Source organism: Pinus tabuliformis, chromosome 9, assembly GCF_031772625.1.
Source record: "Pinus tabuliformis cultivar Carrire ecotype Pingquan chromosome 9, CPIR1, whole genome shotgun sequence".
Classification (NCBI taxonomy): Eukaryota; Viridiplantae; Streptophyta; class Pinopsida; order Pinales; family Pinaceae; genus Pinus; species Pinus tabuliformis.
In genome coordinates, this window is record NC_142307.1 from 1,179,713,632 (window position 1) to 1,179,785,720 (window position 72,089).

The 72,089-nt window shown below is 36.5% G+C and overlaps 2 pseudogenes; both read left to right on the forward strand.

Moving 5' to 3' along the window:
• Window positions 1–11,069: 11,069 nt before the first annotated feature.
• Window positions 11,070–32,122, forward strand: LOC149152782 (uncharacterized; annotated as a pseudogene).
• Window positions 32,123–40,495: 8,373 nt separating this feature from the next.
• On the forward strand, window positions 40,496–41,945 carry LOC149152783 (uncharacterized; annotated as a pseudogene).
• The last annotated feature ends 30,144 nt before the right edge of the window (window positions 41,946–72,089 follow it).

Sequence of the window (72,089 nt, forward strand, 5' to 3'; positions counted from 1 at the left end):
TCTTAATATTGATGCCTAAAAAGAAAGTTGTTGTACAAATTTGAATTCGATTTCAAGTGAAAACACAAACAAGTTTCTTTTTGAAATCAAAAAGACGATTACGACACTTTATGATTTTGAAGTAAACACTTGTTTCGACACTAGAAATTCATAAATTCAAACCAAAAGACAAAAGTAAAAGCGCAATCAACTGTCAACAACAAACAAACTTACTCCTAAGATCAAAACGACACTTACGACAGGTCTAGATCTAAGGGCGACAGTATGACTAGTTTACTTTTGTAATGGGAAACTGCAAATGATGTAACAAACACACAAAAACAAATACAGTTTCTTTTATACAACTGAGGTGGAATTAAGTCAGAGAAAAGGGGTTTTCAGATAGGTACACACACTGATAACAGGCTGCAAAAAATAGAGATAAAACTGAACACAAGGATGCAAAGAACCACAGCTGCACAAGGCAAAGGTTGATCAGCGCACCTGCAGAACAGAGAAACTGAATTGCAGCGCAGGTAGCCCTCTCGGGACCTGCATTGAAATGCAGAGTCTCTTCACAGAGCCTGCGCTGAAGCAGAAACGAGAATTGTCTCTGGGTTCTGGGTCACGGTTTGCAGTCTGATCTGAGGTTTTTGGCCGGATAAAAGCTATCAATTAGGTACAATTAGAAGGATGATTTAAAGGAGGACTAAGAGCTATCACAAAGGGCAGTTAGAGCATTTGTGGATCAGCTTGTTCAGATCATAAACAGGCCCAGTGAGTGGACTAGAGTGGCAGATCTCTACTTTGCATTTGTAAATGGAAAATGCAGTTCGATTCAACACTCCTAAGTTTATGAGAAAAACAACAATAGAAACACAAATAAACTAACTAGATACGATCCCCAGCGGAGTCGCCAATTTGTTGTTGGGAAAAGTATCCATTCAGAATTCCCCTATCCCACTCTAAGGTGTGATAGTGCCTTAGCAACAAACAAGGAAAACTACTTGAGTATTTCTTCTTTATGAAATGTAAATGAGGAGGAAGGATGTAACTAACCTGTGTCTTTCGCTAGTTTGTTGATCCAATCGCTCCTCTCTTCAATGGCTCCCAGCTCCCTGCTCCCTTACCGGCCCAGCTTCACCGAATTCCTGCAAGATCACAAGAGAGAGAAACTACACGAAGATATAGATATACATTCATAAAAAGCTCAAGATCAGATTAAGCTAAACATGCAAATATAACAAAACATCATTGATACACAGCATGTAGGAGAAACTCAAATAGTTTATTGATAGAATAAGAAAGTCCAAGAGGAGATACAACCAAGTGAGTTCCGATCCAGCATCTACCTCCCAGCAAAGGAATCCCTTCCTCTCCTCCAACAAAGCATAAATCACCCAATGTACTAATCTCAATCTCAAACCAACAACAATTCTCTGCAAAGTACAAAATTCCAACCTCTGGATCTCTGGGATGAGGGATCCATATATAGATGTAAGCAGAGAGGATGAGTCAGCTTATGTTTTGACTTGTGGCTTCTCTCTGTCAGTTCTTGCTTCCACTTGGAGACTGAGAGCCTCTTACTCATCACTGGTCGAATTCAATGAGGCAAGTGTCATTGGAGAAGATTCTGGAAGCTTCCATGGTCTTTCCACCTCGTTGAATGACTCTGCCACTTGTCCTTTCCCGCTCAACGCACCTGGGTAGTGCATTCAAGTGCGTTGCAACGCACCTAGACAGTGTACTGGGGTGCTTTGCAACGCAGGCAGCTAGTGGAGCACTTGAATTGATCCTGAATTGACTGTTTCTGAGTGGTTTTTGGTGGAGAACTTCTGGGAGAAGCTGTAATTGGTTGACCTTGTTCCTTTAGGAGCTGTAACAACATCTTTAGGGACTTTGGATCCCTTGGATTATGGACATTTCATGCTTATAGCTGTAAGGCAAAAAAATGTCTATAACACTTCCAGTGCGTCGTGCCTCTCCAGTGCATCGCGCCACCTGTTCTATGCACTGCGCCTACCAAGTTTCCTCCAACTTCACCCAAAATGCGCACTTGCTCACCCAATTTCTTTGAAATGTTACCTCTTTACTCTTGGCATTCAAAATGACCTTAACCCTCATGGAGAAATCTTTATAAAGACATGGAGACATGGTTTTGATTTTTGATTCTGCAAAACCCATTTTTATAATGTTTGACATTGGCACTTTTTCACACTTTAATGCAACTCTGTTTTTCACACTTCCTTTTTGATTTTTCACTGAAATGATGAAAAAAAAATTGGCAATTTTTTGCAAGGATAGCTGACATGGAATTTGGCAAAGGAGACCAGGGTTGTGCCTGAGGATTTGAAAAACTGAAAACTTTGAAAATTATTACAAAAGGAAAAAATGTTTGAATTTTCTTCAAAACATCGTTTTGAAGAAAAATCATAATCCATCCATGCGATGATGAAAATCTTTCAATGACGACTTTGTAAGAACCTCCCTCTGGCCTACAGGCATTATTAGACACTTTAACAACTCAATTTGTGAAACCCTAGACCTAGTGACTGAAAATAACTCTTGTTGATAAAAAGACATGAAAACTTGATTTTGATGTACAGACCTGAGCCAGCAGTGCAAAGCATGAGGGGGATGAATGACAAAGCCCTTCCGTCAGATTATGGAATGCCCCTAGCGGAATGCAACTGAGTGAAACGAGCAAGACACCTAAAAATGAAATGCAAAAAGAGTGTTGATCTCTGATGGAGGGATGACCAGACCGACTCTAATATTGGCTCCAATGGGGATGGTAGCTCCTTGGAGGTGCCAAGAACGGTAGATCTCTGGGAGAGCTAGAAAGTTCCTTCGTCCATTGGGCTATGGAGTCATTATTTCGACAAACAACACAAGGCTCTGACTCAATTTATTTGACTGAAACTTGACACAAAATGACTCGATGATGAAACTGAAATGACTGAAAAACTGACTTGACAAACCAAACATAAATGACTTATGACTGACTTAAAACAAAAGCTTTTGAAAAAGGTAGCCGCCCATCAAGATTTGAAATCATGATGAAAACCACCTGTGTTTCTTACAAAACAATATACCATCAAACTATATCAAAATGCCAATGCAACCAATCAAGCAGATGCCTTCTTGATTGATTCTCCTGATCAGATCTTCTGGTCAACAATGAATACTGGTAACTGGGCATCCAAAAACACAGTTGAACATGATCTCCTTCATCACTGAATACTGCAATAATCACCTTAACTGCTGACTGCAACAAATCTGCCATTGGATCCTTAAAAACATGAAGATTTACCAACTGCTGAAGAAACAAGGTATCTTTTTCTTTTGATTCTAGTCTTTCTTCATAATGTACTTCAGTAAAAATGTGTTCCTGGTCCTTAAATAATTCTGAACAAGTAGATGAGCAGATTTCCTCTTCAAATAACATTTCATAACATGAAACATAAGAAGAAGAATCTGAAATGGCATCCTGAATGGTCTCATCTTTGGTAGTCTGACTATATTGTAGATCATCTTCATATGATATGATAGCTGGATTCTCATTACATTCATCAACCATGAGAAAAGAAACTTCAAATATTTCTTGATACTCAACACTATCATTGCTATCATTTACCATAAACGCATCCCAAGGAACTTTTTCACTTACTTGAACGAAGACCACATCTTGTTTTTGTTTATGAACTGACTGGATTACCTCTTTATGAAGGCTTTGTTTTGATGACATGAGAACGTTTGGATTCATAACTCTATCTTCTTTATTCCAGATGATTTCAACAGCAGAGTTCTCCTCCATGGGATTCAGTATAAGGTATTCTTGGTCATCACAATCTGAATCTGGATCTGAAATGGCTGACTTAACATTATCACTTTCTGATTTCGAAACTTAACTTCCCTTCATGTTGTTTTCTTCTATGGACAGATCTGAAATGACACTTTTTCTTTCATCACTTTCAGCTATATGGACATCTTCAACCTGCTGATCTACAAAGCTATTGACAGGACTGTCATCCTTTTCAGAAGAGGAAAAAGTTCCACCATCACCTTCTGGATCATGTCCACACTGCAGATCTGCATTAACTTGACCTGGAACATGACCGTTCAAGAGTTGATCTATCTCGTCTTCAGACAGAGGAGATAATACTTTTTGTTTTCTTCTGCTCAAACAGTGATTGTCTTCATTAATTTCAAGTGAAGGAGTGTACAAATTTTCCTCATATTGTTGATCTATTTCATGTAATTCTTGTTGGCTGTCAAAATGCAAAATTCCTTCATCTTCCGCCGTACTAAGATCTTGATCCTACTGTACATTTTCCTGATCATCTTGATAAGTATCACTCTCTTTATGCCGCTGGAATGGATTTTTGTACAGGGCTTCCATGATTTCATCATCCATGAAGTCATCATCTTCATAAACTTTCTCAAGATTTTCAATAAAACTATGAACATGGCTACAATAGTCCCGAACTAAAGCCAAGGATGGATATGATTCTTTATACCTTTCAAAGAATATTGCATGAAAATATTTTAAACCATAAATAGACATTGGTGGAAAACTTTCATACCAAGATCGGGCTTCGTCTTCCAGAGTAGCCATAAATAGTTTCATCAAACAGTCTTCAAGAAAAGTGATCATTAATTTACACACATGAATGTGAAATTTCACCAGATGAAGAGCAGCATCATTACCTTCCGCATTTCTGAACATAGGCAAATTCTTTGACCAATCTACCTTGGGCATTTTATTTAGAAAACCTGGGATATGATCTCGGCTCATGGGAGCGTATCTTCTTGAAACCCGATCCATCTTGAAAGCCTTAAAGCTACTAATCTTCTTGCATTGGAGTCACCATGAAGCATTGATTTCTGGATTTTTCAGTGAATGGAGTCGCCAGGTGAATGATTTCAGCGTTCTTATGTCTGATCGTTGTCCACCATCAACAATCAGATATGAACTTGATACATGTACTGGGTCAATTAACAAGTTAGATGTCACGTTTACAAGCTAGACTGGAGATTGACTGAAGCAGTGTTTATCTACTTCCGCTAATGCAAAGCAAAAGCGTTTCGAAGGCTACCTGGCATAACTTCAGGCTCCGTCTGTAGCTTATAAAACAAATGACATTAACAAGCAAACCATTTTCTTCCCCAGTATGGTCGCCACTATGTTAGAGCCTAGATTTGTCTCAGGCTGAAAAGACAAGGTTCTAGGTCCACATCAAACCATGCTTAGCCTCGTAGCTAGCCCTATGAGGATAGGAGAGGGCTCTCTCCGGGTTGATCTCGGAAAAGATAATCGATGGGGCTCGAGATGACTACAATAAAAGCTATTTTAGGCTAGGTATGAAGTACAAAGGTTTGATTTGATTTTTTGGGGGTTTTGTGTTGAAAACAGGGAAAGGAAAATTGGGCTCGGGGATGAGGCACAGTTTCTGCAGAGTTCTAATTGGGGCAAGGAAGGCAATCGTTTTGATGCTTTAAAGTGAGTGAATGGATAGATAAGACTGGTGAGGAGCTAAGGAGAGCAAGAGAGTCTCAAGAATTCTCCTTAAACATATGAAAACATGGAAATTTAAACAAATTCAAAGGCAGAGCATAGCAGTTAATGGATTCTACCTTAATCACTCATTTGTTCAAATTCAAAAGAAGAGACAGGAAAATGATATACATAACACTAATGAACTTACAATTACGTATAGAAGCACACCATCAAAATATAAAGCCACATGGATCCCAAACAGTGCTGCAAAACCCTAGTCTTTCCTTAGCCAAAAATGCAGAGATAGAATGTACAATGATATGCCAAAGCAATCCCTAGTGTCCAACCCTGAAAATGACTTAGAAATTACATGATATAGACTAGCCCAACCAATTCCCTTAACTCTAGGGGTCGAGCTCATCATTATAGGAGCTGTTTCAACCAATTCTAAACAAAGCACTAAAATCTAGGCAATCAAAACAACTTGCCTCTATAAGGTAGGAAACTAATTCATTCATTAAATTTTCACTTTTTAGTGAATGAATCCTCTAGAACAAGTAAATAAGTGCCAAAATTACATCATGTTTATCCAATTACATCAAGATAGATCAAAAAATACATCACAAATCAAAACTAGTCAAACTGGCCGAATTTCTGAGCTGGAAGGTGAAAAATTGAGCAAAAATTCTTTGTGCGCCACGCTAATTTCTCTGTGCATCTTGCCGCTTTGAGGCTGAGTTTGAGGCACTTCCTGAAGTCCAAATTGAGCCAAAGTGTTCTTTTTGGAAAGCCCTACCTGTCTACTTTCCAACCCAAGTGGAATTTCTGAATTTGGTGCCCATTTATCCCTCTAAAACTTCAATCTCCCAAGACTGCTTCCTATGTGTCAAAATAGGGGCAGGGAGGTCATTTTTTGAGTGTTTTTGACCTCCTGGGGACTCAAACCTTGCCCAAACTTCTTGGCCAAGCACCAGCAGTCATGATTTTTCATGCCAAATCCAAAAATATAAACTTTTTGTAGTTTGGAGCTCCCTAGCAAAAGCGCGCGCCAGGTGGCGCGGCGCACAGGGAGAAAAATCTTGTTTTTTGTACCAAAATTTGCCAAAATGCCAAAAATGCCCCAAATTTATTGAAATTTGGGCTGGAGCTTCTTCATTAAGTGTTATGCTGGGCTAAAGAGGCTTTGGCCAATATATGAATGATCAAGCTCCCTGTGCCTCTTTTGCTTCCTTATTTCCTTTCTCAATTTTGCCTTTAAATGCCTGATTTGTGCCTTGCAGACCTTGTTTCGTGCCATGTAGTGGAAAGCCATGTGTCTCAGAAAAGCATGGTCCTTGTCAGCCTTGTCCAATAGCCTCTCTAAGTGCATGTTAACTCTCTTGATATTAGCCTTCCGATCCTCATTAATCTCTAGCTCCAATGACGTGAGCTCAATTCTTCTCCTTTGTGCAGCCTGGCGATTCTCGTAGATGTTCTGTAGCTCCATGATTGCTTGCTGATCTTCAAGCTGTTTGTTACTCTGCTCCAAATATTTCATGGTCCACTTAGCTGTCTCCAAGTCAATGGATAAGGCTTGGATCTCTGTTTGCTACTCTTGGATGATCTCCCTAATCTTGGCACTTTGTGGGCTCGTATCTGTATCATCATCATGAAGGAGAATGAAGTCAGTCTCTCATGCACCTGAAGGCCCCTCATCCTGCATTGGCCTCTTGCCTTTTTCCTGTACCTATGATTATGATCGAGGAGGCAAGGCCCCTTCCACCCCGGGTGGAGATAACACTTGCTTTACTGCTGCAAACAAATGTCTAGTGCCTCTCTGATATGTGATGAATACCGTCACACTAGTGGTCTCATGGTGCTCATACTGATGAGAAGGTCCACCTTCATGCTTAACCTCTGATAATCCCCGTGAAGCTCTGAAGAAGTCACGAGAGATGAAATCATCCCAAGTGATGTCCTTTACTCCAAGCTGATGAACCACCAAAATCTTAATAAGAGCAAAATGATAGACACTGTTAAGTTGCTGCTGAGGAGTTTTGTGTTGCTCAAGTGTGGTCATCCTCTCTATGTTCCAAAAGAAATACGAAATGTTCATCATCCGTACCCTGGTGAAATGCATGAGCAACCTGATGTGATAAGCATAGAGACAAGAGAACAGTCCCTCACAGCTGAAATATTTCATGATCAATTTCACTAGTGGAGCATATTCATCTTTCAGATATCAGAATGGGAACACTCTATTGAGCTGCCTCAAGAAATCGATTTTAATGTATGGCTCATAATGCTGCGGTCAATCTTCTGCTTCTTGTGCCATGGTTCTCCAATGTTCGGTATGTCGGTTGCTAATGAGACATATTCTGGTGTAAGCGTGAAGGTGACACCGATTAAGGTAGCTTGATCTCCATGCAAGTGCAACACAAAAAGACGAGCCAACTCATGATGAAATTGAACACTAGCCACCTTTTGACAAAACTCATAGCATGACTATTGCTGAAAACAAAACATGGCAAGAGGGCAGGCCTGCAATTCTGTAAGGGTGGTTGGTTCTTCTCTAACATGTCTGCCACCTTTATGAGGCCTCTGGGGTGCCTGTTCTTCCAAGGGTGAGTCACTTTGGGTTTCCACTTCATAGTTCGATGAATGCTCAGATGCCATGATTCTTGTTTTTCAACTGACTTAGAGAAAAAGATGTTGGTGTATGAAAACTATGTTGAACTGCTCTTTTTAGGGATGTATTCAAATTCTGCCACCAAGGGGAAAATGCAACAAGGAACTGTTAGGAAGGAGGGGGGAAAGATGAAGAGTTTAGGGAATATTAGGATACATTTTGTTTAGGTAAATGTAGGAGGGTTTTAGGAAGTTTATCTAAGGTAGGGTTTGGGGTTTTTGCATTTGTAGAGGTGTGGAAGGGAATTGGGAATAGGAATTTAATAATTTTTAGGGATAGGGAAGAATAAAATTCAGGAGAAATGGAATAAGGGAGAAGGGAGTGATGGAAAGAAAGGAAAAAATGGGATGGAGGGGGAACCTTGGTAACAAAAAAATGAATTTGCAACCCTAACAACAATTGGCTTGAGGAATTTTTAGAGGTGGGGTTTGAGAGTTTTTATTTCAACCAATATCAGCTATAAACCACCATCACATTGGCACAAAAATGAATTAAACATTACGATGGCGGTCCTACCTGGCAAATCCAAACGATTAAATGGAAATTTGTTTAAGTTTTGAACGAGTTTCGGGCTTTCAGGTGTATGCGCCGCGCCGCGCCGTTCGAGTGCGCCGCGCCCGTTCAAATTTGCACTGGACAATTTATCACAGTGCGTCACGCCTCTCTAGTGGGCTGCACCACCTGTTCTATGCACCATGCCCACCAAGTTTCCTCTAACTTCACCCAAAATACACACTTGTTCATGCAATTTCTTTGAACTGTCACCTCTTTACTTTTTGTAAGGACTCTGGACACCACATATCTCCACAATGGTATGATATTGTACACTTTGGGCCTAAGCCCTCATGGATTTGCTTTTGGACTTACCCCAAAAGGCCTCATACCAATGGAGATATTTGTCCATCCTTATATACCCATGATCCTCCCCACTTCTAGTCAATGTGGGACTTTGGTCGTATACCCAACAATCCTCCCCTCGAACAAAGGACCATCGAGCCTCCCCTCAAACGATTATCCATCTGTCCACTCTCTACCAACCAGGATTCTCTGCTCCAATGCGTTGGAAGCACACGCCTTATATGGAGCACCACCTACCTCGAGAGCTTGCTCTATGGGGTCAACTCCTCTTCACCGTGTTGGGACCAGGACATGTCCATGAAGAATCCGGAGCACACCGCCTGTCTAACCGAGCTCATCCATGGATCCCATCATGATATTACCGGGGCCCACCACCTTCGTTTGGTATTCTGAGGATTCATCCACTTGGCTAACTTCGGGACATGGCTCTGATACCACTTGTAAGGACTCTGGACACCACATATCTCCACAATGGTATGATATTGTCCACTTTGGGCCTAAGCCCTCATGGATTTGCTTTTGCACTTACCCCAAAAGGCCTCATACCAATGTAGATATTTTTCCATACTTATATACCCATGATCCTCCCCACTTCTAGTCAATGTGGGACTTTGGTCGTATACCCAACACTTTTGGCATTCAAAATGACCTTGACCCTCATGGAGAAATCTTTATAGAGACATGGAAACATGGTTTTGATTTTTGATTCTCCAAAACCCATTTTTATAATGTTTGACATTGGCACTTTTTCACACTTTAATGCAACTCTGTTTTTCACACTTTCTTTTTGATTTTTCACTAAAATGATGAAATTTTTTTGGCAATTTTTTGCAGGGACAGCTAACATGGAATTTGGCAAAGGAGACTAGGGCTGCGCCTGAGGATTTGAAAAACTGAAAACTTTGAAAATTATTACAAAAGGAAAAAATGTTTGACTTTTATGATGATGAAAATCTTTGAATGACAACTTTGTAAGAACCTCCCTCTGGCCTGCTGGAATTATTAGACACTTTAACGACTCAATTTGTGAAACCCTAGACCTAGTGACTGAAAATAACTCTTGCTGATCAAAAGACATGAAAACTTGATTTTGATGAACAAACCTGAGCGATCAGTGCAAAGCATGAGGGGGATGAATGACAAAGCCCTTCCATCAGATTATGGCATGCCCCTAGCGGAATGCAACTGAGTGAAATGAGCAAGACACCTAAAAATGAAATGCAAAAATAGTTTTGATCTCTGATGAAGGGATGACCAGACCGACTCTAACATTGAGGGTGCTAAGATCTTTTAAAGGGTCATAATAATAAAGCACTAAATTCATGAGAAAAAAAATCACCTTGCTTAGATATAAGACAACTAGTATCTTCATGAAAATGGTGTGCTAGTGATCTAAGTTATCTCTCAATTTCCAACATGTCTCCCTTAACATTACCTACATGAAGAAATCAACTTGGCTTGCATCATCTCTCACAAGGGGCCACAAACTACCCATGAGTTCCCCACATGTAAAAATAAGCTTTCACGAGTACTTACACACTATCCATCCACAAATTTACATGTAAATATCAACTATTTCAAGTGCTCACAAACAACCCAGTTGTAAAAGATAACTCTCCTAGAATTAGTACCCTTAGTGAATATCAAGTGCTACAATGATCAATATTAAGCGCTTATATATAAAATTAAGTACTTAAAACAAGTTTTTTTTTCTTATTTCATCAACAATGAGAAAAGAGCAAAGAGAGTTGTGTTCTTATATGTATATGCGGGTTTAATTGACCCTTTTTTATGTTTTAAGTTGTTAGCACTCCTCAGTTTCCCATGGCTGAGAAAGGAGACTGAAGGAGGTAACCTCAAACCAACTTTTGACTTGGTATATATCCCTACCAAATCAAAGAGGGCTCTCTCAAACAATCTCACAGTCAATGAAAGTGACTAGAGAACATGTAGATTTTAGGCTAGGTAATTGGCATAGTAGGGTTTGATTAAGGGTGTGTTGGACAGAAGCACTAGGTCTAAAAACTAGGTCAAGAATCCCAAACGATGAGTTCCAAAGATAAGATGGGGCAAGGTAAATACAATCAATGGCACAAAGAAAATTTTTTCATTGTAGTATGGCGAGGGAAAAAGAAAAATGAAAATGAGCATATAAGTATGAATTCATTTGCTTAGAAGAGAAAACACTTATGTCAAAACCTCAAATAAAAAAGAGCATATTGATAATGAAATCTTCTTTAAAACTTAAGAAATAATCACCAGAAGAATATAAATGGATGATAAAATACTTAATAATCAAATGCATAAAGAAAACTAAAGAAACACAATGCCACAAACCACATCACAGGAATCCCATGAAAATAGATGCAAATGCTTATATTTCTGCAAAAATATCTAATACACTAGTCCAAGAGATGAGCCTTCAGGAATTTAAGTCCCTCTATGAGTTCATTTTGACTACATATATATGTAAAACAACATTCCCCCCCCCTTAGGGGTCAAATCCTCCTTCTTAGGCACTAATTTCATACTCCTACCCAATCCCTTCCACATCATGAGTAGTTAGAAACTACTTTCCTCCTTTACATAAATTGATTTGAATTTTACTTGAGAGAATTTAATTACAAACTATCCACTCTAACCATCATTATAATATTCAACTACATCAAGTAAAAATATTTTGACACTAATTACATTGGCCAAAGTTGAATTTGACCAAGCAAAACTTGAAATCTGGCTTTCCCACATAAGCGCAACAAAAAACTCAGAAGCGCAACGTGGTCTAGCAGAAACGCAGTGTGGTCTTTGAGGAGTTTTTTGGTGGCTTTGCTTGATCTCTGAGCTGAACTGATGGTTGGTGAAGGTAGTTGAGAATGTCTAGAAGACCTCTAAAGTTTCAAGCCTACAAAAATCCACCTCCAAAGTGCCTAGAAACAAATCTTCTAAGAATACTCTAGAAGTGTAGCGTGGGGTCCAGAATAGTGGCAGAAACATGAAAAATTGCTAGTTTTTTTTACTTTTCCTTCAAACTATGAGCTGACATGAGAGACCAAGTATATATTTGTGATGTAGAGGTCAAGAGAAACCTAGATATGTGTGACATTCCTCATTTTGATGCTCTAAGAAGAAGCATATCATGGCCATGTTGCGCTTATGTACATCAAAATTTCTAAAATTAACCAAAAACTCAAAATTTGCCAAACAATTCCCAAAATTTTCTGCTTCTTCATTTTTTAGTCATGGCTTAGACAACTAGAGATGGATCAGCTAGAAAATCCAAGTTATCTCTCTTCTTAAGCTTGATTAGGGCTTTCTTAAGCCTTCTCTTCATGTTCCTAACCCTCATCTTGCACACCATGTTTCTTACATAATAGTGCCTTGCCATATGCCTCTACAGGGAAGTGTTTCTTTTTTCCTTCCTCACAACCTTCTCTAGGTACACATTCACTCTCTCAAACCAATATTCCTTGTCCTCTTCAATTTCAGCTGCTATGGAGTCATGAAAGGTTTTTAGGGTTTGAGTAGGAGGAGGATTTTCTACTTGTTGTCCCTTCTTAATCATGGCTCTGGTTGTGGGTCTCTTTGACTGTACCTATGTGTCTTAATCTTGCTTTTCTTCATCAATGACTGCCTTACCTTTGCACTTATCTATCTTGTTGTATGATGGGGGCTCTTCATGTGATTTACCTTGCTGCATTAGGCTTAGCTTCAATTTCCTATTCTCTTGTTTCAAGAGAGCCACCATGAAATTTTCCTTGGCAAGATCATCTTTGAGCTCCCTGATCTATGCCTCTTTCTCTTTGATTATGTCTTCAACTTCTTTGTCTTCATTGTGTTCTGTTAGGTCAACCATGTCTAAACCAAGAGATGCTTGTTCTTCACTATGCAATGGTGTATCATCTTTGCCTCTTAATGATTCTTGTCTCATAGTGCTAGGTTGAACTCTTTCCTCACTGATAGTCTTCCTAGGAAGCATCTTAGCTTGAGCCCTAGTTCTAGCTCTGGGAATATCAACTATTTCAGGGGAAAATGCCAATATTTTACCTCTACTATAAGTCTTCGTAATCTCTTCCCTAGGTGTCTTTGTCACTGATGGCCTACTTGATGAGCCAACCTCCTATGGCCTAGAGGGTGCTAATGGAGTGCTTTTACTATTAGGTTGACTAATGGTAGGCATAAGAGAAGATTCTTTCATGAATGTATCCCATGGTATGTTAACCTATGAAAGCTGAGGAAGAATTATGAATTTGACCAAACCATGATGAAATAAACTTGTTTGATGATCTCTCCCTTTGCTTTGTACTTTCTTAGTCATCTTGACTAGGATCTTGAATAAGTAATGGGGCAAGTTCATTGGTTTGATGGTAGTGAATTACATCAACAACCTTATGTGATACTGATACAACCTAGAAACCCTCCCTTCACAAGAAAAATACTTCATAATCACCTTCATCAAAGGAGCATATCTATCCAACGATTGCATGAAAGGAAAGATATGAGTGGGAGAATCTTCATAGTGTGGTTTTAGGAAGACTTTATACTCTTCAATGTCCAAATCCATCCCCTTAAACCAAATTTATTATTTTACATGGATACCTATGGCTAAAGCTATGACATCTACTGATATGATGAAATCCGTCCATACTATGGTGGTTTTATCCCTCTTGAAATTTGTAGCAAAAGGGTTGGTCAACTTAGCATGGCAGCCCACCTCTTGTATCTTTTCACAAAACCCTAGGAAACCCACACCTTCAAATGATTTCTTGATAATGATGATCCATTTATCTCCTTCATATGAGTTGGCTCATATTTGGAGACATTCCCTCCTTTTTTATACTTCTTCTTCTCACTGGCCATGGTGTTGGTTTGCATGATAAAAACCCTAGCTTGATAGGAGGGAAGGGAAGGGTAGGATTGGAAAAATAGGGGGAAATGGGGCAACTAGTTTAGGTAAGAAAACAAATGGGATAGGGATTAGGGAAATTTGTAGGAAAATTATACGGGGTAGGGTGTTGTTGGGAAAAGTATCTACTCAAAACGCCCTATCCCACTCTAAGGTGTGACAGTGCCTTAGCAACAAACAAGGAAAACTACTTTCGTATTCTTCTTTATGAAATGTAAACGAAGAGGAATAGGATGAACTAACCTGTGTCTTGCGCTAGTCCATTGATCCAATCGCTCTCCTCTTTGACAGCTTCCAGCTACCTGCTCCCTTACTTTCCCAGCTTCACCAAGTTCCTGCAAGATCACAGAAGAGGAAAACTACACAAAGACATAGATTTACATTCATAACTAGCTTAGGATCAGATTTAAGCTAAACATGCAAATATAAAAAAACATCATTGATACGCAAGCATGTAGGATAAACTCAAATAGTTTTATTGATATAACAAGAAGATCCAGGAGGAGATACAACCAAGTGAGTCCCGATCCAGCATCTACCTCCCAGCAAAGGAATCCCTTCTTCACCTCCAACAAAGCATAAATCACCCAATGCACTGATCTCAATCTCAAAACCAACAACAATTCTCTGCAAAGTACAAAATTCCAACCTCTGGATCTCTGGGATGAGGGATCCATATATAGATGTATGCAAAGAGGATGAGTCAGCTTATGATTTGACTTGTGGCTTCTCTCTGTCAGTTCTTACTTCCACTTGGAGACTGAGAGCCTCTTACTCATCCTTGGTCGAACTCAGTGAGGCAAGTGTCATTGAGGAAGATTCTGGAAGCTTCCATTGTCTGTCCACCTCGCGGAATGACACTGCCGTTTGGCATTTCCCGCTCAGCGCACCCTGGTAGTGCATTTAGGTGCATTGCAACACACCTAGCTAGTGTACTGGGGTGCTATGCAACGCAGGTAGCTTGTGGAGCAGCTGAAATGATCCTGATTTGACTGATTCTGAGTAGTTTCTCGTGGAGAACTTCTGGGAGAAGCTGTAATTGGTTGACCTTGTTCCTCTAGGGGTAGGAACAACACTTTTAGGGACTTAGGATCCCTTGGTTTATGGACATTTCATGCTTAGAGCTGTAAGGCACAAAACTGTCTATAACAGTTGCCCCCTAAAGTATGAGGCCGTTTATCGGGTGAAATGATTTATTAGGAGGATCCGAAGCTCTTTCAATGCTGGGAGGAGACCTGTAATAAGATACAATACAATACATTATCTTCATACTGTTTTCATGATCTAGCTGAGGCGGGCATTCCCATGCTCAGCTTTATAAATTCATTTTTATGTACATAGGACAGACAATCGTCTGATGGTAGACTGATGATTCTGATGAAGTCATCATCCTTTTGGTAGGATGATTATCTGTGCTGCAATGTTGTACATGTCAATGTTTTTATTTTTTCTGAATATATATCGCAGCCCGGATGGATGAAACTAGATCGGGGTCTTCAATCTCATCCGATATTCACTCGAAGTACAAGTCGATCCATGTGAGAAATGTTTTGAAGTCGAACATGGAAAGACATCGCTTGATTACCAGTCGATGATGTAAACTGTTAACAAGCGCGAGAGGAATCACCGATAAGGATGATGACCCTCAAGGTACTGCAGTACAATTCACGTGGTGTGAATAAAAGACTTGGCATCGAACACCACGCAAAATCTTTCGGTCGAAGGTCATTGATGTATACCTGTCGCCGGAAGTGAGAAACTTGCCATTGAGGCATGCAAGCTTCAAAGTACTGAATGGGGTGTTCCTAGATCAACTTCTTGGATAATGAGCTGATGTCGACAAGAAGCGATCCGACAAAGGAGGGCCTTGATGAATCCCACATCAATGACACGGAACGGAGCAAATGATTTTGATGGAGGTGAAAACGATCTGATGATATATGGTTCAGGATGGCGGTCATGAAGGAATGAAGCATAATGTATGGTAGTGGATGGGACACGGGTGACTTCTCTGGATGACTTCTCTTGAACATGTCGGCGACACTTATGTGATGGATTGGTAGCATTTACCCCAAATGTGGATGGTATGGCGGGACCATGGTGATGTGACCGGTGAATGAAACAACCCAACCCAACTCAGGCACGGAGTGGAAGTGTCACGTTCAAGAGCGACTTGCTACCAATAAAGATTCCTTGAGTTTCTTCCCAATTTTTCCCCAGTCATTGCTGACCAGTACCTCTTTATTTTTGTCAAGCTTGAGGAGGATAACATATGCTTGTTCTATAATTTGCCCTTCGGGCAAAACCATCGCTATGTTTTAACGAGCCTAGCGATAGTAAAACTCGTTCTCGTCTAAAGACAAGTTTGTCGCTATTAATGTTTTTAACGAGTTTAACGACAAAGATAACTCGGTCCTTTTCATTTTTAGAGATTCTGAAAAGGTACGTAAAGCTAACTCCGGAATTCCTTTTTCATCATCTAATCCCTTAAGTCCGAAAAAGTATAAAACAATACAGAAGGGATGAATTTTCGACAGTTTTAACGAGCCGAACAAAACAAGCGCTCGATCTTTTTGTGCAATAATCCCTCAGGTCCAAAAAGATTAAAATCTAGAGGAGGGATAGCACTTCCGGTCGCTTTAACGAGCTGGAAGGCCAAAACTCGGCAATCTTTTCATATTTTACGAGTCAGATGAAAAGAGCTTAAAGAAGACTCGTCTTTTGAGGAACGAGTGATAAAATGGGTAGCAGCTAATTCCAGGTAAGGGTTGGAATTTTCCAATCACGGAAGTGTCACAAGGATGGCTAGTGAAATCACTCTTCGCAGTTGTTCCTCAAAATGGGTAAACAATCAAATGGAGGTGAATGATCGGCCAATGGAAAAGTGGAGGTGACGGTGCAAACACGACCAAGGCTTTAATGGCTGATAATGTTACATTCACGGTGGTTATTTACCGGAGGATAGTTCATTTTTTAACGAGCTTAAATGCGGATTGAAACACTTGCTCGGTCTTATGTTTATTTTTTAACGAGCATGAACTATGTGCTAAAACTGCTCGATAATCCAGTCATATGATAAGAATGTCTCATATAAAACGGAAACATTTAGATTTTTGCCCCACATCCTTTCTTTATGCAAGTTAGGAAACGACTAATCCTACGAGTTTAAAGGGTTAGCCTACGAGTTTAAAGGGAGGACCTAAAAATTTAAAAAATAAATAGCCGCCCCTTGCTTGCACTCCAAAAGGTTTGCATGCCCCCAGGTATAAAATACGATTTCAAGGTTACCCCTCAATTTGCAGACAAAACATTTGTTCTATCAGGAAAGGCCTACCTCTTTCAGGTTACCAAAGATTGTCTCATTCGCGTTACAAATGAAACACTTCCTCGGCGATGTCTACCGAGATAAACAAAGGTGAGTGACAACGAGCGCCACACACATAACTTTGACAAGAGAATCTTATTCTAGAATAACCCCTCTTCCATTGATGGACGGGGTACAGACTAGTCATATTCTCCCGCAGAAACCTACCCTATACCTGAAGTTTTCCTGCCGAAGTAGACCAGGACGCATGCCCCCTGGGTTCCAGTCATATCCCTCAGAATTACTCGCGCTCATCGGGAGGACGGACTGTGGGTTGAGAAATTTCTTGCGTGAAGAGACCATTTAGGGATGGTATATGACTATTTGCGATGCGTGATCCGGGAAATGAAAGCTAGTCCACGAGCTTGACCACTCTTCCTTCGTGCGGAAAACACATTACTCTAAAGAGTGAGGAGACGATGGCTCCCATGCAATATATATAGTCTCGTCCAAGGATTAGGTTATAATCCAAGGGTCCTTGAACGACCATCATGTTCATTTGAACGGTCTTCCCTTTCAATGTTATGGGCACATTGGGGAGGATCCCTAAAGGTCGACTGGTTCCTTTATCAAAGCCTGTCAGATTTCTCATTTCAGGCAAAAGCGCTGGCGAACCAAGCGCTTTCCAAGCAATAGAGGAAAGGATACTCACAGATGCCCCCTCATCAATGATGGTGCCAGCCATGACCATTCTGTTTATTTGGACGATAATTCTGAATGGTATGCTTGCTGGCAAACGGGGTCTGCCTAGTTGGTTCCAGTCGAAGGAGACAACTAGGTTGCTTGGTGGTGGGACCGAGTAGACGGCCGGGTATCTCTCTGACGAACTTCCTTCCTGCGATAAAGGAATGGGGGGATTGCCCCCGTGCTCGTCGGAGTCTGTGTTGATGAAGAGAATTTGGACGGTGTCATCCTTATTCTCCTTAGTGAGTGTGTCATTCGAAGATAAATCCTCTAAAGGCAAGACCGGGTCAACTCCCACCTCGACCTTTTGACTTTCGTCGGGTATGGATTCAGCTGGCTCATCTTCAATGACCGGCGCTTCAGCTGACCACTTGAGCGGGCCAGCTGGATTCTCAATTAACGAAGGACTCGGCAAGAGTTTTTTATATCCAAGAAGAAGTCATAACGGTGAAACCGGACGATCATCCAAAACTCTTTTAGCTTCGTCTAAGAAGGGACAACGGTAGATGGCGTGATCGCTTTCGCACAGTTTACAGGGAGATCTAGCTCTCCCTTTTTGTCCTAGGACTTCACTTTCGCTAGTTGATGGTGTGCTTTCAACATGGCCATCAGAGGTTGACGACACCGGATTGTGCAAACGGGGAGACCAATCCCTTAGTATCCGAGGGATGCAAGGACAATCTCTGTGAAAGTGGTCTCCCTTGCAAATGACACATGGCGATTTAGGCCTGGTCAGTGTAGTGTGTGGATTTTCGTTAGACGACACTCGTTTGCCCCCATTCGCGTTTGGCTCCTTCTTCTTCTTCTCTTTCTTCTTCTTTTCCTTCTTCTCCTTAGGAACTTGACTTTTGGCTTTGCCAGCCCCATCAAGCGAAGAGGAAGGAAGAGAGGAAGAATTAGAGGAAGTAGAAGGTTGGTGGGTAACTCTGGACTGGTCTAACTGCTGATTCGATTGTTCAGGAATAGTGGTGGTCTGAACGACATTGGTTGAGAAGAGCCAGACTGGCAAGCCAATTGTCAGTCCTGGAAGCGACAATGTGGCCATATGTGGTGCACCAACATCTCCCCAAGAGGAGAAGGGACTAGGATTTCCACCAAGGGGAATTCCTTGGTTGGTAGACTCCATTTTCTCAACCTAAGATCAACGTAGGAAAAGGGTATAAATATTCCGTTTAAAATAAATTTTACGACGCTTGGACACAACTTGTTTTTTCAATTTTATAGAGTCGAGAAAAAACAAAAGATGACTCTAGTCTCCTTCGATTTTTAATGAGCCTGAAGTGACAAGTGCTCAGATGGACCTTTTCCGTTAAGGAGTCTGAAAAGGAACGAAAGGGACTGCTTTGGAGATCTAGGTAGAGGGTGTGCCAAACCAATCAAAAAACTGCAGAATACGTTTTACGGTACGGTAGTCAATCTTCCCGAATGCTGTGTTCGGTGCATTGCGATCAGTAGGGCGGCCGACACGGCTTCCTATGGATAAAAGGTTTTAAGCCTATAGGGGTCTCCCAATATATACTCGACGGTACGTGGGAGCACAATCCGTACTGGAACTTATCGTCTCACAGTGGAGGAATCACCCAACCATCAGTGAGGACAACAGTTACCAGGCTTTACGACGTCGGAACACGTCTCTAGCCTAGACCTCTATGTTGTGCGTTAAGTTCCAAAGCGTTGTTAGATTCATTCAATTTATTTTAAGTTGATCTTTCTTAGAAGTTTGCCTTTTTGGATCACCACGAGATGTAGATGTAATTCCTAAATGCAATCTAAAGATGATAAGCAAGCTTTTATCTCTTTTCAGCAATGAAAATCCTAGCTACAAGGGGAAAAGAAAGACACAATCTTTTCTCAAAGAGCAAAGAGCACACTGTAAATGCACTTTTCCTAAATCAAGCCATACAAACTATCAATATGCAAATGCACATATGCATGTATTTGTTTTCACTTTCTTAATATTGATGCCTAAAAAGAAAGTTGATGTACAAATCTGAATTTGCTTTCAAGTGAAAAACACAAACAAGCTTCTTTTCGAAATCAAAAGGTAGAGAAGATTACGACACTTTATGATTTTGAAATAAACACTCGTTTCGACACTAGAAAGAGACAGATTCAAACCAAAGGTAAAAGTAGAAAGTATAATCAACTGTCAACAGTAAACAAACTTCCTCCTAAGATCAAAATCGACACTTACGACAGATCTAAATCCAAGGACGACAGTATGACTATTCTGCTTTTCAATGGAAAACTGTAAATGATGTAACAAACACACAAAGAACATCTACAGTCTTTTTGTACAAAGGAGGCGGAATTAAGGCAAAGAAAAGGAGTTTTCAGACAGGTACACAAACTAATAACAGGCTGCAAAAATCAGAGATAAAACTGGACAAAATGAAGCAAAGAACCTCAGTTGCACATGGCAAAGGCTGATCAGCGCACCTGTTGCACAGAGAAACTGAATTGCAGCGTAGGTAGCCCTCTCAGGACCTGTGTTGAAATGCAGAACCTCTTCACAGAGCCTACGCTGGGGAGAAACGAGACTTCTATCCGGGTTCTGGGTCACGGTTTGAAATTTAATCTATGGTTTTTGGCCGAGTAAAAGCAATCAGTAAGGTACAATCAGAGGGATTATTTAAAGGAGGACTAAGAGCTATCACAAAGGGTCATCAAATCATTTGTGAATCAGCTGTTCAAATCATAAACAAATCCAGTGAGTGGATTGAAGTAGCAGCTACTTTGCATTTGATAATGGCAAATGCAGTTCGATTGCTACTTCTGTGTTTATGAAACAAACAACAAGAGAAACACAAACAAACTAACTAGACACGATCCCCAGTGGAGTCGCCATTTTGTTGTTGGGAAAAGTGTCTACTCAGAATGCCCCTATCCCACTCTAAGGTGTGACAGTGCCTTAGCAACAAACAAGGAAAACTACTTTCGTATTCTTCTTTATGAAATGTAAACGAAGAGGAATAGGATGAACTAACCTGTGTCTTGCGCTAGTCCGTTGATCCAATTGCTCTCCTCTTTGACAGCTTCCAGCTACCTGCTCCCTTACTTGCCCAGCTTCACCAAGTTCCTGCAAGATCACAGAAGAGGAAAACTACACAAAGACATAGATTTACATTCATAACTAGCTTAGGATCAGATTTAAGCTAAACATGCAAATATAACAAAACATCATTGATAGACAAGCATGTAGGAGAAACTCAAATAGTTTTATTGATATAACAAGAAGATCCAGGAGGAGATACAACCAAGTGAGTCCCGATCCAGCATCTACCTCCCAGCAAAGGAATCCCTTCTTCACCTCCAACAAAGCATAAATCACCCAATGCACTGATCTCAATCTCAAAACCAACAACAATTCTCTGCAAAGTACAAAATTCCAACCTTGGATCTCTGGGATGAGGGATCCATATATACATGTATGCAAAGAGGATGAGTCAGCTTATGATTTGACTTGTGGCTTCTCTCTGTCAGTTCTTGCTTCCACTTGGAGACTGAGAGCCTCTTACTCATCCTTGGTCGAACTCAGTGAGGCAAGTGTCATTGAGGAAGATTCTGGAAGCTTCCATTGTCTGTCCACCTCGCGGAATGACACTGCCATTTGGCATTTCCCACTCAGCGCACCCTGGTAGTGCATTTAGGTGCGTTGCAACGCACCTAGCTAGTGTACTGGGGTGCTATGCAACGCAAGTAGCTTGTGGAGCAGCTGAAATGATCCTGATTTGACTGATTCTGAGTAGTTTCTGGTGGAGAACTTCTGGGAGAAGCTGTAATTGGTTGACCTTGTTCCTCTAGGGGTAGGAACAACACTTTTAGGGACTTCGGATCCCTTGGTTTATGGACATTTCATGCTTAGAGTTGTAAGGCACAAAACTGTCTATAACATAGGGATAGATTTTAGGGAGACTTAGGAAGTGGAATTTCTTGAAATGGATGAGGGAAAGAGGGGGAAAATGCAACAACACAATCCTAACCCAGAATTTTAGCAAAACCGCAACATGGTCTAGGGTTTTGGGGGAAAATTATGGAAATGAGGGAGCTCGATGTGGGAAGTGGTTTGGGGATGTGTATGAAGTGTGTAAATGGGTGTTAGGGCAAGAAAACTAGGGTATTTATCTTTGAACTGAAGCAAACACCAAGAAGACCAAAAGTGCAGCAAAAAACCCTAGGAGAATAATTTTACCATTTACTGAAGGAGATATCTATATAAAATTTTGATGAGCGGCTATACTTACTTGATAAGAGTCTCTGGAACCTGTAGATTGCTTAATGAACCCTTTTGATGCTTTGTTTTACCTCCAAATCCAAAAACATGATGTGCTTACCAGAAACACAGCGTGCTCAATAGCAAGGGCATTAGTGATGAAAAATTCAGAGTTTTGAAGCCTGAAGTGAAGCACAATGGTGAATGAGATCTCTAGGGAGATGAAATGAAATGATTCAATGCTTATATGGTCTATTTATAGCTTGAAAGTCAATTTTTTCTTTTGGTAATGGTATGACATTACATGTCCTTTTGAGAATCAACACGATGAGGTAGTGTACTTCAACTTTATTTCTCTTTTCGGAAAGGTTACATCTCCATGTGGGGTAAATGTACCTTTGAAAAAAAAATTGAACACTTTTCCCTAATTACTAACTCCTATATGGTCGCTATGGTGATGACATGACTCCCTACATAAATTTTGATGACATGGCCTAATCATGACACCAAATGCATATCTTGAACCATGATTTGGAACTCTGAACCTTTAAAGTATTCATCTTTATGATTTTTTGACAAAAATGATGACCAAGACACTCATTTGATGACCTATTATAAAGAATGATGACATGACCATAATGACATTGTATGACCTTGAAAATGGAGGGAGCAGTAATAATACCTAGACACTGACCCATGACCATTTGAGAACAAGGACATGTCAAATTTTATTTGAAGCTATAACAATTTGACCTAAGACCTTATCAACCACATCAAAGAGTACATTTGATCATTGAAACTACGTCAACACTAACATAAGCAACCTTTATGGGGGCTTATCTTTAACATTACGATATGGTATTGTACATCCTAACCATTCGAAGGACATAGATTTCTCTATTAGGCGTACTTGAAATAAACTCATCCTGATTTTGGGATATATATTTCCTTGATCTATTTATGTATGTATCAATGTACATTACATATATTTTGTTGACATATGGTTTTTTGGATAAATATTTTTTTTTTTCAAAATTAAATATGCTAACTACATTTTTTGAAGTTTAGATTTCTTTGAGGAAATTAACTTCAGCTAAAAGTTGTTTTTTTAAGAATGAACAATCATCCTTCTAAATTATGTTTATATTACATGGACATTATCTACATATTTTTTTATTATTGCAGTGTGAATGGCTCACAATATAGATGATGGAGTGTAATAGTACGTGTTAAAGTGGACCAAATTCTATGAATCGGGAACTTTAGAAAGGCCTCATGTTGCATTGGAAGTTTTTAATATAAAAGAGTGAGAATGGGTTGTGAGAACTTCTATGAAATCCGAAGGTAGTAGAGTGATTTTATTTGTGCGAGCATTTTTTCCATCTTCCTAATTATGTTGTTTGTAACTTTTAAAAAGGTTATATGCATATTCATACACTATATTCCTCTATGGATAATGACAATTAAATTTACTGCGAGTGTGGAGAGGAATAGATAAATTAGCAATGATGCAATAGTGATTTTTAAGAGAACTCAAGGCTTTGTTACCATGTGTAAAATACCTGAAATGTTTACATGTTTACCTTCTCATGTGATGTATTATCCTCATTGCTTAATAACATTCAAGTATTGGTTCAAATTCATTATCAAACCACCTTGATATTCCCTCGTGTAGTGTTATTGTAGCTTACTTATATATCCTACTCATAATAGGGGGGAATTTGTTCATGAGTATCTTAATGAAATGTTGTAATATCCCCCAACTTATTGAAATGGTTGAGAAAAATAATAATAATAATAATAAATAAATAAATAAGTGGCATTAGCCCATAGTAATTTCCCATAGTTTCTTCCGAGAAGCCCAGTTATAAAAGGAGCAACATCCATAGAAAGGCATGGAATTTAGTTTTCTCTTCATTGTTATTTTGAGAGCTCATGCGAGTTTTCAAGTGAGGGATTTTAAGATTCTCTATGATTCATGGGAGCACACCAACATGTATATCCAGTTTGCAAGATGATGTAGGTTGCCAGATGTTGAAAGGGAGAGAGGATATATATATATATATATATATATATATATATATATATATATATATATATATATATATATATATATTGGATGCATTTGTTTCTCATCCCCCTGACAGTCATTAAAAAAATTGATACCATTATTGCATGATTTCTTTGGTCTGGTGTTGGAAATGAAAAAAAGATACACCTTAGTATACTAGACGCTCTATCTCGGCTATACGAGATGGGGGGATGGGGCATGAGAGACACAAAGTGATTAAACTTAGAACTTCTCTCTAGAAACCTATGGAGGGCTTTTAACTCTCATGGAATTTAGCAGGAGGTTGTACATGGGCTCCACAAGCTAGTAGGTAATCATACATTTGGAGGAGCATGACATCGTCGAGAGACTAGATATGTGGAAACCTGCGATGGAAAATTGAAGATGGGAGAAAAATCCACACTGGATTGGATGACATTAATGGATTTTCTAGGAACTACTTCTTTTCTCCACGAACCATTTAATATTTGCACCAAATGGGTATATGTTTCCTAGCAGATTTTCACATCATTCAGTTTCAAAGAACTCTTGAACACATATGGCCCCACTCGTGGGACTTGGGTCTACTAACTGGTTTGGAACTGGAATGGGAAACATACAGATATAGTTTAGTTTCCGCAAGTATCTCAATCACCAATAGGGATGACTCTCTTACCTGGGGTGGCAGGAATGTCAAAAGAAAGATAGCAGTCAAAGAATTTTACCTATACATCTCTGGTTTTCCTACGATATCCCTCTTTGAGGATTGGACTATTTCTATGTGGAAGTGGGAGGCCACTTTAAAGCTCAAATGCTTCTCTTGGTTGACTCTGCTCAACTAAATTATCACATGGGATAATTTGATGAAAAGAGGTTTTCTTGGTCCTACTAGATGTCAATTATGCAGAAATGTGGTTGAGAATTGCCTACACTTATTTCTTGGATGCTCTTTTGTAAAAGAAGTTTGGAGGCACATTTCTAAGCTATTGGGGATAACAATGGATTCTAATTGTCAGTCTACTTACACATGCCTCTCTTATTGGTCTAGCATGCACAAATCCTTCAAGACAGTCCCACTATATGTGCTTTGGGGCATTTGGATCTCTCAAAATGCTGCTATTTTTTAGGACAAATTCCCTCTCATTGTTGCCAAATGTTTTAACATTATTGTGATTTTTTCAAAGATTGGTCCATGGATGCCTCGACTCTCCAGGCGAGATGCCTCCTTCAAAGATCTGGGAGATTCTTTCCCAATGGGTTTTTTTGATGGGGCTGAGAAAGGTGGTAACTGTGGGTGTGGGGCACTCATCAAGCTCAGTCTTGAAATGGAATATCGTTTTTACTAGCATGGTGAGGGAGGGTACAAACTTCAGGGCTGAAATTGTAGCTCTTTGGGGGATCCTGAAATGTGTGAAATGGTTGGAGATTGAATCTATCAAGATCATTGGGGATTCGAAATCTATCATTGAGTGGGTGTTGGGACAAAATTCCCTCTAGATCCCCCCCCCCCCCCCCCTTACACCATTGGATGGCACAAATCATGCAGATCATTCATTCTTATGAGGAAATATCCTTTCTTCATGTATATAGGGAAAAAAATGGGATGACGAATGCCCTATCTAAACAAGGACTTCTCCTCTATTTTGGCATGGTGGAATTTGAACTAATGATGGATGGATCTATATGTGCTCGAGGATCCTTTGAGTTCTGAGCTGGGGTATATTTTGGCCTTCATGTTCCTATCTTCCTGTAGATGTTGGGAGTTTTTCTTTTTTTTTGGTTTTGTGGAATCTAAAAATTTTGAATGCAGGGTATTGAGATTTTTATTATATGTTTATTGTAAGGTACATGGATGTATGAAAAATAAAGAATACTAGTATTTTTCCATCTACTATATAAACATTTTATTAATCAAGATGTTTTTTTTTTCTTTTTCTTTTTTTTGCTGTTGAAAAAAAAGGAGGTTCAAGCCTCTGCTAGTTGGTTAATTTGTCCCTACATAGTCTTCATGACCAATAATGTCGTCTTAGTAGTTCCTATGGTGTGGAAAGGGGATCATTACATCACAAAGGAATAGGGTCAGTTGTCATCATTGTCTCTATCCAAAACATGAGAAAGCTGGTCATCGTTGGAGTCACAACTTGCTAAAATCATCACTAATCGTTAGGTCAAGTCGTCAGTCATCGCTGGATTCTAAGCTTGATGAGTTCAAATAATCTACAACGGGTGTTGAGGATCTTATCTCCGGGGGGGAGAATGTTACCATTGTACATGCTGGAGAGAGAAGATCAGGGTGGAGGATGTTACCATGGCACACAATGGAGAGAGGAGATCGTAAACCTTTAAGCTCTTCACTCTTCGCATAGATTCTCATCCACTTTCATGGTAGTTGTAATGGCCATCTTTCACTTCTATTGTGTGTGGATGTTCACTTTCACATGAGTTGCATGTTAGTGAACTAATTTGTGGATTTTTTCACATATGTTTGTTGAATCTTGCTCTTTCATTCCATGCATAGCACCAGTTGTTAGTGGTGAAATACTTTACAATTAATTTTAGTACTCTTTTACTCTTTTATGTCCTATATGGTTTTTGCTAAATAATTTCTCTTAATATATACTTAGTACTCTTATTGTTGTGCTATTATGATCTTGTATGTTGTATTGCAAGATTATAATTTGTGGTTTGATTCATCCTCACTCTTCGAGTATTTCACACTCGCCTTGGATTAACATTTCTTCACTCGAAACCCAAGAAAAAGAAAAAAATATGGTGGTAGCTGAGCCCACATACCGAATGAGACTCATATCCCAAACAGTGTGAGGTATAAATGAGACTTTGCAGTGGGGAGATCCCTTTACCATTAGTGGTGTATTTTTCCTCGTCAACATAATGATAATATTGGTTTTGGATCTCAACCTATTTTTTGAAGGGTGTAGTTCTCATTAAAATCTAAAACTGACAATGTAGTACCTAGGGTAAAGGTTTCCTTACATATTCTAAATTGTTCATCTTGCCATCATGCTACATGCACATGTTGAGAAAATGTTCCAATTTTTATAAAAAAATTATTTCATGAAATCACATACTCATGCCTAATGCCACAAATATAAGTTCATCATAAAAAACATATATGTTGAATTTGAACATGCGATAAGAAATAATGTGATGTTAACTTAGCTAGGACTTCAACAATGTAGTCTATTTTCTTTCTTTCCCACTATCTAGTTCATAGGTAACATATTTGAATCTTTGTTTACTATCACCCTCCAAAATCTGTGCTCCTTAATTTTATGAATGCACCAACTTAATGATGCAAATCCATTGCACCTAGAGCATGTCCCATCTGAACAAGATTTTGCATAATATATTTTTTTCTTCAACCTTGGATGTGTGATGTTATGAATAAATTCTCTCGATGAAAAATGTGGTAGTTTCGATGAGAAATCCTACACAATGTCACAATGAAAAACATGATGAATGTGTACATATGTGTCATACAAATAAACTATTTTTGCATGGTATTTACAACATGTGTAATGATCTATGCATGTTCTAACATACCAAGTTTTGTATTTCTCAAAAGATCTTCGGTACAGGTTCAGTTCCATGGGCTCTCTCTTAAATCTCTCATAGAGTTCTATTTGTGTCATGTCAAGGAAGTGCTTAAGGTGGGGTTAGTGGTCTTCACGACATTTTTTTATTTTAGCACATATTTTTTATTGGATGAAGCCCTATTATTTCCATGCCAAAAAATTTGTACTAGTTCCTTAACATCATAAATTAACTTCATGTGTGAATGAGACAACCTACCTATGAGAGGACAATAATATGGTTTGAATGTGGTAACCTACGAATGAATACCCAATAATTTTCTTGAGAGAGAGAGAGCAAGCAGAGAGAGAGAGAGAGAGAGAGAGAGAGAGAGAGAGATCATATGTGCCTTGAGATCTATTTTTTTTCTCATCCAAATTTTACAAAATGAAACATCTCAAAAGGAAAGATAGAAAAAATGTCAAGCTAACCTATTTGAAGCATGTTTCAAGAGAATTTAGGAACATTATATTCCTCATATCATATCTATGAAATTATAGTAAAACAAGGTATAAAATTTCTATCAAAAGTAACTTGGGATCTCTTCTTTGTCTCCTCTCGATTTTAGATTCTGAAACATTAGAGAGAAATATATATAGAAAATAAACAGTTTACATATTTGAATAATATTTTAGAAGCATTCAAGAAGCCTCAATTCTCTATAGCGTATCTATGAAATTATTGTGAACCAACATATGTAATTTTAAACATAGGTAGATGACAATAATCTATCTATACCCTCCAAGTTTCACAATCCAAAACATCTTAGAACAAAATTTATAGCAAAACTCGCTAACTAACATATTTGAAGAAGATTTGAGAATTAAGGAAGCCTAAATGCTTAAAGCATATCTATGAAACTATAGTGCAAAAATGTATGCAGTTTGAAACAGAAATATATAACAATAGTCTAACTACATCCTCCTAGTTTCAAGGTTCAAAAATTCCCAAAACAAAATTTATAGCAAAAACTTCCAAGTTGACATGTTTGAAGAAGATTTCAAGAGCATTCAAGAAGCATAACTTCCTTAGACCATATCTCTATGTTGGTATTATGGTCCATGTGTTGTCCTTGATGGAAGCCCACATATATGATAACCAGATGTATTTTCAAGTCAGTTCATAAATGATAAATTGATGTATGATGACAACTCACATTATAACAGGTCAATTCATAGGTAACAAAGTAATGACTCAGAAAAATAGAATGATGGAACAAAATGACTGTCAAAGGTTTACATCTCAGAATTAGAAGTTTGATACAGGGAGATTGTTAGTGTTGTCCTTGATAGAAACCTACCTAATGAGTTGTCCTTGATGACAACCTATTTGATGAAATGGAATCAGTTCAGAAGAATGATAAGGTTGAAAGTTAACAGGATGTGTTTACAGATATGACAGAATGCATGACAGTTCAGAGGAATCAGATCAGAATCAAGAAATTGAGGAAAAAGAATGTTTTAAGTTGTATATGATGTTTAGCATAGTCCAAGTTGCATATACACATGGGTACACAAAATAAAAGGCACGTGTGTGTATGAATGTAGTTTCACAAAAGGAAAAGTGCATATGGGATGGAAAATTAACGTTAAAGAATACGAAGGGTCCATACCATGGTATTAGCCCATAATATTGTGTGTAATAATGGTTACTTGATCCCGTCTAAGAACACCATAGGTTTTAGGTGTTGTTGTAGTGCATGGTATTGATAAAGTTTCTAAGTATATAAGGAGGAGAAGATCAAAGGGATAAATTTGCAAGTGAAAGGGTTTTTTCATGAATACTTCTATCTGAAGTATATTTTGTGTTGGAAGGGCTATGTTATGATATATATCTGAAACATCTTGTGCACCCTTGGACACAATGCTTGATCAGGATTATGAGACCTTAAATGACTTATCATTATATGATCTGATAATGGATAGGCTAGATGTGAGTGCTAACACATGTTTTATCTTTTAAATGCTATGATATGGGTATATCTTAAGTCTTAAAAAGTTGCGAAGTTATAAGTCATTATTTGTAGATCTATATGCAGGTTCGCCTCGGTGAAGGCGTGTATACATGTGGATTTAGCACTTCCAGGTAGCATATGCAGAGGAAGATCTTATTGTTCAGAAATGAGTGAGCTATCTAATCAGTGTTGTTGTTTCATTGTGGTTTGTCAATGATGTCTTCATTAGATCTGAAGTTAAACTAATCATATAATGAGATTGAGTCTAGCTAACTATTTGATTGAGTAAGAATGGTTTGTGTTCATAAATGACTGATCAATCTGATCAATGCTGCTACTTTGTTGTTTGTCAATGATGTCCTCTTGATTGATCTGGGTTAAATGAGCATGTTTGAACTAGATCTGATTGAATGATGAAGCTGAATGAGGTTATGAATAGTGTTAATATTACTTGCTGATTAGAAACAGTTATAGTTTTGGTTCAGAAGTTGTATGATTCAGTATCTTTAGAATTGTACACAGGTTGAGTTACAGAAAGTAGTGTATCCACACAGATTTTCCTCATTGAAGTAACGTATACATTCTGACATATGATTTTTGAGGTTGAATTTGGATTTGGTTGTTTGTGCATTGCTCTGGGTTCAATTCTATGTATTGGTTACAGTGATATGACTATTCTAGCTAATTGGTTGAACTTTTATTAAGTGTTCGTTGATTGGGTTTTCAATGATTGATTCAATTGTGTCAGAAGTTTCATTTTGCGATTGATTCAAATATTAATGATTTTGGTTTCAGTTATGTTAGATATTAATGATTGAGTTTCAGTGATTGATGATTGGGTTTCAATGATTGATTGATTCAGTTATGTCAGAGATAAATGACAGTGTTGCAGTGAAGAGTTAAATTTTAATTTTTGATATTAAGATTAAGTGTTGTTAATGCGTCTAGTATGAAAATTTGATGAAACATGGCCTACAAGTAATGATGTGTTGAAGCAGGTGGATCCAGTCTAAAAATTTGATGAAACATGTTCCATGGATGATGCTGAGGGTTGGAGCCTCCAATGAGGAAGTTGAAGCTTCCTACCAGTAGTAGCTGGTGATTAGATCAAGGGGTTGGAACTTCCTTCCAGTAGGAGCTAGAGAACGAGTAAAGGTTGTAGCCTTCTGTAGGTTGGTTCTTGCATACTGGTACAAGTTTATGCCAGTACAAGAACTAGGGGGTTGTGTTGGGCCTCCATTTTGTCCTATTCTTACTCGGAATCTCTCATGTTGTTGTTTGGCTAAATGATTATTTTCAAGAATATTCGTTACTTCCCTTGTTTCATGAGGATTAAAACATTATTAATAAATCTGTGTATGTTTCAGGTTTAAAATTGGTTCAATCATGCCTTAATACAGGCTTTGGTCCTACATTTACCTTCTTGGATAGTGTAGCAGATTCCTGCACCATGCAATAGATTCTTGTACCATGCAACAATTTCTTGTACCAATTGGGATTCCTGCACCAGTTATAGTGGGCTTCCTGCTCTCTGAAGAGTCTCTCGATAATACTCATTTTCAGTTCTGATCGACATCATATTGGTTTTTGTGTTACATGTGGTTGGACTTTATTGGTGGTATAAAAGAGATGATCTACTATATCCACTTGTTATGCTTCCTCCAAATACAATACCACCCTTTTGGCATGCACTATTCATCATTGTGGCCAATGGTACAATGGTGCGACAAGCTGCAATGGTTTTCAAATGTCGTCTTTTGATATATTATAAGAATAGTTGAGGCCATAACTATTGGAAGCAGGGTCAGATGTTGACTTTGGTTGAATACATTCTGTTACTCTATCATGTATTGCTTCCTACACTTGTTTGGTATTGCTTCTTCTTGAACAAAGAATATGGTAGTCTGTTTTCATCTCTCACAATAGGGTTGTACCGTACCTTTAAGCTGACATCAATTGTGGAGAAGGTGAAATCTTTCTTTGCAGCAATGAAGGCACTATCCCACATAAGAGGTCCGATATGGGTCATATGCTATTATAGATGAGGTTATTGCTACTGGAGACTTGTGCGCAATACGCGAGGAGAAAATGAATGCTCCCATATTATTATGTTATAAAGATATATTTTGTGAGGAGTGTGTCTCAGAATGGTTCGAAAGGGAGACAAAATGCTCACTTTGTCATGCTTTGGTAAAGCCAGCTAATTTGAAGCGGTCAGAGACTCCATCAAATTGGGAAAATGATTTACAACAAAGAAATATGACTCAGTGTAGACACTACACAACATTGGTGGTTTTATTGGAGATTGTTTCTCTTCGAAGGACCAAAGATTTATTGAGTGTGGGACAATGTTAACTTACTTCACAATTGAAGTACGCTTGGCTCCCAGAAAGCGCAATCACATTATGGATGCCACAACAAGGGGAATAACCTCTAGGCCAACATAGTGCCATGAAAGAGGGAAGCGATTGAATCTATTATTGGACTCCAACTCGACCACAATGCCAGATTATCTGATATAACGCATTTCCACGTGAGAAAGAAACATGTGGGAATTTTTACCATCATCCTCACTTGCTATGACGACAAAGGTTTAGAACCAATGTGATGATGCATCGTTGTGCCATATGATGCAGAGTCATCGTTGTTAGTTTTAGATTCATAAAATGTTTCAGTGATCCTAGTTTTATGAGCAAATTAATGTTATTTGAACAGGCAATTCGAGGAAGTAGTTTGTCCACCCACAACATCATTCTAGGAAAAGAGGAATGACTTTCCAAAAACAATTCCTATTTCGACATTTAGTTACAAACTCCATTTTATTCCTGGAAAATTGTTAAGATTCACAATCTGCCCCTCTTGTATTTCAATTAGCTGTTAAAAGCATTAATTTGTATTTTGAACCATATATAAGTTGAAGAGACTGCCTGGAGAGGGAGGAGTTAGTCAATTAATAGGCATGCACAGAAATGGAAGGAATGTGTAGAAGGGAGGAGAAGTTGGTCTCGATGTAAATCATGTAGTTATAACCAGTGGATCACTTCTCCTGGTTGCTGGAGTTAAGTGTTTGTCTGCATAATGTAAAAGACTGATTTTAAATATTAATTGAAGCATTTCTTGTTGTGTTATGTTTATTTGTTTGTTGCATCTAATGATCTTAATTCCTATGTGAACTAGGTTACTAATAGAGGGTGTGAGCTGGTTGGGTTGGCCGCTAGACCATCTCGACACCGCTCTGAATCTTTTAGATTAAATTTTATTTAAATAATTATTTGTTGTGTGAAATTCTTATTGTAGGATTGAATTACTTTCATGCTCTTTCCTCCTCCAAACTGATGTTATTTAATCAAACATCAATGTTTTCCTTTTGACTGCAACATTGATTTTATTTTTTGCATTAGAAAATTCTCTTGCACTCGAATTCTTTCCTTATATCGAATAAGGATTGCGTCCCTTCACAACATCTAAATTTACAAGATCGTCTTATGCATTGAAACTCTACCTTTATGCGCTGTAATTTGCAACTTAAAACCATTGAATTGATTCGGATCCATTTAATTTATATTCCAGAACCTGAGACTGACTTGAGTGTTCACGCTTTCAAGGTATTAATGCATTTATTCAATCTATGCTTACAAGAAACCATATGTTACTCAGAAGCATAGATCGCATATATATTTATGTCATTTTAAATCATGATGGTTGCAAAGTCGACATTTATGAAAAGGAAATTATCTCATGTTTGTAAAATGATAATGTTTATTTTCCACTGTAGTTATCTTTAAACTTCTGGACAGTTTTAGAATATTTATTTCTAGGGACAAGGAAGGCGAGAGAATCTATATTGAATCCATTTCTTCCATAAGTTTATTTACACAGTAAATATTGCCAATTCTTTCTGGTTAATTTTACACAGAGGTAGATGCAGTAGAATTAGTGCAAGCAGAATGGTTTTTGAATTTCTCATGAATTTATTCCAACATTTATAGCCTTTTTGATATTGTGTCAGCACTGCTTGGTTTCCAGTTTTGATTTCCCTTCTGTTTGCTCATACTTAGAATTTCCTTTCGCATTGTTAAACAGTACATGATTGCCTTTTATGTCTTGCATGATATTAATTGTTTGGATTGATGTATCTCGAATTATCATTTAGTGCAAGATTTCATTTATTCTCGAGATTAATGTGCAAGATAGACTAGAATTTGTCTTAAAGGTTTCCAGGGGCCAGTTAGCATCTAGTTCAACAGCGCTTGGTGGGTGAGTAAGACACGTGCGCTCAGCCATCTCAGGAGGAAATTGGGAAACCAGTAATGGTGACTGTTTGACCTTCAACGTGATTGATGGAGTAATCATAGGTAGGGAACGTGATGATTCGTGACAGCACTTCTGTCTGCATGGCCAACACATGTTCTTGCCAGCTCACCACAAATCACGCAGCAACTCAAGAAGGCTCGACTGAAGTTCACGAACTGTTGTTCATCTGCACTTGCCACATCGTCAACTGAAGTCTGCACAATCTATTAACTTGTCATCCTCCACCAAGCTTTCTCGGCCATATTTTTTAAACCCACCTATGCAAGGGCGTTCTACAGAAAACAGGTGGGTCTTCTACAGGAAGTATGGCACAACATTCTGGACCAGAGAAGCCTGGACTTTTCTTCATCGAATTTGGAGTCCCGAGAAAGGTAGGATCGAAAACACTCTTCCATGTATGATATACTCCAAAAGAGTGGTGAATTGAGCTGTTGTGAATTGGAGGACGACCATGCATGAATTTGCTTGAAAAACACTTGCTAATAGAATATGTTTTAATGCCTGAAATAAGAGGCATCACAGCAAATGGGTAAAGCAGATCTGAAGTAGTGCGCTCCCTCTACCCAGTCAGCAGGCATCAGAAACAAGGGTTAAGAATGCTCCCTTTTATGCTGTAACTAAGGCACGTAACAACCCTAGAAATTGTGCCCAGGCTGCTGGTTCTAACTCCTATCAGATGTGCCCCATCTCCTGGTGTAGATATTGTGCTTGGTCTTCCAAAAAGCGCCTCATATGCTCCTCTTCAACCAGCACTCCAATACCATATAAATTGGTTAAAGAACTGCACCTAGACATGCGAAATCAGGGGCTACATAGACCAACATAAAAATGCCTTTCATTTTTTTGATCTGGAACTGATGGGAAAACAGCATCCACTTCTCTCAAAACAATGTCTCTTCAACTTCAAATCTGCCCAATCATACAAGAACAACACCAATAAAATAAAATGCTCATATTTGTGTTTTCTACATGTATTATAATCCACCATGACTGTTGATTTGTTTGCAGGGCTTGCACCATACGTATTGAAATATATGCGTTTGTTTAGACTCTAACTTTGATTCAAAAACAACAAAGAAAGGAAAAAGAAAAAAAGGTCAAAAGTCTCATGGAAGTGCTCCTCTGTAAGCTGGTATAATTCTGCACCCTGTTCAAAATATGATTTGAACTTTTTCAAATCCGAAATATCTCCCAGAATCTTCAAGGTGCCTTCCTATGCTGAACAAAACATCTCAGACATGTGGACTTATAAAAATTGGATTTATCTTATTGTGTCCATCTGCTACTCGGGAATACTGCTACTTCATTTTCCAATATCACCCTGTATATGAAGTTATTGTGTGCTGGAAAGAATGCCTCTGCAAAGATCAAAATGCACCGGCACTTAGAGGGGTATTTTATTGCAACTTGAAGCTATTGACGTTGGAGCTCAGAATGATCATGCACAACTGGCCCTACGAAAAGCTAGAGAAACTGAAAAAGGGTATAACACAAATGTTGACAAGCTAGCCATTGAATTAAGCGTAAAACAAAGTAGCATGGCAGAGCTTGAATGGTATAAAGAGAGATGGAAGAAGGTTCAGTTGCATGGCAAACATATCATAGTCCAAAGCCTCAAGTACCAGCCTCTACACCACCACCAATTTGTTTCTCAGCATATCCATCAGGCCTATCAGCATATTGATGAGCCTCGTCATTGAGTTTTTGGGAGAAAATCATGGCAGTTTTGGCTAATTAAGAGCAGGAACTTGAATGAGATAAGGAGGAGAGATCATAGGAGATAGATCCTCCTCATTAAATCCTCACTCATTCAAATATTACTTAATCAAATCGCACTAGCTCAGAGTTGCAAGCAGCCACGCTGAAAGGAGAATCGCCCACAGCCAAGCAGGATACAGTGGTGCTGTCTGTTTCTACAGGAAGACAGAGGACTGTTTCTACAGGAAGACAGAGGACTGTTTCTACAGGAAGACAGAGGACTGTTTCTACAGGAAGCCAGCGAACTGTTTCTACAGGAAGTTTGAAAAGAGGGAAGCCAAAGGAGAAAACAGCCGAGATGTTAGCCAAAGAAGCCACCAGGGCCATCAAAGATGAGGAGAGAGATTGGTTTCTTAGAGGATGAGCAACACTTTCAGTAGGGGGGTGATGATGAGCCCCAAAAATGGACAATTATTTGGGCTCATTCAACCTCCTAATTTGACTTAATCCACCATTCTCATTAGTTTATTGCATGTTTTTGATTATATTTATGTTAATAGAGTGAATTTGGTTAGTCATTATGCCAACAAGTCTAATGGGTGCTTTGTGTAGCCTTTTTGGTCAACTTGGAGACAAAATTGGAGGTCTTAATGAGCACTTGGCAGCCAAATTCGTGGGAGAACAAGCTAGAGGATTTGCAGGAAGGTGTCCCCTTCATTTATTGGCCCTTACCTCGAATTCTCCACCATCAGCTCGGAGTTCAAGGGCCACCGAATCAATCAACACAAGGGCAGCCAAACAAGTCAAGTAGGACTGCTGTTAACTCCAAGTTTTGGGTAGCCGAGTCCCTAAATTCTAGGAGGACTGTTGGGTCCTCAAATTGTATAAATAAGAGGGCTTAAGACCTCATTTCAGTTAGTCAATTTGGTTAGCTAGTTAGTCATTTTGTTAGCCAGTAGATAGTAGCTAGTAGTTAGTCATTTCATAGCCTTGTTGCAGTCATTTTGTAATTCGATTTGTAGGCAATAGACTAGCTTTACTTTCAGCTCATTCTCAAGCTATTCTTGTGGACAGTTTTGATGTAACTTTTCATTTCTTGATCAATAAAGATGAATCCAGCTTTGCACCAGCTCTAAATCTCTCTTAGGAGGCTGTAGCTCTTGGGGTTGGGCCCATCTCAAGCACCCAATACCTCCTTTGATTATCTTTATGTGTTTTTGCTGCATTCTTAGAATAAAATCTGCTATTTTGTTTTGTTATTTAGTTTGTTTTTTTTATGAGTAAAATAGCTTTTCATGCTCAGATTTAGTTGATAGGTTGTTAACAGAAAAAGCTTCAAGAAAAGGGCCAACAAACATCTGTGGTTTCACCTCTCCCTCAGTGGGATCAGGAGCTGTGACTAGGATGACTTTGCTGCCCACAAAAACACTGACTTTGCTTTGCCATGCAATCATTAGTGTTTGGTTTTCATTTGCAGAAGTTGGTTACATGTTCAGATATTTGAATGCTTCATTTCATAATTAATATACATGGTTTCCTTGCAATTAAATTTGTTGTCCATTCTTGTTACTGTTAGCTAGATCATATTAGGGTAGCATAACTAGATCTTTGTTTTCTTGCATGTCTTTGTTTGTTCAGTTTGAAAAACCACTTGCAGAGTACCTATTACCCTTCCTTACCTGCACATACTCCATCCAACCTACCTGTTTCATCCTTCACTCAGAACCCTCACCTTACATTTACCTCATTCGCTTGCTTTGCCATGATTCTCATCTTCTTGTGCAACATCGTTTCATCCCTCCTTGAACCGATCTCACCATCTACACCTTCTCCTCAACTCCAACCTCCAAGTCTTGAACTCCCCTACACCCCTATTTCACCTCCATACTCGTTCCTCCACCTTTTTCCCTCCATCCATTCTCCAAAATCCTCTTTTCAGAACATCCTGTAGAAGAATTGCAGAACATCCTGTAGAAACCCCTGCAGACTTCCTGTAGAAGTTCATAAGCACAGTTGCATGTCATCCAGACTTTGTGAAACTCTCAGAGAGAATGTCAGGTATCCCTTAGACCCTCTCTGTACCATCCCAACCGTTCCCAAAGCATTTCATCCCTTGATCCATCCCTGCACAGTGGAAAACTAGTTAGAAGCACATGCATGATAATTTCAACAACTTAAGCAAAAATACAAAAAGATGTTTTCTTTAGATAATGATAACTTAGACACATGCATTTTACCTTCTTAGAAGTAATGGCATCTCTTTCGGTAGTTTGCATGCTCTCCTTTGCATCGGTAGGACTAGCTGGTAGAATTAGGGTTTGCTAGGGTTTGTGTTCCTTTTTGGCTTTCAGTTTCTTTCCGCAAGTAGATTAGCTTCCTTTGAGTTAGCTTTCGTCCATCAGTTCAAAAGCTTCTTCTAAGAGCTCATAGAAGTTGGCTTGAGCCCCTAGCGGACTTGTGCCAGTTGACCAAGTGACAGCTGCGGCAAGAGCTAGTACTTGTGCATACAGCACCGTCGCTTCCAAGTTTGTTATGAACTACCGGGTTGATAAAATTAAAGAAGGGAGTTCCAGGAGTTGTAGCATTATTGCTACAATACTGGGGCCCACCAACACCCTACTTCATGGCCGCAATGGCCCACCCCTTGGCCCTCACCCTCGAGCAAGATATCTCCATGACCTCAAGAATGGTTTGGATTCTTCTCTATAGGGAAATATCCCATGCAAAATCAATCATATCAGCACCAACAACAATCACAATTTCTTTCCAATGCACCATCAAGTCATCCTCCTCCATTTTCCTAGCTACACATGCAACCTTATCCTATCCTTGATCCATATCCTAACCCAAACCCTAGTCCATACCCTAACCCTAGTCTATACCCTTATCCTAGCCTTAATCCATACCCTAGTCCTAACACAAACCCTAATCCATACCCTAACCCTAGTCCATACCCTAGACCTAACCCCAATCTTAATCCAAAACCTAGTTCAAAGCCTAACTCCAATCCAAATCTAGGTCTTAGTCCAAGCCTTAATCAAAACCATAGCCCAAACCATGACTTAAACCCTAATCGAAACCATCATGTTGCACAACAGTTTGAAACACCTATTCTTCCTACTATTGAACAAAATGTCACATCTTCCATGTTGGGAAAGGGAATGAATTTTGAAACTTCCCCCATTACTGCATAACATTTACCCAAGGAAGATATAATTCAAATACCACCAGAGGAGCAATCTTTCATTAGAACTTGTTATCAAAATGATTTTGAAGCTCAAAACCCTAGAATCTCTCAACCATTCTTGTCAATTTGAAAATCAAATATTTGAGCCTGAACTTGAGGGATTTATCGTTTGTCTTTCACCAGATTCTTTGTGCCTCCAGGAGATTGACCATCAATCTATAGAAGATTTGCATCAGTTGGAGAATCATAAATATATGGATTCCATTGAATCCTGGTTTCGAGCAGTCATTAACCCACCTTATTTCCTCATCATTTAGAAATTCTTGATACCATGTCAATTGAAGCAATTGGTTTCTCACACTTTGGTATGTCTTGAAGTATATTCTTTAAAACTAAGTGTGAGTATAATCAGCATTTTGTTACACACATGGCTTCATTGGAAGTATGCCTACACTTAAAGGTGATATTTCTCTTTTTAAAAATAGGGTAGGGTAATATGAGAATAATTAATAAAGATGTATAACAACACTCTTGAACTTGTGATTCCATAAAAGCACAGCTTTTGAAATTTATATTATTATGCACTCTCATGGTTAGACTTGTCAAAGGAACTTTACACTTATTGCCTCATATTTTAAAGTGACTTTAATTATGGATTAATATGTCAGTGAAGGGTATTGCTATTTTAAAGTGACTTTAACAAACTATCATCCGGAAAACATTTTCAAGTTCCTCTTCGAAGGGACCAGTGAAAAACCTCATATGGTGGACCACACCTACTAAAGTCTCATAGGCTTTCATAAAGAATCCTGACATGAACAACTCAAGGAATCTTTTTAATAAGTCTTTAGGGTAGCACGACCAACCAGTAAAGAATAGTAATTAAAAACTTTTCACGCATCCACGCTCTTAAGGATTAGATTTGCTTCCCCACATATTAAGTAACCTATCTGAGGTTAATCATAATTGTAGATTTTGTTTTAGAAATAAACGATTTAATTGAGGGATAGGAGGTCTCATTATGAGCTGACCTACTATGATAATGGGTCCTAAGGAGAATGACATTACCACATTGTTAACCAAGCCAGGGTAATGGCTTTTAGTTGAATAAGCTCAAAGACAAGAGGTCTCATTGCAAGCCGGTTTGTTCATTCTTGTTAGTTCCTGTGAATGGCACTGTCGTTAGTTGGTTACCAAGCCAAGACAATGGCCTTCAATTAACTTCTAAAAAGAGAAAAAAGTAAATTCTCTTAAATAACTCTGACTCTATATCTAATAAGTGGGACACAAGCAATTCATGAGGTTAAAAGGTATCCATGTCAAGGCTATAGACACTTGCTAGCAACAGGGCTTTGCCTGTGGTATTAAAGTTAATTCTACACTATAATTTAATTGGTTTTTTTTTCTTTCCTTGAACTCATTATCAAACTCTTCGATAATGGCTTTGGCTATAAAATCCTTTTGTTGTTATACCTAGGAGTTCTATCTTTTTGGTATGGATGTGGGACCCTTAGTGCAGGCAATTCACTATGCCCAGAAAAGAGGAGCTTCAACTAGACAAGGATAATGGTAAAATCGTCACTGTGGGAAGGTATTACTATGTCTACTTTTAACACCATGGCTTTTAAATCATGTCACTCATATTTACAATGAGGATTATAAAGTGTAACTTCTAATTAGTGATGCCTTTGAGATTTTTTTTTTTTGAAATTTTAAAAGCTGGCTATTTTATTCAAGTAATAACACTATCCTTGAAATTTATTTTTTCCATGGTAGCTTTTCTTGAAATCAGTATAAACAAATAAGGAGTCCAACAAACACTCTGTTTTTTAGAGCAAGCTTTATCTAGCACAAGAAATGTGATCACACATAATTACAGGAACATCATTACAAATGCCTATAAATGTTTTTTTTTTTTTTTTGCAAGGGAGTGATAGTACCATATTTCCTTGCATGATTACATGCAATATGGTCAGCATGGGGAGATTTTGGGCCTCCATTTTTTCCTATTCTTACTCTGAATCTCTCATTCTGTTGTTTGGCTAAATAATTATTTTCAAGAATATTCATTACTTCCCTTATTTTATCAGGATTAAAACATTATTAATAAAGGTTTTTATGTTGCAGGTATAAAATTGGTTCAATCATGCCTTTATATAGGCTTTGGTCGTACATTTACCTTCTTGCATAGTGTAGCAGATTCCTGCACCACGCAATAGATTCCTATACCATGCAACAAAATCTTGTACCAATTGGGATTCCTGCACCAGTTACAGTGAGCTTCCTGCACTCTAAAGAGTTTTTGGACTACATTCATTTTCAATTCTCGTCGGCATCATCTTGGTTTTCATGTTACATGTCATTGGAGTTTATTAGTGGTATAGAAGAGATGATCTACTGTATCCACTTGTTATGCTTCCTCAAAAAACAATACCACCCTTTTGGCATGCACTGTTCATCACTGTGGTCAATGATACAATGGTGCTATAACCTGCAATGGTTTTCAAATGTGGTCTTTTAATATATTATAAGAATAGTTGAGGTTGTAACTATCGAAAGTAGGGTCAGATGTTGACTTTGGTTGAATACATTCTATTACTTTATTGTGTATTGCTTCCTACACCTATTTGGTATCGCTTCTTCTTGAACAAAGAATATGGTAGCCTGTTTTCATCTCTCACAACAGGGTTGTACCTTACCTTTAAGCTGACATCAATTATGGAGAAGGTGCAATCATTCTTTGCAACATTGAAGGCACAATCTTGCAAAGAAGTCTGGTATGCGTCATATACTACTATAGATGAGGTTCTTGCTGTTGGAGACTTGTGTGCAATCTACGATTAGAAAATGCATGCTCCCATATTATTACGTTATAAACATATATTTTGTGAGGAATGTGTCTCAGAATGGTTTGCAATGGAGAGGAGATGCCCACTTTGTCGTGCTTTGGTAAAGCCATCTGATTTGAAGTGGTCATAGACTCCATCAAATCAAGAAAATTATTTACAACAAATAAATACAACTCAGCGTAAACACTACACAACATTGGTAGTTTTATTGGAGACCGTTGCTCTTCGAAGGACCAAAGATTTATTTAGTGTGGGATAGTGTTAACTTTCTTCACAACTAAAGTACACTTTCTCCCAGAAAGTGCAATCACATGATGGATGCCATGACAAGGGGAATAAGCTCTAGGTCAACGCAATTCCATGAAAGAGGAAATGGATCAAATTTGTTATTGGACTCCAGCTCGACCACAATGCCAGATTATCTGATACAATGCATTTCTGCATGAGAAAGCAACATGTGGGAATTTTTACCATTGTCCTCGCTTACTGTGATTGTATAGGTTTACAACCAATGTGATGATGCATCGTTGTGCCATCTGATGTAGAGTCATCGTTGTTATTTTTAGAATTAGAAAATGTTTCAGGCGATCCTAGTCTTCTAAAGAAATTAATCTTATCTGAATAGGAAATTCGAGGAAGCAGTTGGTCCACCCATAGCATCATTCCAGGAAAAGAGGAATGACTTGCCAGAAACAATGGTTACAAACTCCATTTTATTCCTAGAAAATTGTTAAGATTCACAATCTTCCCCTTTTGTATTTCGATTGGCTGTTAAAATCCTTAATTGGTATTTTGATCCATATATAAGTTGAAGAGACTACCTGGAGAGGGGGGAGTTAGTCAATTAATAGATCGATCAATAGATACACACACATAGGCATGCACAGACATGGACAGAATGCAAAGAAGGGAGGAGAAGTTGGTCCCGATGTAGCATCACGCAGTTATAACCAGTGGATCACTTCTCCTGGTTGCTGGAGTTAAGTGTTTGTCTACATAATGTAAAAGACTGATTTTAAATATTAATTGAAGCATTTCTTTCCATGTTCTGTTTATTTTTTTGTTGCATCTAATGATTTTAATTCCTGTGTGAACCAGGTTACTAATAGAGGGTGCGAGTTGGCTGGGTTGGCCGCTAGACCAGCTCGACACTGCTCTGCATCTTTTAGATTAAATTTTATTTAAATAATTATTTTCTGTGTGAAATTATTATCGTAGGATTTAATTACTTTCATACTCTTTCCTCCTCCAAACTGATGTTATTTAATCAGGCAACAATGTTTTCCTTTCGACTACAATATTGATTTGATTTTCTGAATTAGAAATTGCTCTTGCACTCAAAATCTTTCCTTATATCGAATAAGGATTGTGTCCCTTCAGAACATCTGAATTTACAAGATCGACTTATGCATTGACACTCTACCTTTATGAGTTGTAATGTGCAACTTGAAACCATTGAATTGATTCAATTCCATTTAATTTATATTCTAGGACCTGAGATCGACTTGAGTGTTCATGGTTTCAAAGTATTAACGCATTTATTCAATCTACGCTTACAAGAAACCATATGTTACTCAGAATTAGACATCACATATATATATTTCTGTCATTTTAAATCATGATGCTTACAGAGTCGACATTTATGAAAAGGAAACTGCCTCATGTTTGAAAAACAATAATGTTTATTTTCCACTGTAGTTGTCTTTAAACTTCTAGACAATTTTACAAGATTTATTTCTAGGGACAAGGAAGGCGAGAGAATCTATATTGAATCCATTTCTTTCATAATTTTATTTACACAATAAATATTGCCAATTCTTTCATGTTAATTTTACATAGAGGTAAAGGCAATAGAATTGGTGTAGGCATAATAGTTTTTTATTTTCTCATGAATTTATTCCAACATTTACAATGTTTTTGATATTGTGTTAGCACTTCTTGGTTTCCAGTTCTGATTTCCCTTCATTTTTCTCGTACTTAGAATTTCCTTTCACATTGTTGAATAGTATAGGATTTCCTTTTATTTCTCACATGATTTTAATTGTTTTGATTGGTGTATAGCGAATTCTCTTTTAGTGTAGGATTTCATTTATTGTCGAGATTAATTCACAAGATATACTAGAATTTGTTTTGTAGGTTGCCAAGGGTTCTCTCTGGCATTTCCAGTGCTGCTTCTTGAAGTTTACGAACTATACAGATTGACAATTAAATGTTGGTACATTTATAGACCCTATACTACATCCAACAGGTTGTAGATCCCTTCCAATAGAAGCTGGAGAATGAGTGAAGTTTTTAACCTTCTGCAGGTGGGTGCCTACATTCTGGTATGAATCTATACAGTACAAGATTGAAACAACTTTTTCTTTATATTAAAAAGAAGACAGAGATGACAACAACAGGTGGTTTTCTCCTGCTTTGGGTTTCCACCTTAAATCCTAGTGTTCATGTGTGTTGCTTATGTGTGATGGTTTATTTTGTTATTACAACACATGGTTATTGTTTATCTAATGTTTAATAAAGTTATGATGCACTGGCTGAAGATCAACATATGAGGAATTAACTGAACCATAAGTTCACTGGGTATACACTAATATTCTTAACAATAGCCACGTACACACGGAGGTTCCTTTCATTAAAGTTACGTATAGAAATATGACTATGAAATGTAAAAAGTTATTGATTTGAAAATATTGATTCACCCCACATCTCAGTATTTTTCCCAACAATTGGAATCAAAGCGGGTCCTTTGGTAGAAGCTTGAACGCTTGAAGGAGATCCATTGTAACAATGGGAAAGAAGCAAAAGAAGAAAGAATCTCAAAAGAAGAAGACATCTCAAAGGAACAGTGATAGCGGGGGAGACAACTCGCTATGAGGTGGAAGAAATTATTTAGATTCAGAATCACCTCATATTGAAGATGAACAAGCAAAAGAATTATCAGGTACTATTTTTTGGTCCTCTGGTGATACATTTCTCTGCTCATGCAATATTAAATATAATGAATGTGACAGTGAAACAACTAAATTTTATCTTATGGTTTTAAGTGAGAGAATAGAGGCAGAAGTTAAAAGTCTCATAGATAAAATTAGAGATCAACAAGATCTATTTGAAAAAAGGTATTATATCTACAAAGAAGAGGTTACCAGGTTAAAAACTTAGAGGAAGGAAACAAAATAATGAAGCAATTCAAAGTAAAGGAAGATCAATGTCAAAGGTTGCATGATGAAGTGACATCATTATGATATCAAGTGAATGAAAATGACACACCAACCAAGGAACTTATAGGAAGAACTAGTTACTATGAAGGTCTTGAAGTGGAGGTCGTCTCTCTGAAAGAAGATCTTGAAAATTCAAATAAGCATAATGAAGAACTACTTCAGGAATTTGAAACATGGAAATGAGATTCTCAAATTAAGACAACACGTGGAAGTAGCAAGAAAAGTTGAAGAAATCATGAAGAAGCAGTATCTTGAAAAGGAAGAGCAATATCAAGTTGAGGTAAATATCCTAAAAGGTAAACTAGAAGAAAAGCATAAACTTTTATGATTTCAAGATAGTACTAAGTTTTTGGATAATATTCTTAGTAGTCAAAGGTCTCTTACCATCAAATCTGGTCTTGGTTTTCTTGAAACTATTAATGGTGAATCTAGCTCACAAGCTGAGGCAAGAAATCCTAATGAGAAATATGATATGCTCAACAAGGAGATAAGAAGTCAATCCCATCAACAACCAAGGAAAGAAAGTCTTCAAAGAAAATAATTTACTCCTAACTATAGAAGTATTAATCAATTCTTTCCTCTGATCAATAATGTTGAATGTTCTATAAATGATCATTTTGGACATGTTGCAGCTAGATGCAGAAGTAAAATGTTTCAAGCTAACAACCATCACAGAAAGATCATCAACTTATAGGTACTTTAAGGGATATTGTTTTTCTTGCAATATTTTTGGTCACAAAGCCATTGATTTCTATAGAAGGAATATGGAATATATAAGATGTTATGAGTGTAACAAGTTTGGGCATATAGAAAAACAATGCAGAGACAAGTCTATGGATCGCCGTAGACAATATGGTAAGAAATCAAATAAGTACATTTATCCTAGAAAATATGAAAAAGATGAATCCACCAAGAATCAAGAAAAGGAAGATCAGATAAAGTGTGATCTTTCTCTCTAATCTTTCGAAGACGAAAATGATAGTGGATGTTCTCATCACATGACTAGAGACAAGAGTAAAATGGAGTCTCTGATGAAGAACCATCATGGTAATGGTATTCTTGGAACTAATCTTCTAGGATGAGGTACAATTAGAACAAACTCAGAGGGAGCTGAACGTGTGAAATTTCAAGTATCCACCTTTCATACGCAGATCTTATGAAGTATAGTCGCATATATACGTGAGTTAGAAGCTGCACAATCACGTATATGTTATCCTAAAAGGTAAACTAGAAGAAAAGCATAAAATTTTATGATTTCAAGATAGTACTGAGTTTTTGGATAATATTCTTAGTAGTCAAAGGTCTCTTACCATCAAATCTGGTCTTGGTTTTCTTGAAACTATTAATGGTGAATCTAGCTCACAAGATGAGGCAAGAAATCCTAATGAAAAATATGATAGGCTCAACAAGGAGATAAGAAGTCAATCCCATCAACAACCAAGGAAAGAAAGTCTTCAAAGAAAATAATTTACTCCTAACTATAGAAGTATTAATCAATTCTTTCCTCTGATCAATAATGTTGAATGTTCTATAAATCATCATTTTGGACATGTTGCAGCTAGATGCAGAAGTAGAATGTTTCAAGCTAACAACCATCACAGAAATATCATCAACTTACAGGTACTTTAATGGATATTGTTTTTCTTGCAATATTTTTGGTCACAAAGCCATTGATTTCTATAGAAGGAATATGGAATATATAAGATGTTATGAGTGTAACAAGTTTGGGCATATAGAAAAACAATGCAGAGACAAGTCTATGGATCATCGTAGACAATATGGTAAGAAATCAAATAAGTACATTTATCCTAGAAAATATGAAAAAGATGAATCCACCAAGAATCAAGAAAAGGAAGATCAGATAAGGTGTTATCTTTCTCTCTAATCTTTCGAAGATGAAAATGATAGTGGATGTTCTCATCACATGACTAGAGACAAGAGTAAAATGGAGTCTCTGATGAAGAACCATCATGGTAATGGTATTCATGGAACTAATCTTCGAGGATGAGGTACAATTAGAACAAACTCAGAGGGAGCTGAACGTGTGAAATTTCAAGTATCCACCTTCCATACGCAGATCTTATGAAGTATAGTCGCATATATACGTGAGTTAGAAGCTGCACAATCACGTATATGTTGGTTTGATGAAGAAACAGTGGGACAGACTCAGGAAAATGGTATGATATGGTTCAGTCAATGATCAATTGTCTTTTCTATTGATGCTTACAGTCTTTTGATGTTATTTAGAAGTGCCTTGTTCATGACTTGACGTATAACTGGTTGATGATGATGCCTTGATGATTCTTACTAACATATGCAATGATCAGATCTGATAGAGAACAATTGGCACAGGTTCAAGGGGAGCATATGTTATGCTTCTAATAATGCATTGTTGGCATTATGTTTTCTTTAGAAGTCCTTGATGATTCTTTTGATGATGCATATAGTTATGGTGATCTTCATAAGTTCAAGGAGAAGAACAAATCTTGAGTACACAACTTCATTATTTGATGATGATAAGTGTCACTCATTTATTTTATGTTGATGTCATCATGTCTTCAAAGATGCATAAATTTCATATGGTGCAGTTATGGATGAGGAATCCTATAGTTCTTGGCTTTCACATGGTTGAGGATTGCTTCTTTTGATGGTATCAAGAATGTTTGACAAATGACTGTAAGCTCATGGTTTGATTTTCACATTGATGAGAAGCTAGATACATATTGCTATCTCTATGATGGATACATTACAGATAAGGATCACATGGATGATTACTTAAATTGCACATTGGTAAATGATGTTGGTATAAAAGATCCTCTTGTATGAAGAAAATTGGCCAAGAGAATGGTGTTATTGCAGGTTTCATGAAGACATGGCTATTTAGAGACATGACTTACTTAGTCACATAATTATGATGACCTCTTACTAGGCTTGATTCTCACATATGTTGATTATCATGGTTGATGCTTATCAGATGTGGGATGTTGGAAAAATCCCTAGTGATGATACATGGTTGATATATTGAGGGTTGTTGTGAAAAGATCATGCATTTCTTGCTACGATGATGATGTTATGGTCATGAATGATGACTATGGTGTTTTCACATAATTATATGATGTGAATGGTTTTGTATCACTACTTGGAGATATGACATATTCTTAGTTGATTCATGGAAGGCTATGTTATGGCTTTTTCTACTAAGGAAAAAGAGCAAGTTGATCTTGATAAGATCAAGAGGATGAATTGATATCTATATGCAGCATACTTAGTCACAGGTTGATGATATTAAAGTTATGTTGACTTATCTTATGAATTGATGATGGACATATATAGCTTATTGTTCTTGCTGCTGTTGATAGATGCTTATGGTGCAGATCGTATATGATGTATGATAGTTGGTGATAATTATCATGGTCTTGTTTAAGTCTTTTGTCTTTGTTATAAATGTCATGAATATAATTTGATCTAAAGGTCATGTAAAGACCTATGATGTAATAATTGTCATATTCAGTCATGTATGGACTTTTGAGATCATGTCAAATATGAAATCCCACTTGGTTGAGTGGCTAAGTCAAATTTGTATCCCCACTTGGTTGAGAGATTGATGTATTTATGAGTCATTAGTGATAGGAAGGTCATACTCACATAGTTTAGTTATAGATTCATGTTATTCTTTTGAAAAATATTTCTGCAAACTCTGCACATGCTTAGGGGGATCATAAACTGTATAGTGCATCTCAACATGTACTAAGGGGGAGAATATCTTGGTCTATCCTTTTCCCTTGATGTCAAAGGGGGAGAGTATCTTGGTTTTGTTTGATATATCTAACAGCTTCTACAGCTTGAAGTGATCAACACCAATATGGTTGCCATCAAGTCCAAAGGGGGAGATTGTTGGTATTATGGTGCCTGTGTTTTCCTTGATGGAAACCCACGTATATGATAACTAGATGTATCTTTAGGTCATTTTAGAAATGATAAAGTGATATATGATGGAAACTCACATTGTAACATGTCAATTCAGAGGTGACAGAGTAATGGCATAGAAGAATAGAATGATGGTCAAAGGTTTACAGCTTAGAATTAGAAGTTTGATACACGAAGATTGTTAGTGTTTTCCTTGATAGGAACCTACCTAATGAGTTTTCCTTGATGACAACCTATTTGATGAAATGGAATCAGTTCAGAAGAATGATAAGGTTGAAAGTTAATAAGATGTGTTTACAAATATGAGAGAATTCATGCCAGTCCAGAGGAATCAGATCAGAATCAATAAATTGAGGAAAAAGAACGTCTTCAGTTGTATACACTATTTAAGCTAGTCCAAGTTGCATATACATGTAGGTACACAGAATAAAAGGTGCATATATGTATACAAGTATTTTCACAAAAGGAAAAACGTGTATGGGATGGAAAATTAAGGTTAAAGAATACCAAAGGTCCATACCATGGTATTAGCCCACAATATTAAGTGGAATAATGGTTACTTGATCTCATCTAAGAATACCATAGGTTATAAGTGTTGTTTTGGTGCATTGTTTTGATAAAGGTTCTAAGTATATAAGGAGGAGAAGATCAAAGGGCTAAATGTGCAAGTGAAAAGGTTTTTTCATGAATACTTCTATTTGAAGTATATTTTGTGTTGCAATGGCTATGGTTATGATATAGATCTGAAACATCTTGTGCACCCTTGGATACAATGTTGGATTAGGATCATGAAACCTTAAATGACTTATCATTGTATGTTATGATAATGGATAGGCTAGATTAGAGTGCTAATGCATGTTTTAACTTTTAAATGCTATGACCTGGGTATATCTGAAGTCTTGAAAAGCTAAGAAGTTATAAGTCATTATTTGCATATCTATACACAGTTTATCCTCAGTGAAGGCACATATACAGGCAGATTCAGCACTTGCATAGGAAGGGCTTTTTGTTCAGAAATTATTGATCTATCTGATCAATGTTGTTTTTTTACTTATGTTTGTCAATGATGTCTTCATTAGATCTGAATTTAAACTAATAGTATAAGGATATTGAGTCTGGATGATTTTTTGATTGAGTAAGAAGGGTTTATGTTCATAAATGAATGATCAATCTGATCAATGCTGCTACTTCTCTGTTGTTTGTCAATGATGTCCTCTTGATTGATCTAGGTTAAATGATCATGTCTGAAGTAGATTTGATTGAATGATGAAGTTGAATGAGGTTATGAATAGTGTTAAGATTACTAGCTGATCAGAAACAATTATGGTTTTGGTTCAGAAGTTGTATGATTCAGTATCTTTAAAGGTATACGCAGGTTGAGTTATAGAAAGTAGCATATCCATGCAGGTTGTCCTCATTGAAGTAGCGTATACATTCTGACATGTGATTTTTGAGGTTGCGGTTGGATCTGGTTGTTTATGCAGTGTTCTGGGTTCAGTTTTGTGTACTGGTTACAGTGATATGACTGTTCCAGTTAATTGGTTGAATTTTGATTAAGTGTCGGTTGATTGGGTTTTCAGTGATTGATTCAGTTGTGTCAGAAGTTTCAGTGATCAGTTGATTCAGAGATTAATCATTTGGGTTTCAGTTATGTCAGAGATTAATGATTCAGTTTCAGTGATTGATGATTAGGTTTTAGTGATTGATTAATTCAGTTGTGTCAGAGATAAATGACAGTGTTGAAGTGATGAGTTACAGTTTTATTTTTGATATTGAGCTTAAGTGTTGTTAATGGGTCCAATATGAAAATTTGATGAAATGTGGCCTACAAGTTATGATGTGTTGAAGTAGGTGGATCCAGTTTGAAAATTTGATGAAACATGGTCCATGGAGGATGCTAAGGGTTGGAGCCTTCAGTGAGGAAGCCGAAGCTTCCTACCAGTAGTAGTTGGTGATTAGATGAAGGGGTTGGAACTCCATTCTAGTAGGAGCTGGAGAATGAGTGAAGGTTTTAGCCTTCTGCAGGTTGGTGCCTACGTACTAGTTCAAGTTTACGCTAGTACAAGAACCAAGGGGTTGTAGCTCCCTTCTAGTAGAAGTTGGAGAACGAATGAAGGTTGTAGCCTTTTGCAGGTGGGTGCCTGTGTACTAGTATCAGTCTGCACCAGTATAATATTGTAAACAATTTTTTTTTTATATTAAAAAGAAGATAAAGACGAAAATAGAAGGTTGTTTTCTCCCGCATTGGGTTTCCACCTTAAATCTTGGTGTTTATGTGTGTTGCTTATGTGTGATGGTTTATTTTTTTATTACAGCACATGGTTACTGTTTATCTAATTTTTAATAAAGTTCTGATGCACTAGCTGAATAACAACATATGATGGATTAACTGAATCATAATTTCATTGGATATATGCTAATTGTGTTCCTTTCAGTAAAGTCACATATAGAAATCTGAATATGAAATGTAAAAAGTTATTGATTTGAAAATATTGATTCACCCCCCTCTCAGTATTTTTCCCAACACTATGAAATTATAGTGAATCAAGGTTGAAAGTTTTAACCACGGGTACATGAATATCTTCTATATTTATCCTCTAAGTTTTACATTCTAGAACATCCCATAAGAAATTTTATAGTGAAAACTCTCATGTGACTTGTTCACCCCATAAATAAAAAATTTCCTTCCAAATTTAGACTCCAAGAATCACCTGAAAAGTTATTCCTCAACTCCTCTTGCAACATCATATCTCATATTTCATGGATTATGTAGAAATGAACTCATATGCCATTTATTTGTAGTGTCTATATGTTCACTTATGGAGATGACTAGTAAAATTGGTTGGGTCGACCTACTTGTACATTGGTGGGGTCGTTCTGATGAAATATTTCATATCTCGTCATTCCTATGGAATCAATGGAAGTTCCATATATTGTTGCAAAGACATCAAAATAATATGTCTAGTAATATATCCTATGCTCCCATTTGAGCTAAGTAATTGTAGTAAAAATTTCTTCAAATATATGGTATCCAAATGGGGCATCAAAAATCCAAAAATAATATTTCCAACAATATTCATTTTCCAATATTTATCTTGGGCATAAGTAGTCTCCCCTTGTATTTGAAATCAATGACAACAATATTTCCAGAATTAAGAGAAGTCATAGGTAGATATAGAGAGAAGTATAGGAAGAGATAGGGGGTGGGAAGATTTAGGGGGAGAGACAGAGAAGGGGGGATTATGGAAGTGGAGAGAGAGAGGGATATACAGGGGAGGCATAGGGAAGGGGAGAGAGAGAGAAAGTGATAGGGTGAGACATAAAAGGAGGGATAGGGGAGAAAGGAGGAAGAGAGACAAGGGAAAGGGTAGAGAGAGAGAGAGAGAGGAAAAGGGTGAAATGTTGGGATATAGAGAGATAGGGATGTAAGGGGAGACACATGGAGAGGAGAGAGAGAGAGAGGGATAGGGATGTAGGAGAGATAGAATGTGTTGAGAATGGGGTGTTTGGGGGGGAGAGAGAGATAGAGGAGGGACACATAGGAAGAGAGAGAGAGAGGGGGGGATACGGATGTAGGAGAGATAGAATGTGTTGGGGGGGAAGAGAGAGAGAGGAGGGACACATAGGAAGAGAGAGAGAGAGAGATTTAGGAAGGAAACATACACACACACACACACACACACAGAGAGAGAGAGAGAGAGAGAGAGATTTAGGAGGGAAACATACACAGAGAGAGAGAGAGAGAGAGAGAGAGAGAGAGAGAGAGTTGTGGTAAAGGGGAGAGAGAGAGATGATAAAATAAGGAAATATGGGAGAGATAAAAATATGGAGTCATAGGTCCAATGAGAGATAAAGGAAGAGATAGGGAAAGGGGCAGAGAGATGAGGGAAACATGGGGGGTAGAGAGAGAGAGGTAAAGAGGGCGGGGGGGAGGCTTAAAAAATGAAAGAGATAGGGATAAATAATCACAATGAGAGAAATGGATAGGGAGAGAGAAAATGATGAAGAGTGGGGGCGAAATAAAATAAAGGGGGGGGGGGGGGGGGGGGGAAGGAAGATAAATGGTGCAATGTGATTCTAATTTCGTCTTCTTGAATTTTGATACCAATTCTTTATTAATTTCATCCAACGAAGTTGTTGGGCTGGTCACAGAGTACTTCATATACCAGGTTAGCACTCTTTCTCAAAGCGACATGATGAGTTGTGTCTTCTTTAGATCATCACTAGTGATCTTTCTTGTTGTCCATACAACATCAACTACAAACTAGAATTGATCAAAATCCTCTGATCCCAGTCCTTTAAAAATAGACAGCTTAATGTCATCAGTCATTCTCCTTCTCGGGGGGCTAGGTGAAGGGGAGGGGGTAGGGCTGTAGGGGAATTATGGGGATGGCGGTGGTGTGTAAGGGAATTATGGGGAGGGGGATGGGGTGTAAGGGGGGATGGATAGATGGGGAATCACAATGATTCTTTGATTCTTCTCAACTCCTAACTTCGACGCGCCTTCAGGACAAGCGGGGGAATGTCGCGGGGTTGTAGGGTTACTTCTTTCTTCTTCACTCTCATATCCTCCTAACAAGGGGCTATAGTACATCTCAATAAAATTATTGGAATATGTTCTGTATCATTTTCCACTTCGTGTAGACCCTGGTTCAGGCTTATTTCTTCTTCGTCCAAACATTAATCTAACTGCATTCACAGAATCCCCTTTTCACACAATAACATCTTAATCTAGAGATTAAAATATCTTAATAACTTACCTCGTGGTCCTTTGAAAAATATTTGTTCAGCTTCACTATAGGACACGATCGCATCTATCACGAACTCAGTGATAAATCCTCCCAAAATGCTATCGATCCAGAAATCAACAACCCTAGAGATATTATTATTGGCATTCTTGAGTCGTCGTATCAATTTTGGATTCCACTCCTTAGGCTCGTCATTCTTGAAACAAGTCTTATGCTCGATTAACTTAGATACCCACTTGTACAATTCAATGTGCAGCGAACCAAATAATATCTCGTATTGCTCTTCGAAGATATACTTCTGCAACCAGTCTTCAATTAATAATCGAGGGATTTTTTTCTCTTTTTCCGCAAATTCTCTTTCTTTCTGTTCAACCCACTCTTGGATTTCTTTCTTCGAAAGACGCCAAAACATATCTCTTAAGTAGATCTTGGTCCCGACAACGAAACCATTTGTTGGTTTAAGAGGGCTTGACCCAGGTACAATGTGTACTGAGCACCAACAAAACCCTCAACCACTAGCCCTTTCGATAATGACCTACAAGAAGATCACAGTCTCACTCGAAGTGGTTATGGGAGGTTGCAAAACCAGGTTTCTGCAGATAGAGGGATATGCGTGTTGTTGCGTCCGTGTGTTCACTTATGTCTTATATCTTCCTACAACTTAGCGTACATGTCAAATAACTTCGCACTGATGATTAATCTTATGGATTGATACTTAATGCATAGACATAATAGAAAACAATATAACATGTATTATTTCGCATAATTTATTAAAAAGCATGCATAACCATATCAATAACAATAAAGAATCAACACAGAAAGATACACAATACTTTGCCAAAACTTCTTCTTTATTAATAAGGATCTTCAAGACATGCTCTTCCCTGACCTACACACCCAGCTGTAGGTGGTCTGTGCACTCAACTACAGACTCTTCAAGGCCTCCATGCACTCAGTTGCGGAGCCTTCCCCAAAAATACATACTACAAATACAAAGACTCAATTCACTTATGATCTTCTCATGACATTATTCCTATTCGACAAAGTATTTCATCTCCCTATATAGGTTTCGATGGTTCAAAAAAATGGTCCACATATTATGGATTCGGAAAAACAATGACTAAAATCCAATACCGTTACAAAATAAGGGGCTTTGACCTACCCCAAACCCCCTAAAACAACACATGATGAATATAACTTCCTCGGCTATGCGTTCTCCACTCCTTAAAATGTGGAGTCTTTAACCTAAAGCTTGGACCAAGTTGGGTTGTGCCCAACACTTTTCATATGATCGATATGATAAAATGGAAAAACTAATAGGTGTGACAGTAAGAATAGTAGAAGAAAATTGCTTGAGATTAGTCACAATGAAGATTGTTTGTAATTGACTATATTCTTATTATTCACAGTTTCTATCATTCAACATTGTAACATTGTCACTTTGCACTCAAAGGTTTTATTTCATCATTTTTCATCAATCAAGTGACTAACAATCTCTCTCATTTCAAAAAACTGAGGTAACTAAAAAATTTAAAACTAAATTGGCCAAATTAATTGTAGACATATTTAGCATATTTAAAATGATCAAAATAATTAAATGTTCAACAAATTTTGTATGACACACACAACTGAAACCAACCTAGATCCATCTTAACCTAAGATCTATCAAGCTCCAAGAAGGATCTAATATCTCTAGGTGCAAATATTTCCTCAATTTTTGCACTAAAAAAAGAGGTTTGCACCTCAAGAGATTTGATCACTCTCAGCGCTTGATAGATCCGGGGTTAAGATGGATCTAGGTTGGTTTACATATTTTATGAAAAGATGGGCTATCTCGACATCTTCATATAAAATATGCCCCAAGAGTATTTTTATTTTGAATGAGGCCATAAAGATTGTCCCATCTACATCCATAAATATTCTTCTTGTATACAATTGCTTGCAAAAAATAACTAATCATAGTATCCTTAATGTTAACTATTTGAGAAAAGAAAAACAATACCATATCTATAAATCATTAAAACTATGAAATAAAGCATTGAACCCACACTACTTGAAACACAGATCATAAACCATACCACTTGAGTTAAATTCCTTTAACTATGATTTAAATAAACTTAAGAATATAAAATCATCAATATTTTAAATTATAATATAAAAAATAATTTAAATAAATAAAAATTATATTTTCAAATATTTATTTATTTACATTAACAAAAATAAGATAATACTTCACTTTATTAAAATTCAAAAATTTGCATGATTATTTTAATATATCAAAATCACAAATCTAATTAAAAATGTCTTATCCCTCGTTAAATTTAAAAAATTATTAAATATAAACATTTTCTTTATATTTTTGCATATAAAGATTTGAATCATATTTCCTTTCCAAATATTAATTACTGAGACATTCTATATTAAATAAATTCCTATTTATAAATAACACATCTAAATACAAATAGGTTCTTTATATTTTGGATACGGAAGACTTAAATTCACATTAAATATCATTTCCAAATATTAATTCCTCACATTTTAGATTAAATAAATCTTCATAGGTAAATAAAATCATTTTTATTGAGTTAATAACATATTTAAAAATAATAATAATAATAATAATAAATATTAATAAATAACACGTCTAAATACGAATAGGTTTTTTATATTTTGGATACGGAAGATTTAAATTCACATTAAATATTATTTCCAAATATTAATTCCTCGCATTTTAGATTAAATAAATCCTCATAGATAAATAAAATCATTTTTATTGAGTTAATAATATATTTTATAAAATAAGATTATAAAATTTTAATCAATTGAGAATAAGATTTGTTGATGTGCCAAACCCTACCAAACTAGACTCGGCCATGGCACCTGACCTATGATCAATTCCTTCTCATGCTTGGCACTCATAGTAGTAGCAATGAGTCTCATCCCCTCTAAAGGTAACATTGATCGTCAATTACCAACAATGATTCCAACAATAATCACCCACATTAATGTATTGCTTATAAACCAAAAAAAATAATCACAACAGAAGTGAGTGTGCCAAGTGAGCATACCTAGATGATTTGGGAGGTCCATTACAACTGGGTCATAGGACACTCTAGTGTGGAGAAGACTATGGCAGTACTATAGAAGTATTTTGTTGGCCAAAAGTCAAACATGATGTTGGAAAATATATCAGATCCTGCACTGTTTGTGCCATTGCCAAACCAACCATTAAGAAGCAAGGTTTGTACACTCCTTTGCCTACTCCTAGTCAGCCTTGGGAATCCACCTCCATGGACTATATGGACAATCTTCCTTCTACCAAGCATGGTAATGACTATCATGTGTTTGTGGTCGTTGATAGATTTTCTAAGATGACGATATTGGTTGTTTAGTAGAATAATATTGCAACAGAAGCCATTGCTAACCTCTACTTCAAATGAGTATGGGTACGTTTTGGGATCTCATAGACCATTATATCAAATCATGATAGCAGGTTTCTAGGCACATTTTGTTCGAAACTATGTTCGTTGTTGGACACCAAACTCACCAAGTCAACTACATTCCAACCCTAAACTGATGGCCAGGCAGAGGTCGTCAACAAGATGACAATGCACATATTACGTATGTACAAATCTAAGCATCCATGAACATGGGTTGAGAGTCTCCCCTATGTGTAACACAGCTACAACAAAGCTCTCCATAACTCAACTGGACACAACCCCTTTCATGTGGGCCTGAGATTTCAACTATTGTGTCTCATTGATGCTACAATGCCTCTTGCAACTACACAAAATTTGCACATGTCCAAATCAAAGCTAACAGGCCCGTCATGTTTATTGAACTCATTTAACACATCCACCAGCAGGTTCATGATATCCTAGGTGAAGCCAATACTAAGTATAAAAATGTCATGATCAACATCGGGTGCCACATAAGCTTCAAATGAGTGACAAGGTTTGGTTACATTTATAGAAGGAACACCTTTTCGAAGCCATCGGAAGCGTTGACCGCTCTAATATGGGCCTTACACCATCACCAAGGTTGTGGGTGACAACACTTTTGAGCTAAGTATCCCCCTATTCTTTGGCATGCACCTAATATTCAATGTGGACCTCCTTTGACCATAGTTTCCACCATTTTTGGACACATCAGATATTGTTGAGCAGATGACACCAACAAAGCTCGACCCAAATTGCATTGAGAAGACCACAAATGATGATATCATGGAAACACAAATTAAGAACAATTGCTAATAGAGGATTCAACTGTATCGAGTTGTCAAATATAGCGAGCTCCTTAACCAAGGGAAGTTGTTAACCAGGGACCAAGCTCAAAAGAATTTCCCTCACCTTATGGAGGTACTCAATGCAATGGGGACCTTTGCTTCCCGAGGGGGAGGACTAGTACAAGTGGATATTGGTGGCCACCATCCTATTTTACTTGGATCCCCAACACTATTTTCTATTAATTTTGTATTTTTTAGCATAGTTTCCTATTTTCATAGTTTTCTATTTTTGATAGTTTTCACGTCCTGAACTTACAGAGCCATTTTAAGGCCCTAAACAACTTTTTTGGGGAAATGAACATTCGATCAACGCTTGCAATAAAAAGTTGTTTTTCTCGGTTAGAAATTTGTAATTGGATATTATGCACACCAAACAAAAAATGTATGCCAAAGTTACAATCCCTAGGAAGTTGATGTTGCAACTAACCCCATCTATGCCTATACCTTTTGGTGTTTCATCTCCTAGGTTTCGGTTTTTTGATGTTTAGGGTTTCTCATTGTTTCTTCATGATGAAAATTCCATTGAGCCTCATTGTAACATAGTTTAGAACACATGTATTCGTCACATCTCTTCTCAGAGATAAGCTACCATTCCCTGAGCTAGTTTGTTTTCATTTTGCATGTAAAAAATTTCCAACATTTTCTATTTATTAATTGAAGTTCAGTTTCTCTATGTTTTTTTTTTTAATTTATATTTCATTTCATTCCTTCAATGTATCTATGTGTTTATGTTTTAAATTTGTATTTCATTTTTTCCCTTTCATAAATCCAAATCATCTTCCATCTTCCTAATAATGTTTTTTGTAACTTTCAAAAACGTTATATTCATACACTATCTTCTTTTATGGAAAATGACAATTAAATTTACTACCAATGTGGATGGAAATAGATAAACTAGCAATGGCGCAAGGGTGGCTTTTAAGAGAACTAAGGGATTCATTACCATGTGTAAAATGTCTACATGTTTACCTTTTGATATGATGTATTATGCTCATTGCTTAATAGCATTCAAGTATTAGTTCAAATTCATTAACAAACCACCTTGATATTCCCTAGTGTGGAGTTATTGTAGGTTACTTATATATCCTACTCATAATCAGGGGAATTAGTTCTTGAGTATCCTAATGAAATGTTAACTATGAGAAAAGTCAGTGAACAAGGATTGTATATCTTAAATACAATTATAATTTACTTATACTATTGGTATAGTTATATATTATTCAAAGATATTAACATTTAAAAAAGTAATATAACAAGCTATTCATGCCATCTTTTTGGATGCAAAATATCATTTCAATGTGGATCATCCTCTTGTTCCTCAGAAAGAGCACTTGGTAGTTGATGGCTTAAAAATGTCAAATGTTGGTAATTTCATTACCACTTGTCATTTAGCCAAAAGCACATTGTTCTATTCAAAAGAAATTTAAAGCAATAAATATCGTTATAAATAAAAGAAAGAAAACGTAGAAGACAAATAATAGAAAACATGGGAGGTGAATTATAAATGGTATTGTGATAAATGATTATCTAATCATCCGTGAGATGTATGCTAAGATAAATTAAATGTAATCATTATGTTATTTTGTTGGTAGCTTTGAAGGCAGCTTAATAATATACAAGGTTTATACAAAAAATTTAAAAAGGAAAATAATTAAGATAAGGCAGTATGTAGGTCATGGCATTGAATTTGGTGAACAGTTTACATTATTATTACAAGTATATCTAACGAACTAGAGTTCTTGCTATTAATCCAACAACTTTCAAATTCCTTTTTTGAGAAAAAGGATGTGGGTAAATCTCATTAACGTAGGTAAATCTCATTATTTAATGGAGCTTAAAAATTATTTGAAGCTTTGGTTTTTATATCCAACTTAATATTGATAAATTAGTATAGTTTCATAATTATTTTTTAACTTTTAGAATTTATGTTGTAAAATTAATCTATCTTCAATTGTTTCCTACCACTCTGATGTAGCCATAACATGATACAAATAGTGAAATTAAGGCACAAGGTACATTATTTTCACCTTTGAAAGACTTCGCTTAAAATTTCTCAAAAATCCACTTCTTTAGTGATCAATTTGAATGCCTCACTTCATTCATTGAAATTATTTACATATTTTATGAAAATATGGACTATCTTGACATCTTCATAGTAAATATGCCCCAAGAGTTTTTGTATTTTGAATGAGGCCATAAAGATTGTCCCATTTACATGCTTAAATATTCTTCTTTTATACAATTGCTTGTAAAAAATAACTAATCATAGTCTTCTTAATGTTAATTGTTTGAGAAAAGAGAAACAATACCATACTTATAAATCATTAAAACTATGTAATAAAGTATATAGAATCTTCATAGATGTATTCTTAGAAGTAGTGGGAACCTAAGCTGGTTTATTATCATCTCTATTACAAACTTGGAAAATGAAATAAGAAAATACTAGCAATACATTGGAAAATGAAATAAGAAAGCACTAGCAATACATCTAGATTTTAAAGTGAATTGCCACAAAGGTTGGCATGTCTCTAGAGACTTGAACACACTACTTGGAACACAAATCACGAATCATACCACTAAAGCTAAATTCCTTTAACTATTATTTAAATAAAATTAAAAATATAAAATTATTAACATTTTAAATTATAATTAAAAATAAATATTAATTATTACTATATTATTAAAAAAATATTAAATAAATAAAAACTATATTTTCAAATATTTATTTATTTGCATTAATAAAAAATAATATTTTATTAAAATTCAAAATTTTATCATTATTTTAATGTATTAAAATCACAAATATAATTAATGTTTTTTTCTTATTAAATCTTAAAAATTATTAAATGATGATGATGATGATGATGATGAACATCCACTGAGACCAAACTTTGGTCTATCGGACCTAAAGAAACAAATTATTTAGTTTGATTTAAGGTTTTATTCCTATGCTCAAAAAGCTTGGAGAAAAGTCTCCCGAGCTCATTATAATTTTGACATTTTTACATATAAACGTGATATTTATATTTTTACATTTTTGCATATAAAAATTTGAATCCAATTTCTTTCCAAATATTATTACTCTCATATTCTATAAAAAGTAAACTCTTGTAGGTAAATAACACATTAGATTTTTTATATTTTGGATGCAGTGTGGAAAATATAAATTTATATTAAGTTTCATTGTCAAATTAAATTTCTCACTTTCCCTATTAAATAAATTTTCATTCATAAATAAATAAATAATTATTAAGTTAATAACATATTTAAAAATAGAAAATAATTTTGTAAGATATTAATTATTGTAAAAAAATTGATAAGAAATATATGATTTATATATAAAATAATTAAACTATTTTATCAAATTATAAAATAAAATGTAATCTATATTTATATATAATATTTAAAATATTTAATAAAAAATTTAAATTAAAAATATTTTTTAATAACCTTTTTCTTTAATAACATTAGAGATCATTGAAAAAATGGAATATATTTCACACCATAAATAAATTGATTGTAATAATAATTAGTTAGACATTCATATTTTCTTTAATTCTATATATATTTTACAATAATTTGAGCTTTTCTTCCAGGTAGATTTTTATGTTATGATCTGCCTGAATGGATCTTTCCCATACACTAGCATCAATTTCTATGTCTTTTAAATTTGAAAGCTTCTCGATTCCTACCGGCAATCTCTTGAGTGCGCTGCAATACTGTATATGCAAGAGTTGAAGCTTGGTCATTCTACCCTCCATCCACATAACATTTGATGATGAGGAGGAGCTTGATATACTCTCTAACACTGGCATGTTCCACATCTCCAAGTGCACCAAGATTGGAAATCCACCAACGCTTCCCCTAATCCCCAACTCCCTCACTGCATGTAATTCCTATAGTATCAATACCCTTAAATTGAGCAATCTCTCCAATGGTGGAAGCTCTTCCAGTCAGTCACAATCGGACAAAAACAACTGCTCCATTCGTTTAAAGTCATAAATACAATTAAGCAGTCTTATCCCTTGATAACTGAAGAGAAAAAATGTCTGCAGGTTCTTCATGTTTTTCATGTCTGGGGGAAGATCCTCCATTACCTCATGCTCATTCCTATCAAATTGCAATACCAAATGCTTCATCTGCAACCAATTTCCCATTGGACCCACTTTTATTCCTAACCTTTTTTCTTCTACTGTCTTTCTCGTTTTGACACTTATACGGAGGTCCATCAAATTTGGAAAATTTGTAAAATCCTTCAAACTGCACATACCACTCTCACCTTCGTCCACGCCCAGGACAACCTTACCTATTAGCAAGCCTAGCTTGTTCAATGACATAAGCTGAGAGATCCCACGTGGAATCCCCGCTAAGCTGTCACAATCATTTAGATCTAAATGCTTGATATTTTTCAGCTCTCATATTGTACATGGAAATGATTTTAGTTCTCAACAGTCTCAAAGATGCAAAAATTGTAATCGAGAAAGATTGCATACCTCAGTGGGCAGAGTATTGATGTTGGTGCCATTCAACCCCAGAAACTCAAGCTATTTGAGTTGCCACATTGACTCTGGCAAATATGTTATATTGGTGTTGCTAAGATCCAAAACCCTTAGAGAGAGGAGATTGAGTAAGAAGCCATTTGGAACTTCTCTTAAACTCTGATTTTGGGCTAAGACCAAAGTTCCAAGTGTTGTTGGACATCTGAAATATGTGGGCAGAAATGCAATATCATTATAATAACAAATTGCTATTCGCTTGCAATCGTCCATCACTTTTTCTGCAGGAAACCGATCTAGCTTTTGACTTGTTCTAAATAAACATTTCTCTTCCTTTTCACCAATATGGAGCGCCATATCACAAAGAATGTCGTGAAGTTTTATGCACTCCTATGTCTCTGCTACAAACCAATCCCTCCCCTATCCACATCTCCACCAATTGCTCCACCTCAATCTCTGCATCTTTGGCAAAGGCCCCACAATGTAGAAAACAGTTCTGTAAGTTAGGATCATTCAAATGATCGTAACTCCATTTGAGTTGCCCATAGAGATCTTCATCAATGCCACTGTACATCTTTAGAAAATCAGGATCTACATTTTTCATTTGATTTAGAGCAAAACTCCATTCATCAACAGAAGCATGACCCCTCATTGCTACTGCAACAACATTTATCGTCAGCGGTAAACCTTTACACTCTTCTACAACTTTTCTAGCAATATCCTCTACAATTTTTGTAGGAGCATGGCCTGCATTGAAGGCAACTCTGTCAAACAATCACCATCCTTCTTCCATGGATAGGGGTTGTATCTATATGGAGTAGTCATCACTTGCCCCCATTTTTCGAATCACTTCTTTGCTACGTGTAGATATTACCACTCTACTACCTTTATAATTGCCTAAGGGGATTCCCAGTTTTTCTTCCAGCTAGATTTGATTCCACACATCGTCCAGAATGAGCAGAAATTTCTTCTCCTTGAGATAATTAGAAAGTTCCCTCTTTCGCATGTCAAGAACAACAGAACTGCTCTCAGCATTAGAACTGTCGATCCCTAGTTTTAAATTGATTTCTTCCGCAATAACACTCTGCAACTCCTGAATGTTTAACTTTTCTGAAATAGTTAACCAAATCATGTTTTCAAACACATTACCTTTCTTGTGGGTGTTAAAGACCATTCTCAACAACGCCATCTTGCCAACACCACCCATGCCAACAACGCCTATTACCCGAAATTGATGATCTTTCGCATCTTCAAGCCATTTATTTAGCTGCATCTCCGTTGTTTTTATCCCTGAGCCCTGAAAGCCAGACTCCTGTACTGTCTGAAGTAATGTCTTTGCTTCCAGTGGTGCAGACAAAGCAACCTCTTGAGTGTCACATATTGATGAAATGGCACTTTGAAGATCATTGCAGCAATTGTCGATCACTGTATAGTATTTTCTAAGTTGCGATCTAAACAACCTTGCCTTTGCTGGGAGTGATTTATGATCCCTTCCGCATTTCCAATGGACTATAGGAGCATTTGCAATGCATCAATTATGGCAGCCGAGGCACTTCTTCGCTGATGTTGAAATTGGTTGTCTGTGTCTTCTAAGCGGGATCTTGCGGTTGTTATCTTCTCTTGCAGAAGTCGAGTGTTTCGATCCAAGTGAACAACATCTTTTATGAGTTGGACAAATGGACCAATAAAAACTTTGCAAACTTCGCTAATGATGTTGGCTGCTGCTCCACTCCCAATGGCCTCCATGGCTTTTGCAACTCCAAAGCAAAGAAAAGTCGAGCAGAGAGTAAAGGCAGAGTATGAAGAAGAAATTTGCAAGTGCAGAACGATTATGAAGAAGCAGAAATTTGCGCCCAAAAGCACTAAATGTATCTCAGGTGAGGTGAATTGTATGTAGAAAATGAGCTGCAATGAATGCAATTAATAGAGGCCTGACATGGAATCAAGAAACAAAGCTCGCTTGTGACAGAAGAGGAAAAGACAGAATAAAACACCATGGGCCTCAGCAGGCCTAGAATTTGACATTCCATAGGATTTATTTTGGATTACAAAACATATTTGACAGTTGTTGAAAATTTTTCGCTGTCAAAATGACTTCCAATTTTAAAGTTAAACCATCAAAATCTCTAATACCTTGATCAAGTAAAGATAGCTTACAGTAGAATATTATGAATATTATAATACCTCATTCAACTATATGTACAAATTATAGTACATTACATTAATTTTATGTCAATGGATTGGTGAGAGTTTAAAACTATTTTTGTGCACCTATTTATTAGGATACCAAACCCCTCTAAACTGAAGATAAATTATATTACATTACATTATCTTTATGTCAATGGAATGTTGAGAGTTTTAAAACTGTATTTATGCTCCTATTTATTAGGGTACCAAACCCCTATGAACGGAAGATAAATTATAGTACATTACATTAACTTTATGTCAATGGATTAGTGAGAGTTTTAAAACTGTATTTATGCTCCTATTTATTAGGGTACCAAACCCCTATGAATGGAATATGGTTGGTATACGTCTGTAATTAATATTATTTTTCCTTTTTTTTTATTGGATTCTCATTCTGAACTTTTGGGGTTCACGAGCTTATTTAGTTATCATCAACAAATATTGGGTTTATATTAGATCTGGAATGTGCACGGAAATAGTAAGTTCAAAGTTCCATCCTTCTATGCATCCTTGCCTCCTTGCATAGGAATGGGCTATTGAAGAAAGCTTATGAGCTCTGAGTGCTTGCGATGCTAAAGTGGGACTTCTAATTTTCTCCTCAATTGGGAAGTTATAAGAATTGACCAATCCCATGTGTGTTCAATGAGTATTTTCCCTAAATATTAGTTTTCTATTCTGCATAATTCTTTGGAATGTTTGACTTCCCTAAACTATTAATGTGTATTTCCCTAGAGTGAATGTTTGATTTCTCTCATTATTATTTCTCACTCTCTATTTACATAAAATAATGAAAGCATTTTAGGGATAGTTGTAAAGCGAACTACTCTTGGAAATTCTCCACCATTATTTCGGATATAACATGAATACGCAGTTAGATACATGTTTGATTATCGTTAGATATATTTTTTATTATCGTTTCATAGTTTCGCATAAATGATCCATTGTTCTTTCACTTGGAGAGAAAATTTTGGGCATAATTGTCTACGTTGACTGGTTAAAGAAAGGCATTAGCTTTTGTTCTAGACTTGTAAAGCTTTAAGTTGATATGATTCATTGTTCAATGGTTAAAGGTAAAAGGTATTAGCTTTTATTTTGGACTTGTAAAGCTTTAGATTGATGACATTTCAAAACTGAAATAAACATTTGGCAATTGATAATTATGTAGTCATTGGGTTAAGTTCCAACGGTTTTTGAAGAAGGCTTTCCTTACCCTAAAACTCGAATAGACTTATATTGGAGTTTCAAAGCAATAGAAATTGATAACTCCTTTGTATCCATTTATTTAGTTTCTCCAATGTGTGTGCAAGGGGAATATTCAATGCACTCAACATTTGTGAAAACGAGGCATTTATCTTCACTGAGCAGAGGTTGTAGTTTTTTGTTGGTAGAGGTTGCAGTTTTTAGTTGGTATCCCACACTCTATGAAACAGTTTGGAAAGTAGTTGTCTAATTAGGGAAATTGACATTTCTAAATTTACTTAGAACATAAAAAAAAGGCATCGAAAATGTAAAAATGTGATGAAATTTTTGTTTGATGGGAAAAAAAGATTTGAAATTACAGGCTTAGGCCTCAGTACTTTTCCACGACTAGACACATCGTTATGCATGACTGCAATTTCCATGGAGTAAAATGGTGGGTACATGATACATTTCCATACATTTTCCACAGTGACCCATCCATTATTGAAAATTGTCGGTGGGTGAGTATAAGAGCATGGCCCGGTACTTTCTCTTCTTGTCTTCACCACATGAACTCCTTGTATTATCCATCGAAACCTCCCGAGCTGTAAATTATTTTTAGGGTTTATTGGGAAGTGTGGCATTCCACTCACGATCACACGTGCTCACAGTCCCCTGTGGGCTCTCCTCTCCATTCACGGCAAGAGCTAACCAGCCTGCCATAGGGCATTTAATGCTCCTGCGGAAGTTGGTTCACCATATATGACCCATAGAAAGATTTTACAGGAGCATGCGGTGGATAGTTCTCGAGTTCTGACCTCGAACAGCAGGGGCCACCGCCAATGTCAGAGGAATTGTGTGTGCGCGGAGCAGTCCTTCCATCAATTTGAAATTTGAATTTCTTTGCATTCAAACGAGGCGGGATCTTGACCAATATCTTCCAAACGCGGGGAAATCGCTCAATTTAAAATTTCAAATTTGAAATTTTGAGGGGCGCACAGCGCAAAGCACCATATGACTGCAAATGCCCACGAGGTGAGCATCCCCGTGTGTTTCTTCCATGACTACTGGAGGACCTGCTGCTGCTTTGTTTTGGTGCTAGAAGATTTCTTCTTAGACCACCGAGCACGACCTGCTGCTGCTTTGTTCTGGTGCTGGAAGCCTTTTTCTCAGACCACAGAGCACGATGAGCAAAAGTTTCTGAAGGTCATGGTAGAGCACCTCGACCAGGCGCCCTAAGTCCAACCTTATTGTAGAAATTGGGCGGGCGCAGGCCTGCAAATGCTAGATGAAGTAGATTTAGCCTCAGCTACAAAGGTTCGGTGTGTTCATCATCAGATCTACTGTAAACTCTGAAGGGTCCTATCTGAAGGGTCCAATGCGTCATATCATGTTAATTCGAATCTACTCTGTTGCAGTTGGAGCTTTGGGGGAAAACGTCTCCCTGTTGAAGGCACGGGCAGCTTCGACATCAGTTGCTTGTATATCACAAGGATCCAACGAAGAGGGGCGAGAAAACCTGTTCACTAAATCTAGAGATGGGAAAGCCTGTCTTCTATAATGGTTCCACTTAATTATCAATTACCCACGGTTTTCGACTTAGTTAAGGATACCGGTCTGGGGCTTTTCTGGGTCATATATTTAAGGTTTCAACCTGAAAACTAACAGTTTCACTGGGCCAAATGGACAAGTAATTCAATTCAGTTTCACTGGGCCAAATGGATGAGTAATTTTCATTGAAGCCATAAAACGAATGCATTTTAGATAAAGTTCAATATAAATAGCCAAGGCTTTTAATTTATTTAGTCATGGTTTCAATATGACTTCACAGTTTTACTGGGGCAAATCGATCGGATTTTAATTTATTTATTCATGGTTTCAATAAGACTTCACAATTTTATTGCGACGAATTGACCAGATTTTAATTTATTTAGTCATAGTTTCAATACGACTTCACAGTTTTACTAGGGCAAATCGACGGGAAACTTGTATTGAATCCATGGAAAGAAGGCATATTAGATAAAGCTTCAAATCAATTTGCAAGAATATAAGACTTTTCTCTGTAAACCATTTCTTTTTCTGAAGGAAATAAGGCTATATTTTTTTGTTATTTTATAAAACTGTTTGGTTTTATTTTATAAAACTGCAAAACTGAATTTATATAATCAAAATGATAAAAGGGCATAATTTTGGGAATGTATTTTAAGGTCAGTGATAACATTTTTTATATTTATGGTTTTGATAGAGTGATAATTAAATTACTCAAATTTAGAGTAAATTTGTTTAATCAAATTACACAAATTTTGTGGATTTGGTTAATTAATAAAATGAATATGGTTATATTTTTAAATATTTTTATTATTATTTAATATTTTTTTAATATAAATTTAGAATTTTATATTATTATTATGTTTGAATTTATAAATATAATTTAGTATAAATTTATTTTAATATTAAATTTATTAAGTATTAAGAAAGGATATCATTTAATTTCATGGTTGAGTTGAGAGGTTCATTCTACAACCCATTATGATGTGTAACCATGTCCCTTCGTCATCAAAGTTGAAATTTTTCTCGTGTTGGCCAAAAAAAAACTATACAAAATATTTAAATAATGTCGGTTAAAAGAAAAAATTTGCAGGTGAAGAAATTGGACCCCTCTCGATGTATGTTAGATCCTTCTTTTAACATAGATCTATGCTAGTTTTACATTTTAGGAGATTTTCCACCATTTTACATTGATTGATTTTTATTTTTATTGGTTAAGGCATTCTATGGGGGAAAAATCAACCACATTAAGATCTAGTTTGGCCTAAGTTTGGAGTGATCCTTAATTATTTTGACAACATAGAATTTCCTAGGTCCAAACCACAGGTTAATTGTATCAATAATCTCATGATTCACATAAATGAGTTAGTTAAATCCTTAATAGTGTAATTTACTAGAAAAACATATAAATATGTTATTCAAAATAATATGAGTTTTTTTTATTTGATCATGTATGGCTTCAATTGCCAATTCCATTCATTAAATAGAAAAAAAGAAGTAATCATAAATATTTACCAAAAAAATTTAATCACTCATTAAACTTCACCAAAATTTGAAAAAGAAATCTCTCATGTTAAATTTTGGACCTTTTAAAAATGTTTATAGCAAATATAACTATATTTTACTAATAGATTTGTAAAGAATATATATTCAATTTTATTTATTTCTATTAGGATTATTGTGTGTAGCACTCTAGAAAAAAATAATAAAATAATATTTAAATTAACAAAATAATAATAATAATAATAAATAATGTCAATCTTACATAAAATCTTCAATTTCCATTTTAATTTTACATTAATTTTATATAGAGAAATAAAATATTTGTAAGAAAAAAAAAATACATTTTAAAGTTGACATAGGCGGTAAAAATAATATTATTGATTAACAAAAATAGTAATATAAAAAAAAAAACAATGTGTGCCATAAATAAAATTTTCAATTTCCACCTTAATTTTACTTAACTTTATATAGAAATATAAAGTAATTAAAAGTTAAAAAAAAAAACAAATAGTTTATTTTTTAGTATGCACGAAAGATATAATTCCTCCATTGGTCACAAAGGGCATGTAAAAATAATATTATCGATGTTAGATCATGGGTAATTTATTTGATGTTTGTTGAATTCACTCTATGTTAGTTGACATGTAATATTTAAAACATTTTATTAGTTTATTTCTCAAAACTAGCATAGATACATCTTAACTTCACATTTACCAAGCATTAATAATAATTAATATGATTTGTTTGGAGCTCTACAATCCAATATAGGGGCTAGATGTGTAGAAGTAAATGTTTAACATTTAACATTTATATGTCAACTCAAGTAAAAAAATAATAAAAGGTTAAAAGTAATACAGAGTCAGGTATGGTGGAGATGTTGTAGTGTAAACATTTAAATCTTTTTTGATGAAAGAAAAGTCCCCGAGGTCTTTTGGTATCTTTATACACATTTTTTACATCATGGGCCCTAACCTATTAAATATGGTGGAGGAATCATGACAAAAGTTGAAAGCTTTTGGGGTTGTAAATGTGACTTTGCATTGATTCCAAAGAAGAAATCCCCTAACACTTTCAAGGACTTTAGGCCCATATTATTGTGTAACATCATTTATAAATCGATATCAACTGTTATGTAACCAGATCGCAAAATATAATAAAACTGTGTAACATCATTTATAAATTGATATCAAATGGTTATTGTGTAACATCATTTATAAATTGATATCAACTATTATGTAACCAGATCACAAAATATAATAAAATTGTGTAACATCATTTATAAATTGATATCAAATGTTATGTAACCAGATTGCAAAATATAAGGAAAGATAGATCAGTGACTTGAAAATAAGCCTCTTTGAGGGGGAAACATCATTTTACATCACATAAATGAGAAATTCTTAGATGATACAAATGACAAGGCATCTTTGATATATATAGGAGTCTAGATGGTCACAATAATAGCAGTAGTGGGATTCTATGCGGCACAAGAATAATAATGTGGGGGCTACATGGGGCACAACAATAACAATATGGGGGATACACTAGTATTATAGGGACCTAACAATGTTTTGTGAATGTGCATTTGTTAGCATTTTCATATAGACAAAGCTCCAGATACAACCAAAACTTCTTTCTAGCAGCAAGGCTTAGATAAGACTCTTCTAACCAATCGACGATTCTATCATGAAATTCAAAATGATCAAGTTGAAAAGTCTATAAAATATTTGAGGATGAGTACTCACCTAGTGAAGAATCTTGTGAGGGAAATCTTTTTTGATTATGTTTAGAAGTATTTTCATGACTATGAGAATTTGTCATAGCCATCAGTGGACGCTGAAGTACCTCAACTTTTCAACAAGTCTCTCAACACTCGAATGGTGAATCATCAAACTTAGGTGCCTTAGAAAGTTCAACAAGTGAATGTGAACAAGTATCATTAGATGCATCAGTGAAGACATCATCTATATGAGGGTATTTGTTAAAGCCACTGAATTCATCATATTTTACATTTGACACATAAGATTCTTTAAATACATCAGTAAAAAGATTACGTAATCGTGCAACAACATCATCATGTACCTAATCATAATTAAGGCCAACAGAGTAGAGATCTAATGGGTTTTGATGAAATTATTATGTAACAGCTTTATCAAACATATCAGGGTACAATGAATGTGAAATTTCATTAAATTGTAGTAACTAGAATTTACTCTTCTAACTGGGTGGCAATTTATTAATTTTCTTATTAATAATGAATAAATCACATTAAAATTATTCACAAATAAATTATGTGGAAGCTAAAAAAATGATGGAACTAAGAAAATAGATGCATGCACAAAATAAAAATGACACCGATATTTTTGGAATAGTAGCCCCCAGAAAAACCTAGAAGGGAAAACCAGAGCAAGAGATGAGGGTTTATATTATTATTATTATTATTATGCAGTAGTAAAATTTGATTACAAAAAGAAATATGGATGCCAATCTAGCTATCTTCTGGTAAATCTAGGGGCAACATTATTTGGACAATTTTTTTCCCTTTTGCATACAATCTTGGCCTCCCTATGACCTGCTCGAACCCTACTAAGAAAACATGGCCTCCAGGAATTCACGCTGCCTATCCTAGGAAAATTGTATGGCCTTCTAGATAGCTCTAAATGAGTCTTCATGGCTCCCTTTTCCTATAGACAAAATTTTCTTGGCCTTCTAGATCTTGATATGACCTTCGACAATACTACAAATCCTTTTCTGGCAACTCGCACTAAGTTTCTAGTTTCTTACACTGGCTATTCAACTTTATTGCAGAAATATTTCGACATCCCTAGTATTGTTTTTATGCTACTAGGAATCTCTACTAGAAATAGTTAATTTTCTCCCTCAATTACTATTGCTTTGGCTCGAGCTCACTTCCTTTCTGAATCACTACATGTCAATGTACCACGGAACTCTCTCTCCCTTTGTCTCTCTGATATGTCTATCTATGTCCCCATTGATATAATCCTATAATATTTTGTTAGATCACTAATGACCATGATTAAATATTTATCAATGGCTAATATCATATTAGAGTCAATATGTGTGAGTATCTGGATCTCTCTCGATATTTCTAAATTAATTATTCTTACTCAATCAATTTTCCTAAGTTAGACTTAGTCATTTTTTAGTTATTGATCACTTAAC